This window comes from Lolium rigidum, chromosome 5, assembly GCF_022539505.1.
Source record: "Lolium rigidum isolate FL_2022 chromosome 5, APGP_CSIRO_Lrig_0.1, whole genome shotgun sequence".
In the NCBI taxonomy this organism is placed as follows: domain Eukaryota; kingdom Viridiplantae; phylum Streptophyta; class Magnoliopsida; order Poales; family Poaceae; genus Lolium; species Lolium rigidum.
The window spans coordinates 101,425,959-101,497,844 of record NC_061512.1 but is presented as its reverse complement, the minus strand read 5'-3'; the positions used below and the strand labels follow the sequence as shown (position 1 = coordinate 101,497,844).

Below are 71,886 nucleotides of genomic sequence, written 5' to 3'. Positions count from 1 at the left end.
ACAAGGGGAGACAAAGAATACTTGAAAGCCTTAACAGCGGAGTTGTCAATTCAGCTGCACTGGAAACAGACTTGCACGCAAGAGTTTATCGAGTAGTAACGGTTTTATAGCAAGTAGCAGTAGTGAAATAACAGCAGCAGAGTAACAAAGACAGCAGTAGTGATTATAGTAAACAACAGGATTAAAATACTGTAGGCACAGGGATGGATGACGGGCGTTGCATGGATGAGATAAACTCATGTAACAATCAAAGCAGGGCATTTGCAGATATTAATAAAACGGTATCCAAGTACTAATCAATTAATAGGCATGTGCTCCATATTTAGTCGTACGTGCTCGCAATGAGAAACTTGCACAACATCTTTTGTCCTACCAGCCGGTGGCAGCCGGGCCTCTAGGGAATCTATCGGAAATTAAGGTACTCCTTTTAATAGAGCACCGGAGCAAAGCATTAACACTCCGTGAACACATGTGATCCTCATATCATCGCCTTCCCCTTCGGTTGTCCCAATTTCTGTCACTTTGGGGCCTCGGGTTCCGGAAAACAATACGTGTATACAACTTGCAGGTAAGATCATAAAACAATGAATATCATCATGAATTGATAACATGTTCAGATCTGAGATCATGTCACTCGGGCCCTAGTGACAAGCATTAAGCATAACAAGTTGCAACAATATCATAAAAGTACCAATTACGGACACTAGGCACTATGCCCTAACAATCTTATGCTATTACATGACCAATCTCATCCAATCCCTACCATCCCCTTCAGCCTACAGCGGGGGAATTACTCACACATGGATGGGGGAAACATGGCTGGTCGATGGAGAGCCGTCGGTGGTGATGATGGCGATGATCTCCTCCAATTCCCCGTCCCGGTGGAGTGCCAGAACAGAGTTTCTGGTCCCGAGACGGAGTTTCGCGACGGTGGCGGCGTACTGGATGGTCTCTGGCGACTTCGACTTCTCCTCTTGCGTTTTTAGATCGAAACCCTTAAGTAGTCCAGAGGGGGGCGTCAGAGGCTGGCCGAGATGGCCACACAGTAGGGCGGCGCGCCCCCCCTACAGGCCGCGCCGGCCTAGTGTCTGGGGGCCTGGGCCTCCCCCAGGCCTACCCTTCTGGCTCCGTGATTCTTCTGGAAAAATAAGCCCTTCGACATAAATTCCGAGGATTTTCCTGAAAGTTGAATTTCTGCACAAAAACGAGACACCAGAGCAATTCTGCTGAAAACAGCGTTAGTCCGTATTAGTTGTATCCAAAATACACAAATTAGAGGCAAAACAATAGCAAAAGTGTTCGGGAAAGTAGATATGTTTTGGACGTATCAACTCCCCCCAAGCTTAGCTTATTGCTTGTCCTCAAGCAATTCAGTTAACAACTGAGTGCGATAAAAGAACTTTCACGAACACATTTGTTCATATGATGTAGATATTCTCATGATATGGCAAGTACTTAAGGAATTCATAATAAGATACATGCAAATAAAATCATCTAACAGCTATGTCAATCATGGAAAAGGTACCAACAAATTAACAATAAGCATTATGAATCATGTCTATCAGCAGGATTGCAATGTTCATAAAAGGATATGATAAAGTGGTATCTCGCTTGCCCGTATTTGTACAGCAAAACATAAATGCTCGGGCACCTTTGAAGTTCATGGGAAGGTTGGAAGTAGAGATTATCAAAGATAAAAGCATCAAAGTTATACCACAGTTAATCACATTTTGGGACAAGCATATTATACTAAGAATGACATTTGTGCTCTCAAGAAGGTGCTCGAAGAAAGGATGGAGACTCAATGTAAAAGTAAAAGATTGACCCTTCGCAGAGGGAAGCAGGGATTAACATGTGCTAGAGCTTTTCATTTGTAAAACAGGAGTAAAATTATTTTGAGAGGTGTTTGTTGTTGTCAACGAATGATAGTGGGTACTCTAACTACCTCGTCAACCGGACTTTCAAGAGCGGCTCCCATGAAGGACGTTATCTCTACCAAGCAAGGTAAATCATCACTCTTCTCTTTTGTTTACACACGTACTTTAGTTTTATTATGGATGACACTCCCCCAACCTTTGCTTACACAAGCCATGGCTAACCGAATCCTCGGGTGCCTTCCAACAATCTCATACCATGGAGGAGTGTCTATTTGCAATTTAAGTTGCTTACTGATAAATCAGGGCAAAACATGTGAAGAGAATTATTAATGAAAGTTGATTAATTGGGGCTGGGAACCCCGTTGCCAGCTCTTTTTGCAAAATTATTGGATAAGAGGATGTGCCACTAGTCCATTATGAAAGTCTGTCAGGAGTAAATGACAAGATCGAAAGATAAACACCACATATTTCCTCATGAGCTATAAAACATCGACACAAATTGACAAGCATTTTGAAGGTTTTAAAGGTAGCACATGAGAATTTACTTGGAATGGTTTGAAATGCCATGCATAGGTATTTATGGTGGACACTCTGGAATAACTCGGTTTTCAGGGGTTTGGAAGCACGAGCAGCGTTCCCGCTCAGTACAAGTGAAGGCTAGCAATAGACTGGGAAGCGACAATCAAGAGAGCAAGAATCGTCATAATCATGCTTGCGACAAAATAAATTAACGGAGGCATAAAAGTGATACAAGAACTCTGAGGTAAAGTAGATCATCGAGGCTTAATTGACTTTTGTTCAGTCATATGCATGCGTGAGCATGTGCCAAGTTGATTCAAGTGAATTATTCAGAGGAGGATACCACAATGTCATACCTATCTATGAATAAAGCAATACAAGCAAATATTTATGATATGCTACTCATATTAATAAATTGGAGCTAAACATGAGAGATCATGAACTACTAAACTTTCTTAAATGACATATACCTCACATGAACCAACTAAGCATGCTCACATGGATGAGTATATGTACAAAAATGAAAACAAATAGAGTTCATACCAGCCTCTCACCACAGTCGAATTGTCGTAGATCGTCATTATTGCCTTTCACTTGTGTAGCTTGAATAATATGGAATGAAAACCAAGCTCCCGCCACCGAAGACCACTGAACTCCATAATGAACTTTACAAAACCAAAGAAGAACAGCAAATATTTTTGGTGTTTTCGAATTGGAAACAAGAACAAAAGGAAACAAGCAAACAAAGCAAAATCTTTTTGGATTTTCTTATAGCAAACAAACGATAGCAAATAAAGCAAAATAAAAGCAAGAAACCAAAATAAACAAATGGTAAAGAGAAACAACAGAATATTTTTGGTCTTTTTGTGTTTTAGGAAAGAAACAAAGTAAAAACAAAAGAATGAAAACTAAAAGAGTCACATAAACACAAAGCAGCAGAAATTCGTCAAACTTGACAGCAATACAGTAATCGATTTTTAAAAAATTCTTCCGCTGCTCAGCTCGAAAAGTGTTCAACTAATGAAAGTTAGATAACAACCTGGGGAACATGCACAAAAATTGGCTTCGCAAAATAACGTTCTGGCTGTTTTCAATCAGCACTTCCCCAAATATCATCTCCCTCTTATTAGAAAACCACTTCAAGAAGCTAAACAAGTATGTACAAGTATCCAGCAACCATAATATGCAAAGAATGAGTGATGCCGGTATACCTCCCCCAAGCTTAGGCTTTTGGCCTAAGTGGAGATCAATCCCATGGTGCCCATGAAGTAGCACCTCCGTAGTACGACGAAGATGGATCCTGCTCCGGGTATGTACCGGAAGAAGCACCAGGATACGTGACGGTGTAGTCGTAGGAGGGCTCGGCGTCCTCGGAGTCATGCTGCTTGGTGGAAGCCCTGTATCTTCGGTTGCTCATCCACCTCCTCCTTAGAGCGCGACCATGGTTTCCTGTCAACACTGAACAAATCTGGCTGCGGCAACAAGATTTCCCTCTCATCCCCGTCAGCAAACAACATTCTATAGACCATATTATCTAAACTAGAGTCAGATGTAACAAATTGATGACTCTTCATAGCAGCAATATCAAGCCTTATAGGAGTCAATTTCACATCAGTAGGGTCAAGAGGAAGATCTAGATATGCTAAAATGCGCGATGCAATAATTCCTCCAAAAATAGGCCCCTTGTTAGACAAGCGGCGAGCAACAAGAGCACGAAGATGATAAGGTGTCTCTCCAGTGAGTGCAGCAATTAAGAAAGCAAGATGATAACTAAAAATATTACTAGTGTTCTCCCTACCAAGAATGCTAGTAGCAAGGTAATAAGCAAAATACTTAATGGCGGGGAGTTGAATGTTTCTTATCTTGCCACGCTGAATGGTGCGGCAATCATCATTGGTGATTTCTCGATAGAGCTCCAGCAAAGCCTTGGGGTTGTCCTCGATCTTCTTTGCTGTACCTACAGGGGCAATATCCAATGCAGTACAAAAATCCTCCAACTTCATAGTAATAGGATTACCATAGATCCTGAATGCAACTGTCGGGTGATAGTGCTTGTTGTTGAACTTAAAGCTCTCCACAAAGATTTTAGTGAGCATGTGGTATTGCTCCCTCTCATCTCCCATGTAGGTGGTTAAGCCCGCCTTACCGACGAGGGTCAAGAAATCATCCAACAACCCTGCATTACTCAAAAAGTTATAACATGGGAAAGATGAAGCGTTAGGGACTCCATTGTCCTCTTCGGGTTCGAAGCTCGGTGCGATGACGTCCTCATTATAGGATCGCCTAAATCGGGTGGCGGTCCTAGAAGGCCTCCCCGTGCTTGTCGTCTCTCTTTCAAACACTTCTCCAAAGTTACAATTATCCATCTTCCTTTTCTGAAATTTTTCAACAAACAATATAAAATTTGATTTGGTGACATATAATTGAGGGAAACTACTATAGGAACTTGCTAGAGTACTAAACATGCATCAAAACTAGTTTCTACAACTTAGAACAAGCATGCAAGCTCACTAAACATGTCACCTATAGCAGCAAAATATTCAAGATATACTCAACCAAACAAAATTCTACTTGGATAATCGGAGGAGTCACATACCGGAGAGCAAATGTGCCAAATTTCAGACACAAATCTGGGCTGAGCAAAGAGATCGAGAAATCTTGAGCTCTTGAGCAGAAACGCGAGTGAGAGAAAGCTGGTGCGAGTTTTTTCGGGAGAGAGAATGGGATGGGAGAAAGAGATGAAGATGTGGGGCAAGGAGGGGCCCACACAACAGGGTGGCGCGCCCCCCTTGCTGGCCGCGCCGGCCTGTGGGGTGCCACCCTGGGGTGCCCCACTGGTCATCCCCAGGTGCTCCCAGGTGCTTCTTCGAAAAATAATACCAACGGTATAATTTTGTGAATTTTTGAAAACTTTGAAAAATGCACATTTCTGGGTGTCAACATTATTATTACTCGGCGAGAAAAGATTTTTGAAATCTCTAATTAACTAAAGAACTTTGCAAAACAAAAGTGCTACAGCAAGTAAAACAAGTGGAGGAAGAAAGAGATGTTGTTTAGTTCCTCTACGCATATAAAATGAATTTGTTAACAAGGTTGATCAAGTATTGCCACCAAATAAATTTTACATAGCATAAGAAGAAATAAACCTCAAATCAATCATGTTACCTTGAATTGTATTGATATGGATCCAATCATAATATTTTGATATCCTTGCTTAGGCTCATATATAGGACAATCAGTAGTTCCCACTTTGATAGTTCTCACATTAGAAATTGTATTAACTCCACATGCTTTCTCAATCCTCTTGGGAAAATAAATGGTATGCTCCTTGTCATCGACATTGAAAGTGACTTTTCCTTTATTGCAATCAATAACAGCCCTTGCGGTGTTAAGAAAAGGTCTCCCAAGAATAATAGACATATTATCATCTTCAGGCATTTCCAACACAACAAAATCAGTTAATATTAAGCAATTATTAGTAACTTGAACAGGAACATCCTCACATATACCAACAGGAATAGTAGTAGATTTATCAGCCATTTGCAAAGATATATCAGTCGGTATCAACTTATCTAAATAAAGTCTCTTATAAAGAGAGAAAGGCATAACACTAACACCTTCTCCCAAATCACATAGAGCAGTTCTAACATAATTATTCTTAATAGAACAAGGAATACTCAGTATACCTGGGTCGCCAAGCTTCTTTGGAACTTTGTCATTGAAAGAGTAACTAGCAAGCATAGTAGAAATCTCCTCATTAGGAATTTTCCTTTTGTTAGAGACAATATCTTTCATATACTTTGAATCGAATGAACCCCGGTGATCACATGGGTACGTGAGCACGGGCTTTCAACCCGACACGTGTCTAACCGCCGTTTGTTTCTGCTGTTAGCTTATGATGAGGTGGGAACGACCAGCCGAAAAGCGCTAGTACAAGCCAACTTTTTTTTCAGATCTAGCAGTACAAGCCCACTTGCCTCCAGTATGATAATAAGGTGAAACAGTATCGCGCGTGGCTCCAACGACCAGTTCTTTATCCTTTGTGTCTTATCTCTCATGGACGTCTCTATCCTCTCATTCTCTCTCTCTCAAATTGTCACGGGAAAGACGACCAGAGCGATGAGAGGCGTCTGTCGCGGGCGGATTCCACCAGGCCACCGCCGCAGAGGAGCACGAGGGAGTTTTCTCCACTTGCACGGGAAGGCCACCGGCGACGAGAAATTAAGAGGAGGCCACCGTTGAGCGCGCATCAGCCGAGCCGCCACCGTCAAGCGCGTCTTGGCGGAGCCTGCTGCTGAGCGCACATCGGTGGAGCCGTCGCCGTCGAGCGCGTCTCGGTGGAGGCCTCCGCCTATGAGGACGGCGCATCCGCCCCTAGCGCCGGAAGGCCACCGGTGACGAGGACACACCGAGGGGGCCGCCGCTAAGCGCGCAATTGTGGAGCCGCTGTCGTCGAGCGGACATCGGCGGAAGCCGTAGCCGAGCATATGGAGGTGTGAGCGCGAGGAGGCCGCTGCGGACAAGCGCAGGGAGGCCACCGCCTCCGAGAAGATGGAGGCGTGAGCCTGATGACGTCCGGCTTCCAGCCCCATGTTTACTTGAGTTTTTTCCTCTCCCCCCTACATTGATCTGGCGACTTCTATTTGTTGATTTTGATGGAGATACTCGTTGTATTTTGCAGATATGCACATGGAATTTGTTAATCAGACTGCTGGCATTTGACAATGTCGACTAGTAGTTATTAAATAATGTGGTAGTTACAATGGTGGCGTGTTACTGCCGCACGGATTGGAACAAAGAAATCGCTTGACATGCGCTCTGCGGCGGCCTCACCGCCGTGCTCGCTTCCGGTCTCCTGCTCGCTGCTGTGTGCTCGTCGGTTGCCTGGTTTGCGCCCTTCGACGGCGGCCTGGCGGAGCACTACCCGCGTCGCGCTCGCTGCGCCTCCTCGCGCTTGCCGGCGGCGGCGAAGCCTTCACCGCGACACGACGCCTCCTCACGCTCGTCGGCGGCGGCCTGGTGGAGTCCGCAGCGCGACACGCCTCGTCCTTGAGCTCATCGGCAGCGGCAAAAGGAGGGCACTGTGACGCGCCTCCTCCCTGCCCGGCGCGGCGCTCCGGCGCGGCGCTCTGGCGCCTCTCCGGTTCTCTTCGGCGCGGGGCTCCTTCCGGGTGTGGCTGAGAGATAATTGTGTGCCTCAGAGAAACCAACAAGGAGATAAGCCGTACGGAGGTACTGCTTGCGCGGCGCGTACGCGTATATTTCCCCTTTTTTTTTGCCTTTCGCTGGCCGACAGCAGCTGGCTTCGGGTCCACAATAGTTGAACATACGCAAAAAGCAGATTTCACGCCGTGTCCTCTCCGTGATCATACCCGCCCGCAGAAGGAATCTAAAAGCAAATCAAACGGCAGGGAGCGCGTGCGTAGCTACCCACTACTTTGAATAAGGAGGCAATTTAATAGCATCAGTCAAAGCTATTTGCAGGAATAAATGTTTCATCCAATCACAGAATTTGTTATAGTGTTCTTCTTCCTTTGATTTTAGTTTCTTAGCAGGAAAAGGCATTTGCTTTTGAACCCAAGGTTCTCTTTCATTACCATGTTTCTTAGCAATAAAATCTTCTTTAGTATACTTTTTATTTTTAGCATGCTTTTCGGGTTCTTCTTCAACTTCTTCTTTATCAGAAGCATCATTCTTATCATTATCTTTATCATGTTCATTACCACTTTCAGTTTCAGCATCAGAAATAGAAATACTATTAGGATCATCAACAGGCTCAGAGGATTCTACAACAGTTTTATGTTTCTTTTTCTTTTTCTTAGATGGAGCACTAGTTTCAGTTCGTTGAGAATCTTGTTCAACTCTTTTGGGATGCCCTTCAGGATATAGAGGATCCTGGGTAGAAACACCGCCTCTAGTTGTTACTTCATAAGCGTGTTTTTCTTTAGAATTTTCTTTTAACAAGTCATTTTGCACTTTAGTGAGTTGATCAATTTGAGTTTGAATCATATGAAAATGTTTAACAAGCATCTTAACATCATTGGAGGTTCTCTCCACAATACCATGCAATTCACTAATAGCTCGAGAATTTTCCATTAAATGATTCTCTACTCTCATATTGAAATTATTTTGCTTAACAATATAATTATCAAACTCATCTAAGCATTGAGCAGGAGGTTTTGAATATGGAATATCTTCCCTAGTAAAGTGTTCAAGAGAGTGTACCTCAATCATGGATGAAGGGGGAGTGACTTACATAAATCTTCTATGGGAGGTAAATTCTTCACATCTTCGGATTTAATACCCTTCTCTTTAAGAGATTTCTTGGCTTCCCTCATATCTTCATCATTTAATTTAATCATACCCTCTTCTTCAATATTGGTGTCGGGGTTGGTTCAGGTGTAGACCAATCATCATGATTCCGGCCTATTCTAGCCAATAATTCTTCAGACGTCTATCCGGAGTTCTTTTCCGAAAACACAACCAAGCACAACTATCCAGGTATGCCCTAGACTCAATGGTTAGTCCACTATAAAATATATCAAGTAAATCATGCTTTTCCAAATCATGTTCAGTGCCGAGCTCTAATAAGAGAGCAAAATCTCGCCCAAGCCTCAGGCAATTTCTCTCCATCTTCCTGATCAAAATTATAAATTTTCTGCAAAGCAATATGTTGAGCACTAGCAGGAAAGTATTTCCGAAAGAAAACATCAAGCAATTCTTTTGGACTATTAATAGAATCAGGTGGCAAACTATTATACCAAGTTTTAGCATCATCCTTTAATGAGAAAGGGAAAACTTTAGCAACGAAATAAGTACGCTTCTTAACATCATCAGAAAACAAGCTACTCGCAGTAGACAGACTCAATCATGTGTTCTACAAAGACTTTCTTTTTCAGATACCACAAAAAGGTGTTTTCTCAACAATAGATATATGAGATAAATCAAGAGAAAAATCATAATCCTTATCCTTAATGTTTATAGGAGATGTGGCAAATTTAGGATCGTGAGACGAGCTTTATATCTAACAGTATGTTGTGCAAGCAACTTTTTAATTTTTCTTGCATCAGTAGTAGCATTGCATTTATCAAGTAAAATCATCATCAAGTTCTACATAATCTTCATCAAGATCATCACTAGAGTATTCAACGTACTCAGTGAATTAATAGGTGTAGCAAGCATTTTCATTAGGAGTTTCAAGTACTTTCAATTTGTCTAGACCTAGCAATTGTAGCATCTAGAAAAGATCCCAATGAACCATCATTATCAAGCACAACGTGAAGCATCATCAAAATTATGAGAGGAATTTTCAGATCTAGCAGAAGTACAAGCATGTGAAGCTTGTGGTGGTGAAACAAGTTTATCTATCACAGATGGTGAATCAAGAGCAGCAGAGGTACTCAGAGTTGTACCTTTTCTTGTAGTGGATGGTAATATGGCGACTTTAGTATCGTGAGGTTTACCCATAATGGAGAATTTGCAGCGAACAATATCAATCCAAGTGAACTTGCAAATAAAGCTATGCTCCCCGGCAACGGCACCAGAAAATAGTCTTGATGACCCACAAGTATAGGGGATCGCAACAGTCATCGAGGGAAGTAAAACCGAATTTATTGATTCGACACAAGGGGAGACAAAGAATACTTGAAAGCCTTAACAGCGGAGTTGTCAATTCAGCTGCACCTGGAAACAGACTTGCTCGCAAGAGTTTATCGAGTAGTAACAGCTTTATAGCGAAGAGCGTAGTGAAATAATAGCAGACAGAATAACAAAGACAGCGAAGTAGTGATTATAGTAAACAAGCAGGATTAAAATATCGTAGGCACATGGATGGATGACGGGCGTTGCATGGATGAGAGAAACTCATGTAACAATCAAAGCAGTGCATTTGCAGATAATAATAAAACGGTATCCAAGTACTAATCAATCAATAGGCATGTGTTCCATATTTAGTCGTACGTGCTCGCAATGAGAAACTTGCACAACATCTTTTGTCCTACCAGCCGGTGGCAGCCGGGCCTCTAGGGAATCTACTCGGAAATTAAGGTACTCCTTTTAATAGAGCACCGGAGCAAAGCATTAACACTCCGTGAACACATGTGATCCTCATATCATCGCCTTCCCCTTCGGTTGTCCCAACTTCTGTCACTTTGGGGCCTCGGGTTCCGACAACAATACGTGTATACAACTTGCGAGTAAGATCATAAAACAATGAATATCATCATGAATTGATAACATGTTCAGATCTGAGATCATGGCACTCGGGCCCTAGTGACAAGCATTAAGCATAACAAGTTGCAACAATATCATAAAAGTACCAATTACGGACACTAGGCACTATGCCCTAACAATCTTATGCTATTACATGACCAATCTCATCCAATCCCTACACTCCCCTTCAGCCTACAGCGGGGGAATTACTCACACATGGATGGGGGAAACATGGCTGGTCGATGGAGAGGCGTCGGTGGTGATGATGGCGATGATCTCCTCCAATTCCCCGTCCCGGTGGAGACGGAGTTTCGCGACGGTGGTGGCGTACTGGATGGTTTCTGGCGACTCCGACTTCTCCTCTTGCGTTTTTAGATCGAAACCCTTAAGTAGTCCAGAGGGGGGCGTCAGAGGCTGGCCGAGGCGGCCACACAGTAGGGCGGCGCGCCCCCCCTACAGGCCACGCCGGCCTAGTGTCTGGGGGCCTGGGCCTCCCCAGTGCCTGCCCTTCCGGCTCCGTGATTCTTCCGGAAAAATAAGCCCTTCGACATAAATTCCGAGGATTTTCCCGAAAGTTGAATTTCTGCACAAAAACGAGACACCGTGAGCAATCTCACTGAAAACAGCGTTAGTCCGTGTTAGTTGTATCCAAAATACACAAATTAGAGGCAAAACAATAGCAAAAGTGTTCGGGAAAGTAGATACGTTTTGGACGTATCACCCCAAAGCTTTGACGGAACTCTATCAAGAAGTTACCAACGATGATAGCCGCACCATTCAACGCGGCAAGATAAGGAACATTCAGCTCCCTGCCATTAGATATTTCACTTACTATCTTGCTACTAGCATTCTTGGTAGGGAGAACACTAGCAACATTTCTAGTTATTATCTTGCTTTTCTGGTTGCTGCACTTACTGGAAGTACACCTTATCATCTTGGTGCTCTTATTGCTCGTCGCTTAGATAGTAAAGGACCTATTTATGGAGGAATTATTGCCTCACGTATTGTCGCATATCTAGGTTTTTCTATTGATCCTAGTGATGAGAAATTAACTCCTATTAAGCATATATTGCTGCTATGAAGAGTCACCAATTTGTCACAACTGACTCTAATTTAGAAAATATTGTCTATAGAATGTTGTTTATTGACGGGATGAGAGGGAAATCCCTTTGTCGCAGGCCGATTTGTTCAGTGTTCGCAGGAGACCGTGGTCGCGCTCCAAGGAGGAGGTGGATGAGGAACTGAGGATACGTGGTTTCCACCAGCAGCACGACTCCGAGGACGCCGAGCCCTCCGACAGGTACACTGTCACGTATGTCGGCATCACTCATTCATTGCATATTACAATTTCCGGATATTTGTACATACTTGTTTTGCTTCTTATGGTTGCCTCTAATATGAGGAAGATGATATTTGGGGAAGTGCTGTCTAAAAACAGATTCTGGACTGATACTACAAAAATTCCTAAAAATAGCCATAATGTTATTTTGAGAAGCCAATTGTTTTGCATGTTCCCCAGGTTATTATCTAACTTTCATTAGTTTAGCACTTTTCGAGTTGAACAGCGGAAGATTTTCGTAAAAAATGATTACTGTACTGCTGTCAAGTTTGACGGATTTCTGCCACTTTGTGTTTATGTGACTCTTTTAGTTTTCATTCTCTTGTTTTTGCTTTGTTTCTTTCCTAAAACACAAAAAGACCAAAAATATTTCTGTTGTTTCTCTTCACCATTTCTTTATTTTGGTTTCTTGTTCCTATTTTGCTTTATTTACTATCTTTAGTTTGCTATGAGAAAATCCAAAAAGATTTTGCTTTGTTTGCCTCTTTCCTTTTGTTCTTGTTTCCAATTCGAAAACACCAAAAATATTTGTTGTTCTTCTTTGGTTTTGTAAAGTTCACTATGGAGTTCAGCGGTCTTCGGTGGTTGGAGCTTGGTTTTCATTTCATATTATTCAAGCTACACAAGTGAAAGGCAATAATGACGATCTACGACAATTCGACTGTGGTGAGAGGCTGGTATGAACTCTATTTGTTTTCATTTTTGTACATATACTCATCCATGTGAGCATGCTTAGTTGGTTCATGTGAGGTATATGTCATTTAATGAAAGTCTAGTAAATATGAGTAGCATGTCATAAATATTTGCTTGCATTGTTTTATTCATAGATAGGTATGACATTGTGGTGTCCTCCTCTGAATAATTCATTTGAATCGACTTGGCACATGTTCACGCATGCATATGACTGAAACAAAAGTCAATTAAGCCTCTGTGATTTACTTTGCTTCAGAGTTCTTGTATCACTTTTGTGCCTCCGTTAATTTTATTTTGTCGCAAGCATGATTATGACAGTTATTGCTCTCTTGATTGTCGCTTCCCAGTCTATTGATAGCCTTCACTTGTACTGAGCAGGAATGCTGCTCGTGCTTCCAAACCCCTGAAAACCAAGTTATTCCAAAGTGTCCACCATAAATACCTATGCATGGCATTTCAAACCATTCCAAGTAAATTCTCATGTGCTACCTTTAAACCTTCAAAGTACTTCTCAATTTGTGTCGATGTTCTATAGCTCATGAGGAAGTATGTGGTGTTTTATCTTTCAACCTTGTCATTTACTCCTGACAGACTTTCACCAATGGACTAGTGGCACATCCGCTTATCCAATAATTTTGCAAAAAGAGGTGTCAACGGGGTGCCCAGCCCCAATTAATCAACTTTCATCGATAATTCTCTTCACATGTTTTGCCCCGATTTATCAGTAAGCAACTTAATTTGCAAATAGACACTCCTCCATGGTATGTGAATGTTGGAAGGCACCCGAGAATTCGGTTAGCCATGGCTTGTGTAAGCAAAGGTTGGGGAGTGTCATCCATAATGAAACTAAAATACATGTGTAAACAAAAGAGAAGAGGGATGATTTACCTTGCTGGTAGAGATAACGTCCTTCATGGGAGCCGCTCTTGAAAGTCTGGTTGACGAGGTAGTTAGAGTGCCCACTACCATTCGTTGACAACAACAAACACCTCTCAAAACAATTTTACTCCTGTTTTAAAAATGAAAAGCTCTAGCACATGTTAATCCCTGCTTCCCTCTGCGAAGGGTCAATCTTTTACTTTTATGTTGAGTCACCATCCTTTCTTTGAGCACCTTCTTGAGAGCATAATTGTCATTCTTAGTATAATATGCTTGTCCCAGAATATGGTTAACCATGGTATAACTTTGATGCTTTTATCTTTGATAATCTTTACTTCTAGTCTTTCTATGAAATTCAGAGGTGCCTGGGCATTTATGTTTTGTTGTACAAATACGGGCAAGCGAGATACCACTTTATCATATCTTTTTATGAACATTGCAATCCTGCTGATAGACATGATTCATGATGCTTATTATTAGTTTGTTGGTATCTTTTTCATGATTGACATAACTATTAGATGACTTTATTTGCATGTATCTTATTATGAATTGCCTAAGTACTCGTCCATATCATGAGAATATTTACATCATATGAGCAAATGTGTTCGTGAAAGTTCTTTTATCGCACTCAGTTGTTAACTGAATTGCTTGAGGACAAGCAATAAGCTAAGCTTGGGGGAGTTGATACGTCCAAAACGTATCTACTTTCCCGAACACTTTTGCTATTGTTTTGCCTCTAATTTGTGTACTTTGGATACAACTAACACGGATTAACGCTGTTTTCAGCAGAATTGCCCTGGTGTCTTATTTTTGTGCAGAAACTCAACTTTCAGGAAAATCCCCGGAAATAATTGCAATGGGCCTATTTTCACAGAAGACCTACGGAGCCAGAAGACGAGACGGGGGGGGCACGAGGCGCCCACACCACCAGGCGGCGCAGTGGGCCCCTAGGCCACGCCGCCCTATGGTGGCGTCGCCTCGGCCAGCCCCGGCTCCCCTCTGGACTACTTAAAGCCTTTGAGCTAAAAACGCACGGGGGTTCGACGAAATTGCCAGAAGACATCCAGAACTCCGCCGCCATCGTGAAACTCCGTCTCGGGATTAGAAACTCCGTTCTGGCACCCTGCCGGGACGGGGAATTGGAGGAGATCATCGCCATCATCACCACCGACGCCTCTCCATCAACCATCCATGTTTCACCCATCCATGTGTGAGTAAATCCCCGCTGTAGGCTGTAGGGGATGGTAGGGATTGGATGAGATTGTTCATGTAATAGCATAAGATTGTTAGTGCATGGTGCCTAGTATCCGTTGTTGCTACTTTTATGATATTGTTGTAACTTGTTATGCTTAATGCTTGTCACTAGGGCCCGAGTGCCATGATTTCAGATCTGAACATGTTATTGATTCATGATGATATTCATTGTTTTATGATCTTACCTGCAAGTTGTATACACATATTGCTGTCCGGAACCCGAGGCCCCAAAGTGACAGAAATTGGGACAACCAGAGGGGAAGGCTGTGATATGAGGATCACATGTGTTCACGGAGTGTTAATGCTTTGCTCTGGTACTCTATTAAAAGGAATACCTTAATTACCAGTAGATTCCCTAGAGGCCCGGCTGCCACCGGCTGGTAGGACAATAGATGTTGTGCAAGTTTCTCATTGCGAGCACGTACGACTATATACGGAACACATGCCTATGGTTGTTTAGTACTTGGATACTGTTTTATTACTATTTGCAAATGCCCTGCCTTGATTGTTACATGAGTTCTCTTATCCATGCAGCGCCCGTTCATCCATCCCTGTGCCTACAGTATTTTAATCCTGTTGTTTACTATAATCACTACTACTGTCTTTATTACACTACTGCTTATATTTCGTTACTTCTACTTCTATAAAAATGTTGCTACTGATAAACTCTTGCGAGCAAGTCTGTTTCCAGGTGCAGCTGAATTGACAACTCCGCTGTTAAGGCTTACAAATATTCTTTGGCTCCCCTTGTGTCGAATCAATAAATTGGGTTTTACTTCCCTCGAAGACTGTTGCGATCCCCTATACTTGTGGGTCATCACGATCCTTTTCAGGGTTTCGCACCAAAACCACACGCTGCAGCTACGGACCTCATGACGATACCCTTGGCATGGCCTTTTGCGCAGTGGGGACTCGACCAAGTTGGGCCAATGCCGAAGTCATCGCCAGGCGGCCATACTTATCTATTGGTAGCAATCGACAAGTTCACCAAGTGGATAGAGGATATACCAGTCACCAATCAAACAGCCACCACGGCTGTCAAGTTCTTCGATGGAATCACCTATCGTTTCTGTGTACCTAATAGCATCACCACAGATAATGGTACCAACTTTGTATCCAAAGATTTCCACAAATTCAGTGAAAAGCTTGGCATCAAACTCAGTTTTGCTTCGGTTTCACATCCTCAAACCAATGGGCTAGTAGAAAGGATTAACGGTCTAATCTGCAATGGCATAAAAAAGCGTCTCACAAAAGCAGCTGGTGCCTGGGTTGAAGAATTACCATCAGTCCTTTGGAGTTTGCGGACTACACCGAACAGATCAATGCAGTATACTCCCTTCTTCCTGGTACATGGAGCCAAAGTTGTTCTGCCTGCCGAAGTTCGCTTTGAAGCACCGCGAGTCGTCACGTACAATGAGAAAATCTCTGTTCAAGCATTGCAGGATGTTGTGGACCTAGTTGACGAAGCTCGAGATATTGCTTTGGCTAGAACAATGATGTATTAGCAGGCGATACGAAACTATCATAGTCGAAGAGTGCGCACTTGAAGTTTTAACGTAGGTGCTTGAAACAAAAAAAGACATCTGAAGCTTGAATCTCTCTGGGAAGGACCCTACATCGTTACTGAAGTCATCCTAGGTGGAGCCTATCGCATCAAGAATACTACAATAGGATAGGTGGAAGGCAACCCATGGAACGTTGCACAATTGCGACGATTCTATATTTAGGCCTCGTATTTTTATTGCCTTTTATTTTATTCAATAAGGCTTATTAGCCATCTTCGAGACAATGTATACCCCAGTTGCATATTATCAATAAAACTTCTAGTTCGGTTTATACAATTGTTATTTCACCCGAACAAATATTCGGGAGCTCTTCAAAGTTGTCGACTACTATTACTCCCATCGGGAGCACTGGTTTATAAAAATATCACGTCAGATATAATAAAGCTTACCCGGTAATACTCGGGGGCTACAAGGTTTTTTACGGTTTTCGTCAAGAGCCTCAGGGAACATGCGAGTGCTACAATTGATGAAAATCTTTATACAAGAAAAAAATAAGAATACTTCCACAAAGCTTCAGGGAACATGCGAGCGATACAATTGGTGGAAACTATATAAATAAGAAAGGCTCACGCTGGTGCACTGCGTTACGTAGCCAATTAGGCACATGGTTCCCTCGATTACTTGGGGGTTGTTGCCAACGCAAAAATACACACGGCCAAGCAAGTGTATTTGCGATTACTAAAGGTTCCTCGAACGAGCAAACTGGCATGATCCCTCAGTTTCCTTCGACAGATAAAATTTCTTCTAGGCTTACGGTCCCTTCAAAAACAAACGAAATTATCGGCTCCACACGATGTTACAAAAGAGTATCGTCGGCATGGGGTGTTAAAAAAGAACATCGCCATTGCGATACAAGGTTCTCTTCAAAATAGAAGAGTAACTCAATTTAGTTACGCTAATTACAAAGCGCACTATGTGCGGGACTATTCAAATATTTCTATCAAGACGAGGTTCCTTGATCAGTCTGATTCCTCAAATCTCTCTCAGTACCTGCTTTCATCCTAGAGATAACAATGTAAGCAGGATGCCTAGCAACGGGGTAGTACTTCTTGAGTTATACATTGGCCTTGGAAATAGACTCTAAGTCCAGGGTTGGATGACAAGCGAGCACGGCAGAAAATGCGAGTTCAGCTCCAGCGAGAAGCTCCTTGCGTACCAAAGACTGAATTCTGGCAGGATTCTTGAACCGAGTCATTAAAGCCGACAGAGTTTCGAGAGCCGGATCAAATGGGAACATGGTCCTCCACACCATGGTCAGATGAGCATGGTATTTGTCGAAGTAATAATGCACCTTCTCTACCCGATATTCGAACTTCGCCACAATTACGGCTTTCGATCTATTCGACCATAATGAGCACTTCGGGTGCGATAAATCGGTCATTGCTTCAATTTTATCATGGACTCGCTTATTTTCCTCTGGTTCGTTGAAAGCAACAACTGTCGAAGACGAAGGAAAATTAAGTCATAAGAAGGTTTAAATACTAAAGGAGTATAAGAAACAAGGAAACGTTGATTGCTTACAACTTAAGCTCTCAGTGGCTGTGCGCAGACGATCTAGAACATGTTGTTCGACTTTTGTGGCGAGCTCGCTTTTCTTCTTCACCACTGTTGCCATAGCATGAAGTATAACCATGTCCTTCTCCAACTGGGATATTCGATTGCGCAGTCGATGCACAAGTTCAGACTCGGTACCAGTCATAGAATTCAAAGAACTTTCGACACGAGAAATAGTCGAAGTCATTTGCAGCAAGTTATTTGATATACGTTCTCAGGAAATCAACAGGAGGATTATCAAATTCAAGGAAACACCCATCGGGAGACATCAAATGCATTTCATTTAGAAGAGTAATGATAGAAGTTAGACACCGGCAACAAAGCCAGCATGATTCGTTACAAAAAGCGGATGAAATAAGTATGTTCAGGTTACAACTAAAGAAGTCATAGAATCAGAGCGTCCGAGTTTGCGCAGAAGAGCCCAAGGCAGCTTCGGATGCAGTTTTCTTCTTGTCATCGTCGACTAATTTGAGGAGCTGGCTTGCGCATACGCGCACCGAATCATTGAAGAGGCCAAGATCAACAAGTGAGTCATCCTCATTCTCCGGTAACGCTTTAGTCAAGCGCTCCAAATCAGACTCGAAGACATACCCCATCAAAAGTTGAATAGAAAGAACCGCTCCATAAAGACGAGAGCGACGCTTCAATACCTCGATGGGGTTGCCAGAGTCGACGAAGAAAGTGTTCACAAGCTCCCCAAGAGTTTTGTTTTGGTCCAGCTTAGGGAACATCAGCAAGAATAACTTCGACAAGGCCCCCTTTGTCTTCTTCAAGAGCTCCTGAATCTTCTCGCTGGAGTCTACGGCAAAAGAGAGGGCGTCCGACATGGAATCCACTCTAAGCCTATTGGTACAGTCGGCAGGCATGTCGGAAGTACCTAAAAGTATTGCGGAAAACAATTCATTACAAAGATGAAATATCACAAGGAAAGGAAAGATAAAATGGGCGAAGGAATTTACCTAGCAAGCTCTCGATGGATTTGCGGAGAACACACTCCTTCTTGTATGCTTGTTATTGGGTTTTGAGCTTCGATTGCTCTTCCTCCTTCATTTTCTTCTTCAGTAGCTTCAGCTCCTCCTTCAAGCTTGTGTTTTCCTTTTGAGCTTCAGCTGCCAGCTTATTTGCTTTCTCCAGCTGTTCAGTCGAAGACTTGGTAGCCTCGCGGAGTCGAGCGTTCTCAACCTCCATGCAAATGAACTGATCAGCGAAATCCACCACATAATCGGTTGCGGCGTGAATTGGTTGCAACAAAAGAAGCGAAAAAGTTTGTCAAAATATATCGCATGACTATCATAGCCAATACTCTGCTTCAACCAGCTGACTATCGGCTCAGGGGCTATCGGGTGCGGATTATTAGAAAGAAAAAACACTTACATGATCATTCGAAGATGGGACGGGAGCACTTGCTGAAGGAGCAACGGAAGAAGATTTGACCTTCGCCACTACTTTCCTTGGAGGAAGAGGAACAATTGGTTCACCTTCAGAAGATATGGGCATTGATTCTTTTGTTGATTCCGGCTTATCACATCTAGTCTTTGCCTTCTTCAGAGGGGGAAGATCTGCATCTCCACCAGAACTGTTCGAAGAACATGGATCATGATAAGATGAAGACTACCAAGAAATTCTAAGGAAGGAATGTAAGGAAAAGGAACTTATGAATTCGACATCAAGTCATCTTCATCGGCGAAGAAGGCCGGTGATCTCTTTGGATGACGTGGGCATTACCCTTCGGGTAACCAATGTTGCCCTACCCTATATTTCCTAGTTGGGTGGCCATGAAGACAGTCGGTGGCAAGGTGGGTCGCTAGGATGATGCAACGGAAGATACCTTGCAGTACAAGATACGGAAGGAGCCAAACAAGGAAAGTCTAGAGATAGATCTACTGTAAACCTAGTCGTACTCGACTAGGCCTCTTGAGACCTGGCCTCCTATATAAAGGCCAGGAGAGGGGCTGTCGAGACACATAACCAATCTTAGCGATCTTAGCCAGCAGAAGCTTAAAGCTAGGTTACCCTAGCACTTAGCCAAACTCGACGAGATCTCAGCCGAACTATTTGGCACCCCATTGTAACCCATTATCATTATAATCAAGAACAGACAGGCAGGACGTAAGGGTTTTACCTCATCGAGGGCCCCGAACCTGGGTAAATCGCTCTCCCCGCTTGTCTGCGTCCCGATGTCTCGTGTCAGCTTGCAGGATTCCACCAACCCTAAGCCCCTATCGGAGGGCATTGCCGAGGAGCACCCTCGACAATTGGCGCCGTTCGTGGAAGCCCGTCGGCGCAAGATCGGTCATCGGCAGATCCAATCATGACACCGGCGACTTCACCGGCCACTTCATCAGACAACTTCATCGACACCGTCATCGCCGAACTCCGGGAAGCCCGATTCGGTTCGGCTCCTATGAGTTCACCCCACACAGCGATTCTTCCCGCTCGAACTTCTCGGATCTACAAGGAAACATGGAGATGACTTTCGGCAGCGTCCACTACAACGTCAACGCGAAGGAATCCTTCGACCGCTGGAATCGCCCGCTTCCGGCATCGATGAGTCCAAGCGCGTCATCATCACTCGACCTTTCGGCTGGCACCGACAGGCTCGACGAGCTTACCCGCACCCTCGACTCCCCGTTCCGTGTCTTCCATGTCGGTAGGATCTGACGATCCCACATCTTCGGAGTTAACTTCGTACTATTGCTTGAACTGCGACACCAGGCACGGGCTGGGATCGAGCGACATGCCGTTCATCTGCAATGCCCAGTATTCATCGGGAGAGGACAGTATCGACAGCATCGTCCAAGGAACTACCCGAAGAACGGCGCACCATCAGGTCTGTGTCGCCAATAACACAGGAAACACAAGGCACAGAGGAAACGGAGACCACACTCCTCGTTCTAGTAGGCGGGCGAGCTTCGACAACAGCACCAGCAACCACGACAGCGATTACACCATCGCAGACGAGGAGTGGGCAGCCGCCGGGGCAGCAGTACTCAACAACACACCGCTCCCCGCAGAACCTCGCCGGAACCCTCAATGCTTATCGCTCTATACTAGAGAAAAATCGAGAGCACCTGTCAAAGGAACAAGCCTCTCTCGAGAGACGCCTATCTGCGGCAGATCGATCCAGTGAGCGGCGAAGAGGCTCGCAGGCGAGCGCCTCTCGAAATACTCAAGTGGCAGGCAAGCACAGGTTGAGGCTGTCCAGGCTCTCGGAAGATGATGCCAGAGAAATCACGTCAAACCTGACCAAGTCCTTTATGACTACGGACACCGCAGGCATGCCACGACCGAAAACCGTTGCAGGAGCAACTGCCAACCTTGCTGCATACCTCATCAACCAACGTCCCGAAGGGTCCATGGCCCAAGCTCATCGAGGCGCCCTGGAAAGTCTCGCGATACTGGGAAATAATCTAGTTCCACAAAACGAGAAGATCACGCTGCAGGGCAGCGGCTCGAAGTATCATGCGAGAGACGCTCGGGATGAAATCATCCAGAGCAGGATCGACAAAGCGAGGCGACGACGCGCCGCTAGGAACAAGAACGACAGCGATTCTTCGGATGAGGATCAGGAGTACGACGGCGAGCTCAGGGAGCCGACTGTTTAAGTCACAGAATCCGCGAGGCAATGCCGCCCAGGAAGTTCAAGCCTACGCCTACCAACGCTGCCAAATACGATGGGCAGCAAGAGCCAAGATCTTGGATAGACGATTACCTGCAAACTGTAATACTACATAAGGGGAACCAAATAGCGGCAATGCAGTGCTTACAGCTCTATCTCAAAGATTCAGCACGAGCCTGGCTAAGGGGGCTGCCGAAGGGTTCCATCAAATCATGGGACGATCTAGTAGACGCCTTCGTTGCCAATTTCCAAGCAACATACAAGAGACCCGTCGGGATTGAAGAGCTACGGAACTGCCAGCAGAAGCAGAAGGAGTCGATGCGCTCGTACATCGGGAGATTCACCGAACTCCTAAACGCTGCTGAAGATGTGTCTGTCGACAGAGCAATTGACGCTTTCAGCGACGGCGTCCGACGTGAGAGTTACATAGAAGAACTCGGGCGTAAAAAGCCTAAAACCATAACCAAGTTAATGGAAATTGCCAACAGCTGGGCTGATGGCGAGGACAACGTGCGAAGGCCACGACAGCGCAGTGACGACAAAGACGATGACCAGCCGAAGCACGACTCGAGTGGCCGAAGGGATCGCCACAAGAGAAGGAAGAACCGCAACTATGATGACAACAACCTGGTAGCCGCAGGGTACTCTGATCGGCAGGATGATCGGTATGACGACAGACGAGACGATCGACAGGACGGTAATCGGAACAACTCCGGGAACCGTGGCAATTATAAACCTCGGCAGCAGAGGGCCCCTGAACTGCCTTACGCTGAGCAGATCAACGCTCCCTATTACCTGCACTCGTATACCGATTCTAAAGACGGAAAAATGAAGTCGAGTCACCTACTCAGGGACTGTCGGCAGTTCATTGACATGCATAAACTCATCCAGCAGGGAGGTCAGCAACCGCTACCACCACCACCACCTCCACCTCCACCGCAGCACCAAGTCCAGCAGGCTCAACCTCATCAACCCAACGAGGCGTTTCCACCACCACGGGGGCAGATAAGCATGATCCATAGGACAAGTGTCTCAAGAAGAGAGATGAAGAAGCTCACCCGAGAGATTAACCTGGCAGAAAGCATCATGGCAAACATCCCCGAGTATGTCGAATGGTCCTCTCAGAACATTACGTTCAGTCGAGCAGATCACCCGATGGCCATACCAAAACCGGGACACGCTGCCTTAGTAGTCGAGGCACAAATCGGGGGGTTCAAGATGAGCAAAGTTTTCATGGATGGTGGAAGCGGATTAAACCTGATATTCGTCGACACAATCAAAAGTATGGGGATCACCATGAAGATGCTAGAAGAAACAGATACCTGCTTCCATGGGATTCTCCCAACTGCACCGGGCTACTCTCTCGGCAAAGTTTACCTGAACGTCGTCTTTGGTAAAACCGACAATTTCAGGAAAGAGAAGATCGAGTTCGAGGTAGTGAACTGGGAGTCACAGTATCACGCCATACTCGGGAGACCAGCTTATGCCAAGTTCATGGCTGTGCCGCACTATGCATACCTCAAGCTGAAAATGCCTGGGAACAACGGGACGAACATCACAGTCTATGGAAGTTTCTCACGCTCGGACAATTGTGATCGCGACTTTCAAAGGATTGCTGCAAAGTTTGGGCCACAACGAGAAATTGTCAACCCTCTGCCCAAGCTATCGATACGAGAAATCAAGGAGGAAAAACATTATAGGGAAACTAAGAAGAAGCCAGCCAACCTTGCCCCTGAAGCTTCGGCAGCAGAAGCTTCGGCAGCAGAAGCTTCGGCAGCAAAAGTTTCGGCAGCCGATGGCACAGAAGGCACAGGAGACAGCAAGACGCTGGCAACCACTGCCCAGACCCCTGGTGAAGTCAACAACGCCGCGGCAACCACTAACGTGGTGAAAAAGGCAGAAGATGAGAAGAACCCCTTCCTTGCTTAAGCAATTTATTAGCGTTTAATTTTTTCCCTTATATCAACAGGGCCTTCCTTTTCGCCCTCTAGTCTCGTGCTTACTTTATTAATGAGAACTTAAGTTTCGATCCTTTATAAGCATTGCAGTATTTCAAAAAAATCTAAGCCGCATTACTATGCAAACATAGTACAAGGCAGAAGATCGTGCTCCAAAAGAAAAGCCTCTACGAGTGCTAAAAGATACAAAACAAACAAAGGTGTTAACCTTTCCCTTTGATATAGATGCCTCTACGAGTGCCGAAAATAGCAAGAATTTTGGAAATACACACAACCCACGTTCGATATTCTACTTATGGTAATATCAAAGAACAACGGGCTCATCGGCAGAATCATTGCACCCGAAAAATTCGGGAATGACTGTCGCAACATACATCGGTTGAAAGCAAAGTTGCACATACAACGGGTTTAGCAAGACCTGCAACATGAGCTGATCACTCAAACATTTGCTGACCAACGAATACGAAAAATTCTTAAGCGGACAATTAAGATTTGCTCCCTCAAAAATCGCCAACGGCACCACTACGGTAAAAGTACATATACATGTATCTACCGAGTAAAAAATTTCGGCTCAACAATCCTAATACTTGGATAAAGCAGTCAAACTAACCTATTTACAAAAACAACCCTAATCCATGAAATCACCCTTGTGGAGCTTCTCTTTCTTCAGGTACCCTCGAATGCCCTTCAAGCTTGTCGATGATTATATTGGCAGGAAGCAATACCTTCGGATACAAAGTATCGAAATCACCAACAGCGTTGGCAATAGCAAGAAGATCCGCCGAGGGGTACCGTGCAAGCACAAGGGCAAGCGTCAACCTGGCCCCTACGAAAACCTGAGCTCGTACCAAGTCTTGAATCTTCTTGGTGTTCCCGAACTCAGACATCAGAGACAGCAGCGTAGGGGGAACTGCGTTTAAAGGGAACATCGTCTTCCAAACCACCCTCAGAGCTTTGTAGCACTTGTCAAAGAAGTGGTGGACTTGCTGAACCCGATCCTGAAATTTTGCGACAGCCGAAGCCTTCGAGTGTTCCCGCCAGAAAATCTCTTCGGATGAGGATAGCTGGGTTAAAGCATGCACTCGCTCGTGTATCCACTTGTTTTCTTCCGCACGGTTCAAAGCTATGACTGGCAAAGGAAACAATAAAGAATCAGACAAGGCGTTGTTGACAAAAGGGCAAAGGAATCAGGAAGCTTACAATTCAAACTCTCGGTAGCTTTATGTAGCTCAGTGAGAGCGTACTGCTCCACTTTGGCTGCAATCTCGCTCTTCTTATTGATAATAGCAGCTAAAGCATAAGTGCTGCGCAGGTCCTTTTCCATCTGAGTGATCCGATCCTTCATACGCTGGATCCGATCACCCTCAGGAAGAACACCCGAAGAGTCTTCGACAAATGAGGGCACTCGGGAAAACTCGCAGGAAACAACGTTAAAAAGGATGACGGATATGGCCAAGATGAGCATCCGAAGTAACTCCCATCGGGAGAAATGCAAGTAGAAATATCATAACAAAGGTGTGCTAGCAACATTGCTAGCAAGGAGTTTATTACAAGCATAAGTTTTGCAGCAGAACAATGTTTCGTATCAGCTCAAGCATAAGTTTGTTACAAAAATCAAGGGGCTTGGGTCTGAGTCGATAAACTGGGTCCAGCTCGACGACTTCCTTGACGAAACTAGCTCAAGGAGCTGGCGAGCACAAGTAAGGGCAGACGATTTAAAGGTGCTTAAGTCAACAAACTGCCCGTCTTGCTCTTTCGGCAGCTCCTTAGTCATTTCTTCGATGTCACCCTTAAAGCGGTAACCCATCATAAGTTGGAAGGCAAGGAGGGCACCAAAGGTGCGCGAAGTACGCTTGAATACCTCGATAACCTCCTTGGTGTCAACCGCGAAGGCATCGATCAGCTGCCCCAGGGTTTTGTCCTCCTTGATCTTGCGGAAAATCATCAGGTGCATCCGCGCCAGGGCACCTTTTCCTTTTTCAAGAAGCTCCCGTGTAAGCTGGTGGGAGGCGAAAGCCATCGACACACCATTTGCCGGAGAATTGTTTGGAACTTTGTCCAAGGCGGCAGCAGGAATGTTGGCGGCCTCTGCAAGAAAGTGAATTGGAAAAGATCATTGATAAAGGAACAAATCCATAAGAATAATAATCGACAGAGATGTATGAAAAAGCTTACCAAGTAGAGCCAAAGAAGATTGGCGAAGGAGTTCATCCCTTTCGGCTGCTTGAGCTTTGGCAGCCAACCTTGACGCTTTCTCCTCCTTCAGCTTTTCCTTCAGCTTACCCAGCTCCTCCTTCAGGGAATCAATTTCTTGGTGGGCCTTGGCAGCTATCTTGACTGTGCCTTCCAGCTTCGAGGAAGAGGATTCAACTTCCCTCTGCAGTCGAACCTTGTCTGCCTCCAGAGAAGTGAACTGGGAAGCGAAGGCCTCCAAAGAGGAAATAACACCTCGGAGATCCTTAAGAGAAAAAGGATGTTTTGCGAAGAATCGTCAGAAAAGGCACATTTCAGGAAATCCACTATGTATTTAAAAAAAGGACTTACAGAAGGAGGAGTCGTGGTGGCGGCAGGAGCATCTTTTCCCTTGGAAAGGGAAGAAGCAGTCGACGCCTGAGCAGTGGGAGCCTCCTTAGGAGCTGAAGCTTCGGAAGCAGCAGCGGCCGGCGGGATAGCATCAGATCTGGCCTTCTTAGGCGGAGGCTCAGCGAAATCTTCGTCACTATAAAAAGGAAATGGTCGACAGAAGTTACGAAAGGAATGCGAAGAATAAAGGGACAAGCTAAGGCATCAGAGAAAAAAGCATTTACATGTCGAAGACATCGTCTTCATCGGCAAAGCCGCCGGTTGATCTCTTCGCGGGCGAAGCCCTGGTCGCCTCCACAGCTACATTAACAAAGGCATCACGATCAGCGTCATCGTTGCGCACTGATCCCTATGTATCGCAAGCATCGTCGAGTCGAAGGAGGAAGGACGGTGTGAACAGTTTCGAGTCTATCGGATCGTCACGCTCACTCTCCGGGCTTGCGTGCTCGACAGCGGGAAAATCAACAGGAACTGAGGAGCCTCTTCCCTCAGAAATATCATTTTGCGAATCATGTAAGTTTCCAGAGGCTATAGGGGCCTGTCGAAAAGAAGAACAAGTAAGAATAAAAAGCAATCATACTAGCTAAGTGAAAATAGTATGGTAAGGACGTCAAGAGGAGGTTACCTCTGGTGGCGGATGATCAGCATCAAGAGGAGTATAAGAAGATATTAGCGGGATCGAGTCTTCCTGGCTAAAGGAAGTAAGGCGACGGACTTCATCAAGCAACTCTTTTTCCGACAGATCGGCAGCGTTGATCCTGGTTTCATCCTTTGGACCTGAGTACGACCACATCGGGTGAACTCTGGCCATGACTGGTTGGACTCGACGTTTCAAGAACACCGCTGCCACCTCTGTGCCAACCATAGTTTGGCCATCGGCCTCTTTGATTCGAAGAAATTTGGCAAATAATTCCTCGGCTGCTACTTTTTCGTCGGGTGAGAGAATGTTCTTCCAAGAATTCTTGGGCTTGGCTTCGGAGACATCGGCAAAGCAAGGAAGTTGAGATTCGGATGACAGGGAATCCTTAACGTAAAACCATTTCAGCCTCCACCCTTGCACAGATTCTCGCATTGGGAAATTGAAGTAACTAACCTCTGAACGGGATACAAACCCTACTCCCCCGGTGACAAAAAATCCGTTACTACTGCTGTATCTCTTCACATAGAAGATCTTTTTCCACAGTCCGAAGTGAGGTTTGACACCCAGAAACTCCTCGCAAAGGGTGATGAACACAGCAACGTGGAGGATTGAGTTGGGAGTGAGTTTCCATAATTGGATTTCGTAAGTTCGCAAAAGATGGAGGAGGAATTCATGAGCGGGAAGCGAAAGACCTCGATACAGGAACGATAAGAACATCACGGTAAAGCCAGCAGGGGATTAGGCCGAGAAATCGCACCTGGAAAGATCACATTCCCCTCGTCAGAGGAGATTAATCCGAGGCTTCGGGATCTCTTTTCGTCACGCTTGGTGACGGTCGACGCTACCCAATCTCCTGGCTTGGCCACCTAGCTTGCCGGCGCTGGCGGCGCCGGAGTTGGGAGAGGAGCGCTCGGGGCACTTCCCTTCGGAAGAGTCGAGGAGGATTTGGCGGCGGCGCCTCCGCTAGTAGAACTGGTGGCGGCAGTAACGCCCTTCTTCTTCACCATTGTGAGATCCGGGGAAAATCGGAAAAATAGTGGTGGCGGCGCAGCAGCAGCGAAGGGAGGAAGAAGGAGGAGAACGAAGAGATGCTACGGAAAATGCGGAAGAGGATTAGGGATTTTTTCGCCCTTTGGAGATCTTAAGGGGACTTGAGAATTGAGTGGGGCACGTGTCGTTGCCTCCGATCCGTTCAGAAATTTTTTCTGTTGAAGGTTGCATAAATCGAGGAGACACCTTGGTGACTGTGCGTAAAGGGCCAGACAAAAAAAAGAATAGGCCCAGCCGGTTACGTCCGGTCCGTCAGAATCAAGGTGTCAGTAGAGCGTCATCAATGACGTCATGAAAAAAGCTAGAAGCATTCGAAGGAAAAATAAAAAGTTATCGGATGAAAGATTTGAGTCTACGCACAGACTGTGAAGCATCCGCACTTAGACTCGGGGGCTACTCCCATCGGGAGCACTAACGCGCACCCGATAAAATGAAGACTTGAAGAAAGGGACAATTGTTCGACTCGAGTCTGCGCTCAGTTACAAGCACCCGTGCCCAGACTCGGGAGCTACTCCCATCGGGAGCGCTGACGCGCACCCGACGTAACTTTTTGCACTCCAGGATCATGCCCGGGGACTTGATTCTGTGTAGAGTAACGTTGTTTTGCCATCGGTAGTTAACCAACAAAAGTTGGGCACGTTACTTATCATCCCTTGCATGAGGAAAATATATCGGATGACCTACAGACAAACTTCGACAGAGGAAAATGTTCGAGTGGTACAACTTGAGTCTACGCACGGATTCCAAGCATCCGTACCTAGACTCGGGGGCTACTCCCATCGGGAGCGCTGACGCGCACCCGACAGAAGAAGATGATGCAGATTCAAGAACAATCAAGGAGAAGAACCTTGGCAGGAGGCATGCTTTAGTCTCTACCCGAACTACCTTCGGCTAGACACTCGGGGACTACTGACGTGGGCATTACCCTTCGGGTAACCAATGTTGCCCTACCCTATATTTCCTAGTTGGGGGCCCATGAAGACAGTCGGTGGCAAGGTGGGCCGCTAGGATGATGCAACGGAAGATACCTTGGAGTACAAGATACGGAAGGAGCCGAACAAGGAAAGTCTAGAGATAGATCTACTCAGAACCTAGTCGTACTCGACTAGGCCTCTTGAGACCTGGCCTCCTATATAAAGGCCAGGAGAGGGGCTGTCGAGACACATAACCAATCTTAGCGATCTTAGCCAGCAGAAGCTTAAAGCTAGGTTACCCTAGCGCTTAGCCAAACTCGACGAGATCTCAGCCGAACTATTTGGCACCCCATTGTAACCCATTATCATCATAATCAAGAACAGACAGGCAGGACGTAAGGCTTTTACCTCATCGAGGGCCCCGAACCTGGGTAAATCGCTCTCCCCGCTTGTCTGCGAACCGATGTCTCGTGTCAGCTTGCAGGATTCCACCAACCCTAAGCCCCTATCGGAGGGCATTGCCGAGGAGCACCCTCGACATTGGAGCTGGGGCTGCCGAGGCTTCACGAGTAGGGGCGTCAGGAGGAATTTCATCAGCATCATCGTCATCGCGCCCGCTAGGTCTTGACTCCGCTGTTTCAATCGGATCATCGTCGATTCTCCTGCGACGCCTGGCAGTAAGAAGCGTGTCGTCTTCATGTTGTTCTTCACCCGAAGCGTCGCTATCTTCGATAACATCGGGGTTTTGTTCAGTTTTTTCAGAAATATCATCATCTTCGGGAGCTGCTCCACTCTCTGGTGCTGGAGGATAGCACGTTGTGACAGTAGAAGGTTGTCAAGACAAAGAAAAAGTGTTAGTATCGACTACAAAGTATGCAATCGAGCATAAGATAATTAAGTGGCAAGAATTACCACGGCGGGGAGATGGCAAACATCAGAAGGGGGCTGAGCTGATCTCGGGGCTATAGAATCTTCTTGGCTGAAGCGTGTCAAGTGCCTTCCTTCATCCCGAAGCTTAGCCTCTGTGGGATCAGCTGAGTTGATTCGTGCCTTGTCATTGGGGCCAGTGTACAGCCATAGCTGACGACTTCTCGACATCACTGGTTGCACCCGATGCTTCAGAATCAGGGCAGCAACCTCAGTTCCGCACATAGTTCGACCCCCTGCACCCTTCAGATCTAAGAACTTTTCGTACAGCTTGTTGGCCACCTCGCTCTCTTTGGCAGTCAAAGCATTTTGCCAAGATTTCTTCGGCACTGCCTCGAGAACGTCTTCAAATGGTGGCAAGTTGTAACGATGACCTATCGCTGGGCGGTCCCTAAGATAGAATCATTTTTGTTGCCAGCCCTGGACAGATTCTCGCATCGGGAAGTTGAAGTACTTGACTTCCTTCCTGACGATGAAACCAACTCCACTGACACCGTGAGGACCTTTCGCCTCCGCTGTGGCGCTTGACAAAGAAAAAAAATCGCCAAACACCCCAGTGGGGGTCAATACCGAGATAAGCCTTGCAGACGGTGATAAAGATGGATAGATGGAGAATTGAGTTTGGGGTCAGTTACCAAAGTTGAATCCCATAAGAAAAGAGAAGACAGTGGAGGAACTCGTGGGCTAGGAGAGACAGCCCACGGTGCAGAAAAGCCAAAAACATAATGGTAAAACCATTGGGAGGCTTTGGGCAAGATACATGACCTGGGTGAATGAAGTCTGACTCATCGAAAGAAATGAGCCCCAGCGTCCTCAGCTTCTTATCATCGTGCTTTGAGATGGAGGAGGACGTCCAATCAAGATTCTTGGTGGTGGCGCATGCCTTGCATGATGCGGAGGGCGCCTTGGATCCGGCGATGCTGGCGGTGGCGCCGGAGCTAACAGTCATCCTCTTCTTTCCCATGACAGCGAGGGAGCTCTTGGATGCAGAAGCGATGGCAAGATGAAGGCAAGGAGGAAGATGAGTAGTGCGGAAATGGCAAAAAGTTAAAACTAAGCCCCCCCCCCCCCCTTTTATAACGAAAAATTGCTGCGGATCGTGGCCGTTGAATCCGCATCAAGGAGAAGTCGACGAGAATCTGGCTACACACGTGTCAAGAAAGGAGAGAAACCGGCGGCCCATTACCTCCACTACGCACGAGAATCGAGGAAACCTCTCGGTCAACGCGCAAGGATCAGTCATTTCCTAACTGGCCGCGCAGATATAGGGTGGACCCGTTAGGTCATGTTGTGTCAACCAAGCCGCCGCAGAGTCCACGTCATTGATGATGTCATCAAAAGTTCTTGGCTCCTCATTAATGAAGCATCCGAAGGAATCTACTGCATTTGACTACTTGACTTGAGTCTACGCACGGTTGCAAACATCCGTCCATAGACTTGGGGGCTACTCCCATCGGGAGCGCTAGACGCGCACCCGATAAAAACTTCTGAAGCCGAAGAAGAACGGACCTGAAGGTTCCAGAAAATCCAGGATCGAGCCCGGGGACTTGATCCTGAGTATAGTAACGTTGTTTTGTCATCGGCAGTTAACTAGCATCGATTTATCGAATAAGGCTAGGCTCATTACTTTTATCCCTTATGTACTATCATACTGTAAGGCTTCACCCGAAGCTTTTGAAGACCCAATATATTAAAATATATCGGATGATGAAGGAAAATCAGAAAGCATCGACATCAGAATCTTCGAGTAGTACAACTTGAGTATACGCACGGTTGCAAGCATCCGTCCCTATAGTTGGGGGCTACTCCCATCGGGAGCGCTGGACGCGCACCCGATAACAAGCATTTTCGATTTCAAGGTGATGAGAAGGATCAATCCTTTTCGATAGTTAAGGATATTCGGATGAGGGAAATTATAGTCCCTGCCCGAAGCTTCACTTAGGCCAGTCACTCGGGGCTACTGATGTGGACATTACCCTTCGGGTATCCGACATTGGTCTACCTCCTCCGGCCCAACTAGGGGCCCATGAAGATTTCCCAACAACCAAGGTGGTCATATACGTCGGTTCCATCAAAGGAGACCTACCAGAAGACGAATTCTTGATGAACAAGGCAAGAAGACATCGTTAAAGGAAAGACTAGAATAGATCTCATTGTAACCTAGTCGAGTTCGGACAGGACTCTCGAGACCTGGCCTGCTATATAAAGGCCAGGAGAGGGCCTGCCAAACGACACAACATCATACGTAGAACCACCGCAAGTTAGAGCCAAAAACATAGAATCATTGCCTCTCGGTGAGTCGACCATAGCAGCCTATTGGCTACCCCATTGTAACTCGATATATATTCGATAATCAAGATCATACAAGCAGGAAGTAAGGGTTTTACCTCATCAAGGGCCCGAACCTAGGTAAATATCTCTCCCCGATTATATATTAAGCTTGTGTTGTAACCATTATGCCTCTGGTCCATATCATGTTTGACACTTGTGAGTAGTTCTCCATGTTCCTGAGGGCATAGGATGATCTGCCTATGATTCTATATGAGCTGCAATGAGTATTTGGTCAAGTTTTTATCTTTTATGTTATTCTATGATGGTTTTATGCGAACGTTGACTGCATATTACTTCACCTATATGGGCTCATAGGGCTACACTTTAATGTAATGAATGAGTGTTCGAAGGGACGGACTGACAGAAACTATTTTCCAATACTTTGAGTTGCATTAGAGGTGTTTATGTCCAGGAACCAATGATCTTATTGCTATGGTGGGACGTTTATTTCTTAATGATTCATATACTTGCACATGAAAATGGCTCTAGGACCCATCATAAGGGGTGTATTTTCTCATATCTATGGATGCACCTAATTTAGGCTCCACCCCCTAATAGAATGAAACTTGACAAAATATTGACCATGTTGTGTAGAAGTCTAATGCTAGTAAATTCATGCCGCCCTCGGGAACACTTGTCTCATACAAGCACACGCATTGTTGCTGCATAGAGGATTAGACTTTCTCTCATTGAGAGCATTTACATATTGCTATTTACTTTATGCATTTTATTTTATTGCAAACTATGCACAAAAACACCAAAAACTACTGCTTCTTTATTGTTGTTTGCTTGTCAATTTTGCTAACCAATATCTTCAGCTACTCCTGGGTTCGACAACCTTTCTTATTGAAAAGTACTACAATTGATCTCCTGCTTTTGGGAGACATCACCACCGTGCGACGTGCGAGAAGGTGGTGGCGGTCGCAGGTGGACCGTGAGAACCGGGAGCAGGAGGAGGCCGCCTCAGCCATGGCCACCGTGGAGGCTATGGTGCTGAGGGACATAGCCCGCTACCATGTTGATAGGGATGTGGCCAGAGCGGCGGAGGCCAGCGGCAACCAGAGCCCGCTGGACAATGCTCTTGCCGAGGGGCAGGCACACCACGTTAGGAGGACGCGTCCGCCGCCATTCGCCGCCTGCATGGACGACCGCCATTGGAGGAGCACCCACGGAGCCAGACCGTCAGAGTAGACCGGCAACCAGATGGCTACTCGGCTGCGAGTAACCCCGGCCATAGTAAGCCGCGCGACGACGAGTAGCTATGGTCATCGTAGTTTATGTTAACTTCGCTAACCCTTTGTAAATATGGTACTTTTGGCCAACCAATATTAACGAAAAAACTCTTTGTTTAACTGAGTCACTTCCCAGCGAGTCCGGATACCATCCAGCGGACACGCGAGCTGACCACACCGTGTCTGCGCAGACGCATTCACAACGCAAATTTGGGCCGCGTTTGCGTCCCTGCGGACAGCCCGATCAGTTTGTGTCGAATCTCTAGGTTGGGGCGTACCTATCTTTTGACCGTGCGGTCAAAAACGGTCGCTTTGCGTCCGTTTGTATCGGACCGCCGGAGATACCCTAAAAATAACTACAATATGGAGCCGTCCGCTGCCACTGACCACTGACTAGTTGACCCAAGCATCAGATTGTGTACGGTATCCCGACACTAATGGCAGTTGACTCACGACATGCTTGCTCCTAGCTAGCTATAGCTAGTGCGTTGACGAGAAGAGGAGGAGGACAAAAGAGAATGCCAGTGCGTTAACTCCTCATGGCCTAGAGATCTTGAGGGCATGTGCACGCAGCGCGCGCCCGCTCGTTCGAGCTAACTAACTTAGTTCAGTGCGGAAAGTGTGACCCGAAGGCTCAAAAGGCATGACAAGCAACTGTCCGTAATGCGCCGGCACATGAAAATCACTAATCATTTAAAGGCAATCCTATATACATGCAATTATAAGCGCACTTTTGTTGTGAGCGAATGTAGACATGCTAACGAGAATGACCCTTGGCCCTAGGCTCTGGGGAAGTGGCAAAGGAGATCGAGATCGATGTGATGATCGTGTGTTGTTGCCATCACCGGAATCCGCTGGATCTTCCTCTTCCTACCATGGCCTGGTCCTCCCTCATCTCTTGTCCTACTAGATAGTAGGCATAGCCAGGTCTTTTTTCTTTAGCCAACTTTAGATGCAGACGTTTATACCGCACCCCTATAAACATACTCATGTATACCTTTATCTCTATGAATATTTTTGCGATACGGAGTCTAAGAAGCTGATCTGACGGGTCTTGAAATGAAAGGAAGTTACCATATACGTGCTATCGATAAAAACACCTCCCACTAGAAGAATATTTTAAATTTTTTATGAGATAGCAAAACGTTAAACCTAAGATTGATATCCAACCACAGATTAATAGATTAGGCACGCACCAGCCAGGTCTAGCTAAGATCAGCAAGTCACGCCTACACAGTACTATTCCCAGGTTATTTGTTGGAGCAAGAAATTAAGGAGAATTAGGAGACATGCAGATTGCAAAGTTCTTTAATCATTTAACCCACTCACCCATGCATGCGCTAGAAACTACTCCAACTGTGTAGCACAATTTGGCATACACCAAACAGCTATGGAGATCTCCAACACTCTAAGCTACCTAACAGAAAATTGAAAAATGATCACCTCCAATACGGTCAGCACTGATCACAAGTTCACAACAAAATATCTAAGAGGCAAATAGAAGGATTCCAAGCTTAGCTTAGCCATTCTTTTCTTTCTTTTTCTTTTTTCGTGAGGGAGCTGTTCTTTCCTTTTCCACACCTGCAAAGAAACTAAGGAAAACAACACAAATGGTCCAGGCGAACAACAGTACCTGCGTTGCCGTCCTACATGTCTGTCCACCCGTTTTTTCTTCGGATAAGGAAAAAAGAGCCAGCTTATCATCACCGATCTACCTAAGATTCTCCACTTTCAAATCTCCAGATATTCTCTGGGAATAGTGTGCCCATAACTATTTGTTCCGAAAACCTTGGCCATTTCCTTTTTTCAGTCAAGACACAATTGAAAGTGAAATAGGATGGCTATTTTTGCAAACCTAAAACATACACTTTACACCTTTGAAATGCAAGTAGGTTTCAACATTTTTGGCTGAAAATTACGGTAAATTCAAAAAAATTGTTTAAATGTCATGCTCTTTACGCACATGATTTTGAAGTGTTTTAAAAGTTAACAAGTGTATGTTTGCCATGATCTCCTTCCATTCCAATGAGTAAGGCTTACATTTTTAAAACAAAAACCAAGTTAAGTAAATTTTAACCAAACTTTTTATAAAATATTACTCCCTCCGATTCATATTATTTGACACTAATATGAATGTACCTAGACATATTTTAGTTGTAGATACATTCATCTTAGCATCAACTAATATGGATAGAAGGGAGTAACAAATATAATATTATATAGGCATCATATTGATTTTATATTATACATATTAATGATTTATTCTAAAATTTTCGTCAAACTTTACATAGATTGGCATTTTTTAAGTCTTAATCATTTGAACGAGGGTATTATATATATAGGTGTAGGTTAAATGGCATGGCAACTGAGGCGAGGGGATAATCTTTGGTTTTTTCTCTTCAAACATGGAATATATACTTAGTTGGTTGTTTTCTCCCGTACAACAGGTTGTACAACGAAAATTACAGTGACATAACCCCTTCACAAAAAAATACTAAGGCACCCTACACCCTTAGGGCTTGTTTGGTACTAGAGTTTTAGTGGGGATTAACGGGGATAATCCGCTCCAAATTTCAAATCCCCACTTATCCCCAATACATGTTTGGTGCTAGAGTATGAGCGAGTTTAATCCCCACTTATCCCCACTTTTCCCCAAATTTTAGTGTAATTTTTTCAATCCCCAATACTCTACCCCTACCTAGTGGATTGGGGTTGGGGTTTTGTGGGGATTGGGTGACAAAAGTGATTCACCCAATACTCTAGAGTATTATCCCCACTAATCCCCACTAAAACACTAGTACCAAACAAGACCTTAGGCGTCATTACAGAGTGCGCCTCCTGCTGTTCTGTGTGCAGTGTACACTCCTCAGCTTCCGAGGAATGCAAGCCTAATTGGATAGCTGTAATTAATTGCGTTGAGCAAGGGCCTTAGTGAAAACTTCTCAGGGCGAATGACTTCTTTCGACCTTGTAGTGATGTATATGTGACGACTATGTCTATAGCAACTGATACACGTGCGACAAATCAGCCGCTAAAGGGCTTGTACACCTTGAGAGCCTCGATGACGTTGGCAATGGAGCCAGCGGCGGCGGCGATGGAGACGATGAGGCAGCCGGCGCTGAGCATCTTGAGGCAGAGCCACTGCGTGCTCCCGCGTGGCACGGCGCGCTGCCTGATGTACATCTCGACGGGGAAGTATACGGTGAGCGGCCAGAAGGAGACGGCACCGAGGAGGCCCACGACGTTGCCGAAGAAGGGGAGGAGCATGGCGAAGACGGTGGTGAAGCAGACGAAGACGGAGCGCCAGGTGAGCCGGAAGGCGCTGAGCGCGAAGGGCCCGACGCGGAACTCGCGGCCGATGAATACGCTGTCGGGCCAGCGGGACTTTGCCCAGCGCTCGACGAAGGCGAAGATGGGCTGGCAGAAGACCTGGTATGCGCCGACGAGGTGCACGACGATGGCGACGTTGGCGATGTCCAGCAGCCAGAAGGGCTCGTAGAAGCCGAACCCCGTGAGGAGGTTGTCGGGCGCCTCGTCGCCGAACGCCGCGTACCCCATGCACCCGCACAGCATGTAGAAGATGGTCGTCGTCGAGACGCTGAGCCGCGTCGCGTTCTTCATCACCTTCGCCTCCGACGGCGGCGGCGCCCTGATCGTGTCCTGAGAAACAGCATGTATGTTGTTGTCAGCGATTGTAAAAAAAAGCAGAGCAAAACCCCAATTGTGCAGAGCACTAGTCAGTGGTTGGGCTTAATTACCTGGATCTCGATGAGGATGTTGGAGAAGGAGTAGGCGAAGGCGATGTCGCCAAAGGCCTGCAGGCTGCGCCACACTTTCTGCATCGAGGTGATGCCGACGCCAACGCTGATGCCGGTGAGGCTGCCCTTGATCGCACCGTTGGCTGCAATTACATTTCCATGGATGGGAGGAAGCTGGTCAGGTAAGCATCTACTGCCAGCGAGAAATAATTAAGCTAGACAAAGAAAATGAGCTCCGTTTGTTCCGGGGACATACATATGGTCTGGGAGATGCCGAGGGAGAGCCCAATGCCGGAGTAGGTGAAGGACATGACAGCAGCGACGATGGAGAGCCACCATATCTGATCAAAGTCTGGGATCTGGGAGAAGACGATCTGCACGAGGCCGAAGAGGATCATGTAGGGGTTGCTGGAGCTCTTGCACGGGTCGGCGTGCCCGTTGTCGTGGAAGCAGTCTGCCCGCCTGATGGCCCGCATGCTGATGGACGACGCGATGGTGTAGCCTATGGCGACGCCGACGAGGTTGGCGTACTGGATGACCCCGCAGAAGACGACCCTGCCCCCGCCGAGGTTGGAGCGCACGGCGTCCATGTAGGTGTAATTCCGCTTCCCCGTGGCCGGGTCCCCCGTGCGGTAGCACTCGGCGAGCAGCGTGGAGGTGTAGTAGATGACGGCGGCGAAGAGGAGCATGACGGCCGGGCCGGCCACCCAGCCGAGCTGCGCGATGGCCCAGGCCAGGGACAGCACGCCGGAGCCGATGACGGCGGTGATGATGTGCGCGCTGGCCGTCCAGAACGTGCCGGAGCGGCGCGGGCGCCCGTCGTCGTCCAGCCACTCCGCGTCCCGGCCGTTCCCGGCCTCCACCGACACCTCCATCGGCGCCACCACTTTCTTCCCGCCGCCGTTGCCCACCGCCATCTCTTAAATTCCTAGCGGATAATTCTCGTGCAGAGAGAACCGGTCGAGTTAGGTGCGAGTGGCAGGATGAGGCTCAGCTCAAGCTCAATCTCAAACTCGGCTAAGAGTGGAGTGTTGTTGGCGAGCAGGCGTGTGTCTGTGTGGGGGAAATGGGATGGGAGAGACGAGGTGTATATATAGAGGGAGTGGCAGAGGCGTCACAGCCTCGTGCCGTGAATTGCGTGTGAACGATGAAGAGGGTGGGCTGGTCAACGCAACGGAGGTCTCTCTCTTCTGCCTGCAAAACTCGAACTTGCACTGCTAATGCTTTTTCTGCATTGTTTTGAGCCTACTTGTTAGGCGACTGACTGTTGTTGGATTTGAATTTTGTTGATCGTGGCATCAGAAATAACGGCAAAAGATAAACATGCTTGCCAAACAGTGACTGTGTACTTTAGATACTGGCATGGAAGCCGACTTGGATTGATCCCCTTTGTATAATTAATACTCTACATGACACTTAAGACCTTGAATGACCTTAGGCTAATTATTTCCATTGAACTGGTAATTTGGTTTTGCAGTAATTTGGAAGCGCACCCCTCTCGCGTCGCAGAGCAGACCGAGGGAGGACCCTAGATCGAGCCACCACCATCGCCCCCTCCCCCTTGTCGCCTCTAGACATTGCGACGCGATGCACGGATGCTGGTGAAACCGGGCCAACTCCGGTCATGCCGGATGATGGCGACGTCTTGTGCGCCATTTCCTTGTCGAAGGAATCGTCAATGCAATGCTCGCCTCTTCGCTCAGGTAGTTCTTAGGGAAAACCCTAAGTCTAAGTCTCCATGATCAGATGATGGCGACGCACGACATGGGTCTCCCTCCCGAGGCATTATTTTGGAGCACTGTTGGCCCAAGGGGGCAAAAGGTGGAGCGACGTGGCATCTAACGGGTAGACGATGGCGAGTTTCGGTAGCAGTGCGTCTTGACGATGAACGCGCAGGGAGGTGGCATTGCCTGGTGTCATGGCGACGTCGATGGCAAACCTAAAAAGTTCAATGCCTTGATCTCTGCCTCGAAGATGGGTCAGCCGAAGACTTTGGCGGCGACTTCTGAAGCGTGTGCAACGGTGCACGCTAAAGGTCCGATGGACCGGTTTGTGCTCTCGGCTCGCCATTGGATGGGTTGACGAGACCTCTGGTCGTAAGACGGTGTACGTAGGGGTGAGGTCGGAGGCTCGGAGCGCTGCCCCAACATGGCCACCCAGTTACCCTCTTTCATCAAACTTGTATGTGTTGCAACGATTGCCGCTAGTCAATGAGATGGCTTCGAATTGGCCGTTGTATTGTTGTATAATGCTTTCTTGAATAATTTTAAATAAACAAGGATGGATGGATAGTTTCTCCATTTGGAAGGGGGGAAAACTAGCGCAATATGCACATCGAATCACGAGTCACGAGCTTACAACTGACGCCTGATCTGTACAGTGGTACTGTTCCTACTTCAGTACTCTGATAAGCTCGTGTTGTTCCAGCCCAATAATGATATACTCTTCATTATTGCTCAATCAAAAAAAACTCGCAAATGATCGGAGCAGGGGAATCTCGTGGGCAGAAGATTCGATCAAATCGCGCACATTTGGCTTAGCCACAGGCTCACAGCGCACGCGGATTCTCCACGGCTGGATGGACGTGGACGTGGAAGATGACGTGGTGGGGCCTGGCTGACAGGCATGACGCGGCCCTCTCCTGCTCCGGGTCTGAGGTCAAATGTGTCTACGGCGGTCAGCGGTGGCCCCTCGTCCGGACGCGTCGTCGGCGGCGAGTGCAGCGCCCTGCATCCGCGAGTGCCCCGGCCGGCGACGTCAGCGGTGTCACGTCTCGCCGAGCTGCTTGCCTCAGTCCTCTTGTCTTCATTTCATCCGCGTGACATGATAAGTGTTCGCGTGCGTGGGGCTGCAGAGACTGCTAAGTGCTAACTCATGGCATCTCCAGCGCGAAGGGATCCAAAACGACGATCTAAGAGCATCTCAGCCAGTGTCGTCAAGCCGTCACCCAGTCACGCGGATTGAGCGTTTGGGACGTGTTTTGTTCATGTCGGCGTTTGGGAGCGTCTCACCGTCGCGTCCCTAAGCGCCGCCCCCAAACATTTAAAATAATTTTTTTAACACATAAACCATTTATATGAAATGTAGCATATGAAAAAAAATGTTTTCGAGGATTGTTTTCAAATTAAATTACAACAAACAATAAAACAAGTAATCAAATATAATAAAAAGGGCTAGATGATACATCAAGGTGCCACGGTATTTCCTTTGATCCTCCACAAATGCTCAACGAGATCGGCTGAAGTTGCTCATGCACATTGTCGTCACGGATCTCTGCGTGCATGACCACAAAATCGACAAAATCTGCGGGCACCTCATGATCAACCTCCGCGAGAGGTCCTTGACACTCATAGGGACCAACATGTGACCTAACATGATTCTTGCGGTCATCCTCGATGATCATGTTGTGCATGATCACACAAGCTCGCATCACCTCCCACATTTGGTCGTGAGACCGGCTTAGAGCAGAGTGCCGGACAATGGCAAATTGTGCTTGAAGCACACCAAATGCCCGCTCGACATCCTTCCCGCAAGCCTCCTGTCGTGTAGCAAAGTGAGAATTCTTCGGACTCGATGGATTCGAGATTGTTTTGACAAAAGTGGCCCATTTTGGATATATACCATCGGCTAGATAATAGCCTTTGGTATATTGGTGGCCATTGATCTCATAGTTGCATGGTGGAGCATGCCCTTCCACTAGTCTGCCGAACACCGGAGACCGCTGCAACACGTTGATGTCATTGTGTGATCCCGCCATGCCAAAGAAAGAATGCCAAATCCACGAGTCATAATCCGCCACGACTTCAAGCACCACACTCGCAATATCCATGACGCCCTTTGTATATACCTTGCCAAGCAAACGGGCAGTTCTTCCATGCCCGGTGCATGCAATCGATGCTTCCAAGCATTCCAGGAAATCCTCCGGCAGCATTTTGTGCCATGATCCTTGCGATCTCTTCCTCGGTTGGCCCTCTCAAGTAGTATTTGCCAAACTTTCCCACCACGACTCGGCAAAACTTGTACATGCACTCAATGGCGTAGACTCACTCATGCGAAGGTAGTCGTCCCGTGTATCGGCAGGTGCTCCGTATGCAAGCATCCTCATGGCGGCGGTGCACTTCGAATGGATGAGAACCCGAGAACGCCTACGGCGTCGAGCTTGAGCTTGAAGTAGGGGTCGAACTCTCGAACGCCGTGGAGGATATTCATGAACAGTGCCCTTGCTCATCCCGTACCGGCGCCGAAAATTGTCGGCATGTGTTGCCCCGTCGGCGAAGTAGTCGTTGTGCGGCATGGCATGCCCCTCCATCCTCTCGCCGGGGCTTCGACTTCCTTCTTCCCGGCCTTGATCCTCCGCGGCGCGGCCTCTTCCTCTTCTCCGCCTCGGCGTCAAGCATGTCCTGGAGGGACGCGATGATCGGCAAATGCTCCCGCAGGTCGTCGTCGAACGCTTGCTCGTCCTCCAGCCAGCGAGGGCAACCATCTCATCGTCGCTGTCCATGGCTAAAGCAAAATCAATGGTTAAAATTGCGCCGAGGCAGACGACGCAACAAACGAGCGACCAATCGCGCCTACCTGGCAAGTCGTCGAGCACCTTCCGTGCGCGGAGGTGGGGCGGATTTGACGGCGCGTTCGGGAGGCGCGCGGCGACGCGGCGGCGGCGGCACGACCGGCGGGAGCCCCAGCCGCGACAACGGTGCCGACTCGCGGCCACGGATCGGACGCCCAAACGGCCGGGAAATCCAGGCGACGGCGGTGGGGTGGGAGGCGCGGGAAGGAAGGAGCGACGAGAAAAGAGGCGCGAACCAACGGTTTATGCAAATAGTCGCCGACATGTGGGAGCCCGCCTCGCTTTCGTTGTGTCCGGCGTCCCCGGTGCGTCCCCGTGGGACGGGGACGGGCGCGGGGCGCCGGACACCGTATCGGGGCGCGCCGGACAAAAATGGGCTTTGGGGGACGCGGCTGGAACGCTTTTTTTGTCCGGCGCGGCCCAAATCGCTTTGGGGGACGGTTTGGGGGACGCGACTGGAGATGCTCTAAATAATTTGATTTTATACGTTTGGGTTGTATCTACCGCGGTGCGGCCTGCTAGGTCAGTACGTCCAGCGGCGCGACGACTCATTGTGTTTCATTGAACTTTATTTTTTTGAGGTGATTGTGTTTCATTGATGGTTGGAAGAAAAGTTTTGGGACCCTGCAATGAGGGTCCTTAGCCCATGCAGAGAACATGAGAGGACACACGCGTTGTCTGGCCCAACGCATCCATTACCAAAATTTGGTGAACGGATAAATCGGTCCACGCGAGTCGGTCCGTTTGGGTCACGCCGATGGAGCGTGCACTGCATGTATGCATGTCTGCGCGAAGTACATCGGACAACGCAAGACATGATGGGTCACCCCGCTGGAGATGCACTTAAGTCGGCCATCCAAAACAATGGTCTAATTGTCTGCTCCGGCCTATGAAACTTATTTCCCGTTTGTCAGAATTCGAATGTACCCAAATACTAGACAATGTTTACATTCAAATTTTAATAAATCTAACATAACTTTCATGAGATAGAGGGAGTATAACACATCTCCTCTCACTACAATAGTTTGAGAGTCTCTCACCCTCCGACCCCTCTCCTCTTGCAATAGTAGTTTGAGAGTCACCGTCGGAAAGTCGGGCTCCTCCCGAGCCCCTCTTCCCGGAATAGCTAGTCGGAGGTGGCAAAGGAGTGAAGAGTACTTCTAGGTAGTAGGAGTAGTGGTAGGGCTAGGGTTTGACGTCATGCCGGGAGGACAACCGCAGATCACGCTGGCTAGATCTGTAGTTGGCTTCTCCTTCAAGCTCTCGTCGCGGAGTTCCCTCGGTCGGAACCGAAGGTGAAGGTGGGCGAGATGGAGTTCAATTCCGTTAACGAAGTCGTGGTGTTGGTCCCTATTGTGTGCTTCTGCATCGGCGACGATGGTGCAACTCTTCTCTTTCTGACCGGGCGTGGTGGCAGGAGGAAGGAGAAGATAGGGTTGGTAGTTTGTGGGAGATGGAGGAGGTGTTGGGACCTAGGAGACAGTGGGTTATACAACCCCTGCAGCAGCTTCCAAGCGATGGTGCAGGAACCCGCCGCTATCTTTGGCCATGGGGATGGCCCCGCTGCCCTTGAGCTTGTCTGCTTGAGGTAGTTCGTCCTCCTCCGGAGCATCTTTCCTGGCTACAATCTATTTGTGCAAGTCTGAGCTTCCCTAAGTGGTGTTATCTTCGGTGGAAGTAAGGATGGCCGTGTTTGAAGACCTATCTTTAACGGCGGCAGCCATGTACTCGATCGCACTTCTGCGATGCCTTTCAGGTTGCTTCTTGCAAAACAAATTGGACCTTGTTGTAATTTTCTATTTCTTAGAGGTGCTTCTGAAAAAATTCCCGCCTCTTTAATGCAGATTGCAGGTCCTTCAGGGCCCTTCCGTTAAAAACCACATATATGACGCCTTCCAAATTGTAATGTTTTGTGCTCTCCTTGTTGCAACCGTTCTACTAATTATCCGTCCACCACAAAATAAATTAAAGTTCAGAGAAGGCTTCAGCTATTGGATTGATTGGTGCAAGCGAGATTTCTCTAGTTGCACAATTGTTGTTTCGAGGTTTGATTTAAATTGAGAAAATAAATGTCCTAATTGCTGGATATGCATTATGATTCGTGTTGCCACGAGAGTTGCACATGGCTTTCACCTAAGATGCAACAGAGACCTAGATAACATCATTCGATAATCCCCTAAAAACATCATTCGATAATATTCTAGATGTGTCCTATTAGAATTGCAATGTTTTTCATACCGTGCCCACCATATATATTTTGCGCGCGCATGCAAGCACCATACCAAACGGCTACAACTCACACCACCGTCAAGCCACACACACACCATGCCAAACGGCTTACAACTCACTCCCAACGACCAGATGACAAAGGCATTCTTTGTCCACCCCCGAGCTGCAACGACAAGGAGGCGAGACATGGAGCTTCAGAGCTGCGTCACGGCCAACACCGAAACCCTTGTTACCATAATCCAACTCCACGATGTCACATATCAACATACCGCCCATCCATATGCGCCTAGAAGAAGTCACTCGATAGGTTTACGTATGTCATTCTACACCAATACAATGCTTCACGATACTGGTTTTTGTGGAATGATAATATCTCTTAGTTGATGGAAACGCTTGAATATCTGCTCTATAAATGTGCATAATTCAATGTCTAAAACCATGTACAAAATTATGTCTAATCTGGCAACTGCACTACTCTAATTTGGCAACTAGTACTGCGGATTTTTTTTTCTCGTCAAAACATAGCGGATTTTTTTTTCCGTCAAAACATAGCAACAGAATGTTGAAGCCTCGCAAGATAAACTCAATAATGTAAAGGGATCGCTAATCAGACCAAAAGGCTTAGAATATATATATCACTCTGGATTTTCACGCTTAGAAACTAGTAGAGTGATATCATCATGAGGTGGTATATTCTTGCATGTATATATGTGCTATCTCCATATAGAAAAGCACAAAAAAATAGAGAAGACTAATTTGCATACTCGTCCTAGTTTGATTCTCAACAACTTATATATATATCTAGTGTTCCTAAGGGGTAGAGACATTTTCAATCTAAGTTTTTCCATGCGGTATTCGTATCTGACCCTTCCCTCTAAAGCACTTCTAAAGCCATATCGCCGACTTCTTCATCTTCTGTGTACATGGGTTCTCAGCCTTCTCCTCTTGAAGAAACTCACCAACTAATAAATTTCTCATGTGGATAAGGCAGTTTATGCATGTTCTTCGAGTGCGGTAGACGGGGTACGTAGCACCAAGGAAGCGCGACCAAAAACTCATGAAGTCGAGAAGGATGGTAAAGCTTAGCAGGTGTAAAATCCTGACTATGATATCTAGCTTGCCCAAGGTCAGCACATAGCAATTTGATGTCATTATTGCTTAAAAGAATAGTAGTACTTCTTTCGACCCATAATAAGTACCGTTATTTTAGTTCAAGTTTAAACTAAAACCACGACACTTATTATGGATCGGATGGTGTACAAAATATTACAGATTAGTTACTAATAATTTAAGCTAGCTAGGCACGTGCGTGTGACTTAATTGGTTAATAGCATTTTGAGCGGGGACAAGCATGTGCTTTGTGAAATCCATTAAATGTTCTTCCAAAAAGCGCCAGAGCACTCGAATAAAAGCACATCTCGGATAGGTGCTCAATCTCTTGATACTCAAACCAGTGCTATTCTTTGCATGTCAAGTTATTCCCACTTGCGTTGGATAGGAAGGTAAAAGCAAAGTCTTAAAATAATGATGTTTTACTTTAACAGTATGCTCTGAGAACATACACCCCAGCATCATATAATATAATATTACTTTCTGCATGTTAAATATGTGTACTGCCATTGTGCATTTCAGCATTTGTGCTAGTAAAGTTGAAGTCTTCACCCACGCGGCCTCAATTCTAGACTTCTGGCAGGCATGCTAATTTGGATTGCGAATCAAAATCGTTTAAAGTGGAGGGTTGTACCAGTGATGTGGAAAGGCCGGGCCTTTGCCCTTTATATACAAGACAGCCATAAATATCTCTGGGCTACGCCACGTCTTAAAAGACCGAAAAATATCACCGATTGTGCCTTTTCAGTCGAGATACAATTGTAGGCGGAGTGGCCGATTGGAGGGCGTTGTTAAACTATGTTTGGAAATCTTTTGATTTTTCTACTTACCATCCAGATTAATTTTGATTCCTACCCTAGCTAGTAGGAGTACACAACAACATGAAACCATAGCCTCTATTATGGCACCCACTGGTTTGACTTTAGGACGTACTTAGGTACCCGTCTTCTCCTTGTGAATGTCATTCTCCGTGTAGTGAATGTCATTGTTCTCAACTAACTTTGTGTGCGCTACATTAAGCAAATAAATCGTTTCAACCCGGGTACACACAACTAAGGCTACAGTGCGAAGTCAACCTAGCTGGCGGGTCTAAGAGCATCTCCAGTCGTGTCCCCCAAACCGTTCCTCAAACGGCGCCGGATCGTTTGGGGGATGTGTTTTGTTTGTGCCGCGTTTGGGGGACGTCGCTTCCCAGTCGCGTCCCCCAAATAAAATTTCAGAAATTTTAAATTTGTGCGAGATTTGATTAACTTCATCCAAACTAGGCATATATTACATAGATTCGACTAAATTTAAACTAAACCTAATCTAGAAGAACTTGCGGCGGCCGGAGGCGTTCTAGTACTGGTGGAAGTTGTACATGTCATCGGTGACGACCTCCTGCTTGATGCGCTTGTCGGGCTCGTCGACGGACTCGTCCTTCACCAGGCCGCTCGGTCCTGCCTCGCCGTCGTCGGTGAGGTCCACGAGCGGCTTGCCGGAGTCGCGGATGGACATGGCGATCACCGTCTCGACATCGCCCCTCTAGGCATCCTTGTCGTTGAGCGATCCCAAGTACGCCGCTCGCAGCCCTGGGCAGTCCTCGGGGTCGTCGCTGCTGGCGATGAGGCACTGCTGCCGCTCGTACTCCGCCGGCTCCTCCTTCACCTCCCACTTCGGGATGAGGAGGGCGCCGCCGCGCCTCTCTTGATGCCGTTGCGCTGCCGCCGCGCCTAAGATAGACGGGCGTCGCTGGCTCCTCCTTCACCACGCGATTGGGGACGGTGTAGGGCGCCGAGCGGTAGGATGAGGACGGCGTCGATCAGGCCGGTCCTGAGGAAGAAGAGTTCGAGGAAGACGAGTACATCCTCCTCGGCTGCCATTGCGCTGCGGGAGACGGTGGCGGTGAGAACAGCGCCTCCAACCTTGGAGCGTCGTTGCGGATGCCGTGGATGACGCTCTCGAGGGTGCGCCCCGGAACGCCCGCAACAGGGCGCGCCCTTCCTTGTTCCAGCTGTTCGGCCCGCCGATGAGGCCGGTGGTGTTGCGCATCTCCATGTCGTACTTGGCCTTGAAGTACGTGCTCCACCAATCGTCGTTGTTCTTGGCCGCCCAGGTCGGATCGGCCAGGTCATTGGCGTCGAGTTCAGCCCGCCGGGCCCTGATGGCGTCCTTCCAGCGCTCCGTCCCTGGTGTCGGCGACGGCGGCACGCCAATGCCGTTCACGGCCATCTTTCAGTTGCCGCTGCTTGGCAGGCGCATGTCCGGCGGGACGGGATATCCCGCGTGGTACAGCGCCCACGCATCCTTCACGGTGAGGCTGCCGCGCCGAAGCCGTTCGCCGCGGCGATCTTGCGGGAGGACGACGACAACATTGCTTGAAAGGGCGAGGAGAAGATCTGGGGGCGGCGAGGAGATTTGGGAGCGGCGAGAGATTGGGACGAACCGCATCGGCCTCTTAATGTACAACGGCGGCAGTGGGTGGTTGCACGCAATAACGCCGGTGCGAACGGTCACGCGGCCATGCACGACAAGATGCGTCCCTGGGTCGCCTGGGAAAACAGGGACGCCATTAACATCGCTTAACCAAAAGTAGGCGACGGGGTTTTAGGCTTCCAAGCCACTAACGCGTCGCATCGCTTTTCATTGTGTCCGGCGTGCCCAGAGCGTTCCTTGTGGGGCAGGGATGGGCTCGGGCGCCGGACATCGTATCAGACCGCCAGACAAAAAGAGGGTTTGAGGGACACGGCGGGAACATTTTTTTGTCCGGCGCGGGCGCCACAAATCGCTTTGGGAGAGAAATGCTCTTAATGTCAACCCAATGGGTCAGGCCATTGTGACTCCTGTGCCCTCTACAAGAGCATCTTAATTTAATTGGCTCTACACCAGACATTCATACAGCTTTGCCTGTTACGCTAGAATAAAGAAGCTAAAGATAAGTTTCTTCCCAGCTCGTCAGTGTTACTGCTAAAAGAGCTAATCATCTGCTCCTGGACCAAATCCCTCCAACTTGGAGCATGAATTACTACAACTCTATATACTAACATATGCAGACAGCTGGACACAAAAACAAACACGATTCACTTGTGCACTGAGACAAGTTTTAATATGGCCAAACCGGATGCAAAATCTTGACTAGCGGACCTACAATTTTTTCATTTCACAGTTTCAGTAAAGGCAACAGGAGCTTAAACAGCCAGAGAAACAGATGTGCCAAATACTTTAGGCAGGCCTAAATTCTCAAATAAACTAGATAGACAGAAGTAGCAAGGTTTATGTTTAACTATCCCTTTTTTTTTTCTTTTGCATCTGCATGTGCTTAACGGTTGGCCTTCGCGACACGCTCAATCTCATCTTTCTTCTTGATTGCATAGCTGCACAAAACAAGACGAGTAGAGCATTATTTTGAGTTCACAAATTAAGTAGATGTATAATGATTATATCATTTTTCAAGACAATCGAGAAGCCTCTATAATCTAAGTTTCAAATATTAACAAATGTAAAAAATGGCATAGTCCAACTTCCAATGATAAACAAGACAACTAACCTAATAACTCACATGTAGGAAAACTAAGATTAGAAAGTACAACCTAGCAAAACATAGTGGAACATACAATGTAAGAGCCTTGAAAGAATGTTATTTTCAGTTCAGCCACGATGAAGCTGGTGAGTAGAGAACCAGTGGGTTGCTCAACTCTAGCATACCATACAGCAGTCGTAAAGATTCCCTATACAAAGCATAGTAGGAGAAGTGTACCAATATTAAACCAGATGTGGCAACTCATCCACTGAGTTGACAAAAGACACAATGTTTTAGCTCAGGCAAGTCAAATTGTATGTACCACAGTTTCTTTTACACCATACTCGATGACAGACAACATACAGCTTTTGACAGTTGTTATAATTGTGTGTGGACGCATGATAATCTAGAGCTTGCAAACAAGATATTTCAGGTAACTCAGAATTATGTGTACCACATTTTCAGTTACACCTTACGTGCTGTATAACCCTAACAGACTGACATACAGCTTTCGACAATTGTTATAATTGTGTGCGGACGCATGATACTCATAGCACACGCACATTCACACAGTAATGTAGGAAAATAATTTGGCCACATTGATTATAATTTGTCTCCCAGGAAAGAAAGATCACCAACAAGCATAAGCAGCATAATACCTGTTGGAAGAACCTTTAGCTGCGTTAATAAGCTCATCTGCAAGGCATTCTGCAATGGTCTTGATATTTCTGAAAGCACTCTCCCTAGCACCAGTGGTAAGAAGGTAGATTGCTTGGTTCACACGCCTCAGGGGAGAAATATCAACAGCCTGCCTTCTGACAGCTCCCGCAGATCCAATGCGGGTTGCATCTTCTCTTGGTCCACTGAATGCAAATTTGAGTACAGTTAAGAGAAGCAATTCAAGCAATAATCCAGGAAACAGTTCCCAAGATGTAGGAGTATGAATCGAAAATCATTTGTTACATTCATCATGGAGTTAACAAGACCCACATACTTCTTCTCTGCTGTTACCGAAGTTTATTGAAGGATAATATACTGGTCTCACATATCGGTCATAGAAATACTGAAAAAGTATTCAGTATGTAAATATAGTATCACTATATTCCTAAAACTACCTAAAGTATTGCTTCAACATTAGATTTCCACAAGTGTCATTTGTTATTCAAGACCAGTGAGATCCATTCAGTAGAACTTCATAAGTTTCAACAAGCTAATGATGAGAGATAATTTACATATAGGAGTTGATATTAACCAAATAAAAGAACGCACAGTTTATGCAATGGAGAAGAATAAATGCTCCCTAAAACATATGACGTGATAATTCCCGAGAGCATGAAAACACGTAAGCAATGTCCACAGAGTTCATTGCAATCACGTTTGTTCTCTATAATCAGAAATAGATGGTACAGTAAAGAAGATCAGCAGTTCAGGGCCTACCTGTTTATGATGGCATCAATGATAATTTGGATAGGGTTAGCATCAGTCAAGAGATGAATAATCTCCATAGTGTGCTGCACGATGCGAACTGCCATGAGCTTCTTGCCATTGTTGCGTCCATGCATCATCAGAGAGTTGGTCAGCCTCTCAACAATTGGGCACTGCGCCTTGCGGAACCTCTTGGCCGAATACCTTCCAGCAGTGTGGGGGAGGTATGTGGCATTCTTTGTAGGATTGACAGCAACGTAATCATTCAGAGAGATGTCAGTGACCTGCATAAAGGAATTTTACAATCCATGAGACGGTGTCAATGATAATGTACCAACGGAATATTTACCGAGTATATAAACTGAAATATTCTTGACTAATACCAATCAAAATAAATACAACAACAAGATTTAAACAACTAAGCTCCTTCAAATATACACGCTGAAAAGCAACTGTTCGAGCAATGCCTTCAGTTTAGTACTCCCTTCGTCCATAAAAGGTGCCTTAGATTTGTCTAAATTTGGATGTATCTATACACCAAATAGTGCCTGCATACATCCAAGTTTTGACAAATCTAAGACAACCTTTTGTGGACAGAGGTAGTATTTCAAGTACAGTTTCAGAAACCATAATTGGTTCACACACTGATCAGTGATTAAGATCTCGCTAACTGGAGGATCCGCATATGTTCCACAAACCGAAAGCATAAGTCATCGTATCACCTAAACTCCAGATCTAGCGAATCAACTCGCCGCTTGGCAGACATTAGGACTCGCTACAAGCACCGGTTCAATAAACAGGAAAATACATCGACAAAGATGGGGATTGGATTGGAGGAGAGACCTGGACGCCATCGAAGGACCATCGGTTGAAGAGCTTCACATCCTGCGTCGGCATCTCGACAACCGCCATCTCCACCGAAGAAGGGGAGCTCGAGGAAGGGACGGGGGTCGCGACTCGCGAGAAGAGATGAACAGCCGGTAGATGGGGGAGGCGCGAGTGACGGCGGCGGGAGAGAGAAACCCTAATGACAGCGAGGGGGTTTTGTAATCAGGGCTTTGAGATGAAAGTTTCGAAGGAATTTTGCACGGAGGTACATACATTTTACAGATAATGATAATATATATTAAAAAAAGGCGCACCTAAATCTCAGTTGGCTATCGTCAACTCGTCATCCTAGTATTTGTGACACTGAATATTCTTTTTCTTTATATAAAAAGTACTGGTTGAACAATTTATTACAACATGAACAAATATTTTTGTACATATTTTACGTCATGAACAATTAAATGTTTTACTCCATGAACAATTATTTTGTATTAAGTGAATAATTTTCTGAGTTGCAATCCATTTGCAATCGCCACGAATCAAGGCCAATCCAATAGCTAAGGAGTCAACTAATAATATTTATTAAATATCAAAATTCTTAGAATTAGCAATTCCGATACAAAATTACTCCACTAACTCGTGGGTTGAAAATAAAAAGCGATGATTCAACCTGCTCAAATATAAAAGGACAGATGAAACCTTTTTTTATTTCAAAGAAAAATAGTGATGCCATACGACTCATAAAATGGTGTTCTAGAGGTGATTTTGATTTAAGAAAAAATATGTGTTTAGTGTTGGACTCTGGTTGTCCGCTCTCACAAGATGGTCACGTCTACCAAATGAATTACTATTACAGTTTAGAACGGGGCATATTTTGATTGCATTACACTTTGTCAACCTCACAATTTACAACTGATCAACTTTATAATATAATCCAACTCTGGTGTTTTAGTTGGAAACATAAGGTTTTCCTATTAGGGTGTGTTTGGTAGCTCGGATCTACTGAGAATCTCTCTCTCTCCCCTCATACATGTTGACTCTAGGTAAGTTGAACTGAGATTTTGGTATGTGTTTGGTAGTCTGATTTTGTCTCTACATGCTGAGTTTTTTTTTTTTAGAGCAACCACATATTTCATTAATCGAACACCAAATTACATGAAGCAACACACGTGAAAACTAAAAAACAAATCGGGATAAAATGATTATTCTGAATTTGCAGATAAAATCATAAAAGATCGAGAAATATAAAACGATTCCTAGGGTTTCCTAGAACCACCGTAGCCAGCGGCCGTCGTCCAATTCCAACGCCTCCAAGACGAACACAAGAAGAGACGCCGAGCCTCCACCGTTGCAAGATCCAAAAAAAACACCATTGCCAACGAGGCTTTGTGAGTCCATGAACAGGCCTGCTGCAAGCAGCGAGGCACATGTTGTTGTGGCACGTCGACCGGGGGACGTCCCCGTGCTGTCTTGGACCAAAATACGCCGCCTCCCATCGACGAAGTCGGAGAAGAACGGCATAACCACCACCTCCGGACCAACATCTTCGCTCCAGAAGAACCACCTCGCCCCGGCCCCCAGCACCGTCGTGGACAACGACAAACGCCAGTGACACGTCGAGAAACAGATCTCGCTAGATCTGAAGAACGGCGAGAAGACCAAGCTCCCGACCTAAAAGATCGACAAGCACACTTTGCCAACAACTCCGAGACGCCGTCGTGAAGGTCGCTGCCGGCGTGGGAGTGGAGTTGTGGCAGATTTATTTGCCGGGTGCCGCTCCGACCACCCCAACGACGCACCATAGGAGACAAAAACTAACTTAACTAGTAGGATAGAACAGAGGAACGAGGTTCCCCCTCCCTCTTTAGAGATATATGATGCCTAGCAGGCAATGTTGATCCAATCTCTTCTTTTTAGTTGCATGCCTGCAGTTCTTCCTGGTTTACATTTCATCACTTCGTATATTGTTTTTCGAATTTTACGCTCAACATTGGATATTTTAACTATCTAGTATTGTTGTGTACCAGATGTCTATGAGATTGTTACATAAAACAAATATTGAAGAGGTTGACAAACCCACCAGGTCCTTTTTCTGGGCTGGGGGTGCTGACAAAAAGAAAAATCATTTTGTTAAGTGAAAATGGATCTGTAAACCCAAGAAAAAAGGGGGTTTGAGTTTGAAAAATATATACAAGTTTAATATTAGTCTGATGTGCAAGTGGTGGTGGAAACTTGAGAATGGTTCTGACCCATGGCAAAATCTGATGAGATAGAAATACTTGAGGGATGAGGTGTCTTTTATACAAAGAGCAGACCTGGTGACTCTCCGCTCTAGAAAGATATGTTACATGTTAAACACATATATCTGGATGGGAGAAGGATGCAGATAGGTGACGGCAGATCCACCAGTTTCTAGGGGATGCTTGGTGTGATCAGTGTCCTTTGAAAGACAGGTTGCTGACATTTATGAGATTTGTATAAAACAATCTGTTACAGTGGCAGAGGCAGCAGCTTTGAACTGGAGGTTCTCTTTCAGGAGATGGATGACACCTGATGTTGCTATGCAGATCCATGGATTGACTCAAGTTGTCTCTCAAACTAATCTCAGTGAAGAACATGACAAACCCTTCTGTAAATGGGCAAAGGGATGCAAATTTACTGTCAATGTCAACTCTGTCTACAAGCACCTATGTGGATGTGGCTTGGATAAAACTTTCAAACACCTATGGAAAAGCAAGATACCTCTAAAAATTAAAATCTGATTATGGCTTATTTGGCATGATGCTATTGTGACAAAATATAACCTGCTGAACCGCAATTGGCTTGGGAACTCTGCTTGTCAATTTTGTAATGGGATGAATCCATCTCTTATCTCTTCTTTAACTGTCTAGCTGCTAAATTTGTTTGGAGTGATGTTGGTCAGGTGATTGGAGCTCCAACGAGACCTGGTTCTTTCACCCAGTTTTTCTGGTGGTTCCCTGAATTCATCCTTGCTAGCAGAAACACCCTGGTATAGCTGTTGTTTGCTGGGCTATCTGGAAACTCAGGAACAAAGCATGCTTTGAACATGGTAAAAAAAACCTTTTGAACTAATAAGCTATTCCAATATGTAATGAAACACTGAGCAGGTCTACACAATGAGAAAGACGCGGAGGACATTCGTGTTGGCGCTAATGGGCTACTGAGGCTTGCTGGTACAACTGACAACACTGGTGGAAGTCGATCGGCTACTGATCATCACTGGCCTTTTCGCTTGATGGATCCAGGGAGAATCGACGAAGAAGCTGGAGATATGGAAACGGATGATCGTGATGCTGCAAATGCTTTATTTCTTTGGGTTGACTGTGGGCTGTTGCATCGTTTTGCTGTGTAGTTTCATGGAAGGTTCTGTAATAAGTTACTTCGTGGTAGCAAGTTTGTAAGAACTCCTAGTTCCCCCCTTCTCGAACGCTGGCAGTAGGCGGCACTCTTCTCTCCCTGCTGCTTTTTCTTTTGGCCCAGGCCTTGATACTATGTTTTTCATTATCTCTTTGGTAATGAAAATCGATCCATGAGGATCTCTTGGAAAAAATGGATATTTCAATTTACAGGAGAGGTTATGCCTTTTATTGTAGAATGGATAACATAGCAGTTGAACTTGAAGCATTGGAGCGTGTACTGCCACTGAGTGGTGCAAGAGTAGAGCCAATCAAGCTATCGTATGGAACTTTGAGATCCATCAAAAAAAGTTTTCCAAGAAACTTTACCCACACAATCCCATGGTCACAAAACTTAAAATGAAAAAAGAAGTTTCAGATTTGCCAAAAGAATAATGCAATAAGATCTAATAGCAAATAATTCTAATAACATATAAGGGTTTCACTGTAACGACTTGCGGAGTGGGTCCCTTTCCTTTGTGCTATTAGTATTTTCCACAAAACATCGACTGAGGTCACGAGTTTAAGGGAAATGGACAACCCTAACACCACTTAATTTCATCCACTGGATGGTTCTAAGGGCGTAGAAAGTAGCCATATCTGGTGTAAGTTTGGAGTGGGAAACAGTGTGATGAAACATTTACAAGTCCGTGAGCAGATTTCAAGTTAACATGATCGAAAAGATGAACACATTACGGCCTTTATTTGCTTGAACAGCATACCCAGGTTGGTGTAGTCATGAGCATTCGTAGTGACTGCTTCAATAGCACTGCCCGTCATCAGAATGACTCTGACACCCCAATTTCGATGACTCTATGAATTTCGATGACTGCTTGATAGCAAGAAAATGGTCAGCGCCTCTCCACGCAACGGATCAGCTACATTTAGCACATGTCCAGCTCCTGCTTCCACCACAGAACGTTGATTCGTTTTTATGCTCCGTCCCTGTCAATTTTCAGAACATCACTTGAAGTCCAAACCATGTTCCTTACTCGAGTAATTCTGTTTTTCGTCAGATAGTACTTCATGTATTCAGTAGAGTGTGTAACCAGGATTGAATATGCAATCTGATCGGTTGTTCTGGTTTTTTTCTCCGGATCTTTGATCTGCTAAGTTGGCTACGCCCCTGACAGGTATGCTATCGCTCGTGATACACAATTCAATCCAAACATCAACAAAGAGGTGAGATGGTTCTTACACAACAGCTTGTGGTGCATCAATCTTCTCTCTCGACCACCCGTGGTATTAAAGCTATCCCACAAATTACAGCTAACTAACAAGTTAATTCCTTTGCAAAACTGAAGACAAATGGAAATACTACAGTATTGCACGAAGCACATAACCACATGTTTATGTTGTGAGCACCATTTACAGGTGATAACAATGCCTGCATGAAGGGCAGGCACATCAAATAACCAGCTTCAAATCATCAGCTAGAATAAATCCCCAAATTCATACAAACACTAAATTTCACAACAATTTTCGCTTTACTGCTTACAGAATGTTCAGAATGGTCCGGCATTTCTGCAACAAACTAGTGAACAGTTCTCCCAAGGCTTCCAAAGATATAAGAAACGTATTGTCAAAAAATAGGCTAATAAGCTCGGCCAAAGCATACGACAGGCTATTGCAAAAAGTTCACCATCCGTTTGGTGATTTGCGGCGACCTACCTTTCTATAGCTTAAAATGAAGATACAGACATGGCTTTATCTCCTCCAGTTCCCCCTCTAGGGCACTGTGTGCAGAATGAGCACAGAATTCCTACAATTACAACTCCAATTATAACTTTGTCACTGCAATTTGCATCAAAATTGCCTATCGCACAAGCACGAAACCAGCCAAGCCTGACGCAATCATCATCTCCTGCTGTTTGCCGGTTCAGCCTTGTTAAGGTTTGCAAGCTCTTCAATCAGCTTCCTCTCGTCGCTGCTTAGACGCTTTGGAATCTCAACCTGGACACGTACTAGCTGGTCTCCGCGAGCATTGGACTTCCCAAGAAGTGGGACACCTTTCTTGGACATTACCAGAGTTGTGCCCGGCTGAGTCCCGGAAGGGATCTTCAGGTCAACTACCCCATCAACAGTGGGGACCTTGACGGTTGTCCCAAGAATTGCATCAATGTAAGAAACCTTGCATGTGTAGAGAATGTTTGTCCCATCTCGCTTGAGAACAGAATCAGAGAGAACATCAATAAAAACGTAAAGGTCTCCAGGCGGGCCTCCTCTCCGGCCAGCGTTCCCCTCTGAACGGACCCTCAACCTGCTTCCAGAATCGACTCCAGCAGGGACCTTCAGACTGATCCTCTTTGTCTTGCGCACTCGGCCATCACCCCCACAGGTTTTGCATGGGGTGGCGAACTCACCAGTGCCACCACAAGTATTGCAGGTGGACACCTGCTGGAATATTCCAAGAGGTGTTCTTGTGGAGGAGACTACCTGGCCCTGACCACCACAAGTTTTACACGTGGTAGGTTTTGTGCCAGGCTTGGCGCCACTTCCATCACATGTATTACAGCCTTCCAGTCTGGTTATCTCAATTTCTTTCTCCACGCCAAACACCGCTTCCTTGAAATTAAGTACCAGATTGTAGCTCTCATCATCACCTTGCATTGGTCTGTTACGAGCAGCACGGCCGCCGCCCATTCCACCCATTCCACCAAACCCTTCGAATAATGACTCAAAGAGATCAAATGGGTTTGAGTAATCCTGCAGGGCGAAAATGTTTATATGATTGTTAGACCAAAACTACACACACACACAAAAGTTGATCAAACTTATGAATTGGACAACTTACTCCTGTTCCCATGCCAGAACCCTTCAGACCAGCTTCTCCATATTTGTCATAGATTGCTCGCTTCTCATCATCAGACAAAACCTATAACAGCAACCATCTTCATGTTAGCTGGAAGAAATGTGCACTTCCTACAACAGAAGACATAGATAGATGGAACTTTAGGGTTTTCTGCATGACCAGTTGGACTAACCTCATAAGCATTGCTGATATCCTTGAACTTTTGTTCAGCACCAGGATCTCTAAAATAAAAACATAAACATAAGAACTAACTATTGTGTTCTTTGATCAGCTAGATGGGAAAATGCTAACACACAAACAGGTAAGAATCAAGAGATATCTACAAAGATTAGAAGAGCACAAGGTCAAGCAGTGAAAGCCACAAGAAAAGAAATTGATTGAAAAAGATCTATAAGGAGCTGAAAAGGAACAAGGTAATGATTAGCCCACTTACTTGTTCACATCAGGGTGAAAGCTCCTAGCAAGTTTCCGATAGGCTGGAACAGGGAATGTTATTAGAACTAACATACATATGTGTTTCCAATACTGACTGACAACCTAAGACATCCCATAAAAATAAATAATAGAAGACAAAGAACATTAGGAAGAGCGTGGACTCACAACTCCAAATGAAGTAAAGGTGTTGTTAGTATAGTCTTTAAATTTACAGGAAACAGAAACCATTTGGCTTCCTAAAGCTTAAAATAAGATGCATTCTACTTTTGAGTCTAAATGTAAAAAATTGGCCCTAGAGGTCACCTTGGAATGCTTTACGCCAACGACAATGTTTCGCTTACATGCTAAGGACCTGTTCGGTTGGAGTGGGGTTGAGGTGGATCGGGAGGTATTGAACGGTAATTAAATGTGATTCCCAGCCATTCCATGCAAATCCCCTGCGGGTAGGGTGTAACCGAACGAGGCCTAATGGTGCAGGCTATTTGTCTACCAGTGGTAACGGATCATAATGCCGCACTGATTTATGTTACACATAGACTATATTGAGACTAAACCAGTATTGAAATTGGAGGTTGGAAATTGACTATGAATAAAAGTTTGAATGTTTGACCATCACAAAGAATTTTATAATGGACTACATGATAATTGATAACTACAGGAGGGTTTTAACTGGACAGAACCAAAAAACTTAATAACAAACTAGTACATAGTAAGTGAAACTAAATAGCATCAAGTCAATACATTAGAAGACACTCACCGCTCTTGATTTCGGATTTGCTAGAATTTCTTGACACGCCAAGTACAGAATAGAAATCCTGCCAATCAAAAATGTAACGTCACTGAGGACATCAAGTATTTGTAAGCAACAACATCAGCAACATAGGTCGGAAAAAAGAAGAACTCACCGCTTCAGCCCGAACGACAAATCGTGAACCCCTCCGATGGCGAAACCTTGGTGATGGCGCATGGTTTAAGCTAGCACTGGGTGACACTAGGTGTTTACCTCTGCCTCTGGTACTGCGCCAACACAGGGATAGTAAGATTAATCTAGTACTTTTGTGAGCGAATAATGTGCATAACAATATCGTACATGTCGTTTAAATGTTAACTAGGACAACTTCTACTGTTCATGTCGCAATTGCAACGACCTAGGCAACTGCTAGTTTTTTGATAAATGGGTTAAAAGTCAATGTCTCCTGCCTACCACAGACTCCACAATGAAATTTCTGTAGAGTGATAGAAGATATTGAATGATAATCGTACCCATTCTTGGATGCCAGGAACCCCGGATCCATGGATACGGGACTAACGCGGGCCACCGTGGAGCCCCGACCCCCATAGATCGATCTGGATCGAGGTTCGAATTCGCTCCCATGATTCGGCACAGGCAGCGAACCGGCGAAGCCGGAGCAGCATACGACGGGCGTCGTCGGCGTGGTCCTCGCCACTCGGCGGAGACGGAGGGAGGGGGCGGGGGAGACGTGCGGGTGGGCGGCCGGACGGGAGGGGGCGGCAGGGAGGCGGTGCAGTGGGTGGAGCATGGGGGCGGCGGGTCCGGAGGAGGCGGCGACGCCGGCGAGGTAGGGCAGGGTAGGGGAGGCGAGCTTGAGCTTGGTGGGCAGCGAGCGAGGGAGAGGTTGTAGCTGGGTGGGCTGGCCCAAACCTTATCTCTCTCTCTCTTGCTTTTTTTGTTGGACACGCGCTTTGCCGTCCATCAACCTTCCATCCGACGGTTCTGCTTTGCCTAGTATTTACATCGTGGTGCCACCCGTGGCTCTTCTGTCCTGCTCTCTGTCTCTCGATCTCTCCCGCACTCTCTCCTTCTCTCGTGAGGTTATACACACGTGGAATAAATATTTTGATCATATGTCTAGATACTTTTGTTATAGAAAATACATTTTAAAATGTTAAAAAATTCTAAAAAAAATATCGTTGTATATTTGGATATTCTACATTTGACACAGAAAAGTATTACGGAAAAAACATTTCATGTTGCGTGTGTAAAAAACACAAAACAATGTTACATGCATAGCTATTTTGAGCATCGAAAATTATCTTTTTTTGCACATGACACGGAAAAGGAAATGTATTTTTTCGTGAAATTTGTGTGGTAACATAAAATGTCTGGATGTCTGGAATTACAACCCAGATATTTCTAATATTTTTAGATATTTTGAAATATTATGTCTTGGATGGCACCTATGAGCCAAAATATATTCTAAAGAAAGGTAACTAATGTTTAATTTTTTTATTTAGTCTCTTCTGAGTAAGTTACACCAATGATATGTGAATTTGGCATTGGGGGGCACTACTACAACCTCTTTGATAATATGTGCGCTTATCACACAAACTTAGCTTACGGTCCAAACTAGACCAGGTCAGGGCATGATGAGGCTCGGGTTTAGGTGGAGTTGTAAGTAAAGAGGAAGGGCAAATCACAAGTGGACCGCATATACTATCCAAATTAGGCCATGATTTATTGTCTTATAACTTTATTTCCCAAACCAGAGAATGTTTGGTGAAATCCCTAGGTGGTGCTTATGCCTCTTTTCCTAATCATAACTATACATTTCTAATAGTAATAGTCCTCCCCATTCTCCCTATAACCACATTCTCTCGCCGACATGGTATATTTTGGAACATGTATACTTCCACAAGGCAAATTCAAGCAACAAAAAATACCACATTTTTCAGTTGCAGTAATAAAAGTACTCCCACAAAACAAGCTCATATGCCACAGGTAAGGCAATCATGTTGTGGTCTACCTAAGGGTGCAAGTGGAAATGGCATGGTCAGCCTACATGTTTGAATTGTTGCCCACCGCTGCCCACATAACCTATGTTATGACTCTGGCACTGATGAGGACATCCCTGCCGAACTACTACCTCCGTTATTGCAAGATAAAGACAATATTGCTGCGAAACTCAAGTCCAGTGAAGTTAGGATTGGACCCATTACAAGGGCTCGTGCGAAGCTACTTAAGCAACAGGTGAATTTGCTTCTAAACGATACTTTGATTGATGAGAACTTTATACTACCTAAGTCATTTCACTTATGTATGATCAGGTATGAGGAGGGAGCAAGCATCGCACGAGGAGGAGAGAAGCAGCTGGACATGGTGTTGGACGTGAAGACATTCCACGGGTGCGCGAGGGAGGAGAGGGAGGCATGCGCAAGACAAGAGGAAGTCAAAAACAGTTCTGACTCGGTTTGGACAGACATAAGTGCTGATTTTGAAACGGACGCCATTTCTTCATACGAACTCCGAATCGAGCAAATGAGGACTCGTTGGAAAGATAATTTCAAGGGCTTTCCAATGAATATGCCACCGGCACTGTCGGCCCTGCAAGGGCAGCACTGCCGGCCAGAGCACCCCGGCACTACCGGCCACCCCGACACTGCCGGCCTGCACACCCCGGCACAGCCGGCCTTGTCCGTTTTCGACCCAGTTTTGGCCGAACCTATTTTAGGTCGGTTTGTATCAAACTATTTTGACCCCTGGTCGTCCTGGACGCCTATATAAGCCCCAGGGACGCCCCCAAATTAGGTTGAGACCACGTTTAAGATGAACTCTAGTTCATAGTTGATTGCTTTGCAACTCTATTGAATCATACTCTCAAATTTGCATCGATCTGGAGTTTTACTCGCACCAATTCGTTCGATCTGGTGTTTGTGCTACTGAAAGTTTGTGTGATCTGTTGTTCCATTGGGGATTAGAAGATTTCAATTTACCGCTTCGTGGTCGGCGGCTACGTGCGCAAGTGTGTGGAGTTGCGAATATCTTGCAGGGTTGAGAGTTGTTGCATTGGCGACAGGGACGGATCGAGAGACTCGTCAGCGTCATACAAGTTATCATCCACTTCATCATCGTGTATCTCCGTTGTGTTCATCGTGTGTTCATCACCACCCCCGTCGCTTACTGAGAAGATCGGGCAACCCCATCTCATCTTGGTATCAGATTTCAGCGTTTTCTCGGTAAGCCATCCACAATCCACCCCATAGTTGAGTTGTGAGTGTTTCCTATCCAGAAAAAGTCATAAAAGTTAGGGTTAGGGTTTGCCATAGCCTTAGATTGCACTAATTTCGAGTTTTAGTTGCTTTTCGTAGTTGTTTTTGCGTATCTTTTTCTTCCATCTAGCATTGTTAGGGTTTGTGTTTCCGCTATCATCTAGTTTCAGTTTTGATTCTGAGTCGACACAGCGTACAGTGTGCTTGTTCCCAACCATAGATACAGCTTTTTGATATAAGTGCTAGGAACTTCCCCAGAAGAGACTAGTTTTACCGCTCGACAGGCTGCTCTTTAGGGTTTTGGTGCTTTGCATTATATGTTGGCCGTGTTACAAGGAGTTGTGTCATAAAATAAAATAAAAGGAAATATAAAAGAAGCAAAAAGAGCTACAAGTGTTGTGTGTGATAAAAAGAAAATTCAAAAAGAAAAGTGAAGTTCTAGTAGAACCAAGTGAAGGCCTAAGTTTTCTTTACTGCACCTGTAGTTGAGCAATCTTGTGTCTGTCCCGTTGAGCTTTGCTAGCGTCTCTTGAGTGCATTGCAACCTATTCATCCATATAGTTGCATTGCCACATTTATCGCCTTGTGTGAGTATCATTGGTTGTCTACGGTCCGCGGTAGAGCTTGTTATTGGTGCAAATAGGTAGCCTACCTATAGCCCCACATATATCCTGCTTTGTCGTGTGATTGTTCTTATACCCTTGATATTCGCTTCGCTACATCCGTGCACTAGTCCGTCAATCCAAGTTGGTAAGCAATACTAATTCACTTTGGAGCGGTAAGATTTACCTTTCTTATCAGTTTTGAGTGAGTTGTGAGAGTACCGCCAAAGATTTTTGTTTAGTGCACTAACCTACTAATCATGTCTCTTGAGGATGTTGATGTGATGCAGAAAAAGGATCCAGCCTCACCGGTTACTTGGAGGGAATATGAGGCACTTCGTGATCATCTACAACGTGAAATCCGTGGTGCTACTGAAGCATTAGACACGGATATTCAGAGTATCAAATTGAAGGTCGATGAAGCTACTACGGCTATTAACACCGTTCAAACATCGATGACGACTCTTCAAGCATCTATACAAAATTTGACTCAAGCCGTCGGTGAGATACGTACAATGGTACAACCACCACAACCGCCACTTGATGAAGAAGGCAGCGTACAAGGTGACAATGCGGATGCTGCTGCTGCTCAAGGACGTGGTATTGGTCGTGGTTTGGGACGTGGTGTTGGTGAACCTCTCCATGGTCGTGGTTTCGTCGAACTTGGAGCCCGTCGTGTTCCTCCACAGCCGCAAGATGATGGTTTGGGTAAGCCCAAGTTCTCAATTCTCAGATTTGAAGGAGGTACTGATGTGGAAGAACTCACATGGGAGCTGAAAATTGAGAGGTTATGGCGTTTACATGACTATACTGAAGATAGGAAGATCAAGCTTGCTTCCTCTGAATTTGATGGGTATGCATTGCGTTGGTGAGATGAACTTGTCCGTGCTCGAGAAGATGATGGTGAGCTGCCTATTATCACATGGCATGCTATGAAGGCGGCAATGAGAGCTCGTTTTGTTCCTACCAATACTTGCGTTCTGTCTATGACAAGTTGACCCAATTGAAGCAAGGTGTAATTACGGTTGATGCTTACTACATGGAGATGGAGATGCTTTTGCAGCGTGCGTGTGTTCGTGAGTCCCTTGAGATGACAATGCAGCATTTTCTTCATGGTTTAAAGTATAACATCAAAGGCATTGTTCGTCATCACAATTACACTACAATGAATGAGCTACTACATCATGCAAGAGAAGCTGAGTCACAGTTGGCTGAAGAAGCGCAATTGAGGGGTCGTGCTAGGGAGCTGGGCGCTACACGCCTAGGACTCCACCCTCCACGGCGCCATCCTCGCGCCCTGCGGATGTTCTACTTCATCTAGCAAGCCGGTCTCCAATGTGTCCAACACAAAGAAGCCCATTCCTACAGCAAGTGGAACTAGTTCTAACATGTCAAAGGCGCACAACCGCGATATGGCTTGTCATACATGTGGTGGCAAGGGTCACTTCAAGAGAGATTGTCCTAACCGCAAAGTTATGTTTGTTAATGAGTACAATGAATATGAAACTGGAGATGATGCTGATCCGGATGCTCCGGAAGATGATGATTATGATAGTGATGGTTTAGATGCTTATCCTTCTGAAGCTCAAACTATTGTTGTGTCACAACGTGTTCTCAATGTGCAGTCAAGTGCATCTACTCAGCGCTGCAATTTGTTCCAGAATAAGGCACTTGTGGGTCCCAATAAAGCTTGCAAAGTCATTATTGATGGCGGGAGTTGTCGCAATTTAGCAAGCAAAGAGTTATGTGCCAAGCTGGAACTGAAGTATCTACCGCACCCGCATCCATATTATATTCAGTGGTTGAGCAATAATGGTGAGATGAAGGTGAGCCACATGGTGCGTGTTGATTTTGAGATTGGACCGTATAAGGATTCCATTGATTTTGATGTGGTTCCTATGACGGTGTGTCACCTGCTGTTGGGTCGGCCATGGCTCTATGACCGTTCTGTGCAACACAATGGTCGTGCCAATACATATCACTTGGAGTTCAAGGGCAAGAAAATCAACTTACAACCTATGTCACCACATCAAATTATCAATGAATCTCGTCAGAAAGTTAAAGTAAACTTGGAGGATGCACCTATAGATAGGCGAGAGAATTGTAATGCCGTGAGTGATATAACGAAAAGTGAGAGAGTGAATTCCTTAGTGCTTTTAGCCACCAAAGAAGATATGAGAGAATTTAGTGAGGATCCTACAGCCATGCCTCTTGTGCTCATGTACAGGGGTACGGTTTTGGTTTCTAACGACATGATCCCTATTCCTCTTGGTGTTTCTAATGTGTTGCAGCAATTCAGCGATGTGTTTCCGGAGGAGGTGCCCGCAGGATTGCCACCATTGCGTGGTATTGAGCATCAAATAGACTTGATCCCCGGCGCCTCGCTTCCCAATAGGGCGCCATATGGGACGAATCCCGAAGAGACGAAAGAGATACAGAAGCAAGTACAAGTGCTACTCGATAAAGCTTATATCCACATAAGCCTTAGTCTGTGTGATGTTCCTGTTATTTTAGTTCCTAAGAAAGATGGTACTTGGCGCATGCGTGTAGATTGTAGAGCGATAAACAACATTATTATTCGATATCGTCATCCTATTCCCAGTTTAGAGGATATGCTAGATGAATTGAGTGGTTCTGCTGTTTTCTCTAAAATTGATTTGCGTAGTGGTTATCATCAAATTAGGATGAAAGAGGGGGGTCAGTGGAAAACAACATTTAAAACAAAATTTGGTTTATATGAGTGGTTAGTAATGCCTTTTGGTTTGACTAATGCACCTAGCACTTTCATGAGACCGATGAACCATGTTTTGCATGATTTTATCGGCAAGTTTATGGTTGTGTACTTTGATGACATATTAATCTACGGCCGCAATGAACCTGATCATACTATACATATTCGACATGTTTTGCAAGTGTTGCGTGATAGTAAACTCTCTATGGTAATCTTGAGAAGTGCATATTTTGCAAAGATAAGGTCATATTTATGGGTTATGTTGTCTCTAAGCATGGAGTAGAAGTAGATGTGTCTAAAATTAAAGCAATTCAAAATTGGCCTACTCCCATGAATGTGAGTCAAGTAAGAAGTTTCCATGGTCTAGCTGGGTTCTATAGAAGATTTGTGCCCAATTTTAGTACTATTGCTGCACCTTTGAATGAATTGACTAAAAAGGGTGTTTTCTTTGAGTGGGGCGCAGCCCAAGATCATGCTTTTGATGAACTGAAACGATTGTTAACTTCTGCACCGTTGCTTGCACTTCCTGATTTCAATAAGCAATTTGAGATTGAAGGTGATGCTAGTGGTATTGGAATTGGTGGTGTGTTGATGCAAGAGGGTCGCCCAATTGCATATTTTTGTGAGAAACTTTTTGGTGCTAAGTTGAACTATCATATCTATGATAAAGAATTGTATGCTTTAATTAGAGTTGTTGAGGTTTGGCAACATTATTTGTGGCCAAAAGAATTTATCATACATTCTGATCATGAAGCTTTGAAATATCTGAAAGCTCAATCTACCTTGCATAGGCATCTTGCTAAGTGGGTTGAGTTCATTGAGTCTTTTCCATACATTATTAAGCATAAGAATGGAAAAGATAACATTGTTGCTGATGCTCTATCTAGGAAAAATATGCTATTAACTCAACTGGATGTTAAAATTCATGGATTAGAAGTGCTATGTGATTTGTATGCCACTAATCATGATTTTGCTGAACCATATCGCTTGTGTGCTATTAGTAAAGCATGGAAGAAATATCACATACATGATGGGTTCTTGTTTGGAGCTAACAAACTATGTGTTCCAGAATCGTCTGTGCGTTTGCTCTTATTGCAGGAATCACATGCTGGAGATTTGATGGGTCACTTTGGGCATGAGAAGACGCTACTCATGCTCGCTGATCACATTTATTGGCCAAAGATGAGGCGGGATGTAGACAGGTATGTGAAGAGGTGCATTACTTGCAACAAGTCCAATTCCAAGCCGAAGCCTCATGGTTTGTATACTCCTTTACCGGCACCTACTACACCATGGGAAGATATTAGTATGGACTTTGTGTTGGGTTTGCCGCGTACTAAAAGAGGCCATGATTCTATATTTGTGGTAGTGGATAGATTTTCTAAGATGTCACGCTATATTACCTGCCACAAGAGCGACGATGTGTCGTATATTGCTAACCTGTTTTTCGGGGAGATTGTACGTCTACATGGAGTCCCGAAGACTAATGTTTCTGATCGTGATGTGAAATTTATGATCTACTTCTGGAAGACACTTTGGGGAAAGCTGAGGACAAAGCTACTTTTCAGCACTACTTGTCATCCCCAAACTGATGGTCAAACTGAGGTGGTGAATAGAACCTTGTCACAACTGTTGAGATCCATGATCAAGAAGAACTTGAAGGAGTGGGAAGATTGTTTGCCGCATGTGGAGTTTGCTTACAACAAGGCGGTACATTCTACCACAGAGCTCTGTTCGTTTGAGGTGGTGTATGGTTTCAAACCTATTACTCCACTTGACTTGTTGCCTCTATCCATACATGAGTGAGTCAATATGGAGGCATCAAAGAGGGCAGATTTTGTACGAAAGATACATGTGAAGACTAAAGAGTTGATCGAGAAGAAAGGCAAGAACAATGCTGCAAGGGTGAACAAGAAGCGCAAGGAGATGTTGTTCGAGCCTGGTGATATGGTCTGGGTTCATTTTCGCAAGGATATGTTCCCGAAGCTACGGAAGTCCAAGTTGGTTCCTCGTGGTGCTGGTCCTTACAAAGTGCTTGCCAAAATCAATGATAATGCATACTCTATAGATCTTCCAACTTATGACTTTGGTGTCAGTAATTCTTTTAATGTTGCTGATTTGACACCGTATGGCGGAGAAGACCTTGGAGCGTCGAGGTCGACGCCTTTTGAAGGGGAGGGGGAGATGATGAGGACATCCCTACCGAACTACTACCTCCTTCATTGCAAGATGAAGACAATGTTGCTGCGAAACTCAAGTCTGATGAAGTTAGGATTGGACCCATTACAAGGGCTCGTGCGAAGCTACTTAAGCAACGGGTGAATTTTCTCCTAAACGATACTTTGATTGACGAGAACTTTATACTACCTAAGTCATTTCACTTATGTATGATCAGGTATGAGGAGGGAGCAAGCATCACACGAGGAGGAGAGGAGCAGCTAGACATGGTGTTGGACGTGAAGACTTTCCACGGGTGCGCGAGGGAGGAGAGGGAGGCATGCGCAAGACAAGAGGAAGTCAAAAACAGTTCTGATTCGGTTTGGACAGACAGAAGTGCTAATTTTGAAACGAATGCCATTTCTTCATACGAACTCCGAATAGAGCAAATGAGGACTCGTTGGAAAGATAATTTCAAGGGCTTTCCAATGAATATGCCACCAGCACTGCCGGCTGATGACCCACAAGTATAGGGGGTGTATCGTAGTACTTTCGATAAATAAGAGTGTCGAACCCAACGAGGAGCAGAAGGTGTTGACAAGCAGTTTCGATGAAGGATTCACTGTAAATGCTCACTAGACAAGTATTCAGGGGTTTTGATATAGCAAATGAATAAAGTACAAGTAAATAAAGTGCGAGAGAAATAATTGCAGCGAGTGGCCCAATCCTTTTTAGCACAAAGGACAAGCCGGTTTGTTTACTTATAATGACCAAACGTTCTTGAGGACACACGGGAATTTAGTCTAGTGCTTTCGCTTCATATAGCTGATTAATCTTCATTGTTTTGATAAGTGTTGTGTGGGTGAACCTATGCTAATGCACCGCCCTTCCTAGGACTAATACATACTTGTGATTATACCCCTTGCAAGCATCCGCAACTACAAGAAAGTAATTAAGATAAATCTAACCACAGACCTTAAACTACGAGATCCTGCTATCCCTCCCCGCATCGATATACCAACGGGGGTTTACGTTTCTGTCACTCCGGCAACCCCGTGATTAGCAAACGAATACAAGATGTATTCCCCTAGGCCCATAAATGGTGAAGTATCATGTAGTCGACGTTCACATGACACCACTAGAAGAATAACACCACAACTTAAATATCATAACATTGAATATTACCCAACATAATTCACTACTAACATTTAGACTTCACCCATGTCCTCAAGAACTAAACGAACTATCACGAGACATCATATGGAACATGATCAGAGGTGATATGATGATGAATAACAATCTGAACATAAACCTTGGTTCAATGGTTTCACTCAATAGCATCAATAACGAGTAGAAATCAATAACGGGAGAGTTTCCCCTATCAAACAATCAAGATCCAACCCTAATTGTTACAGCGGTGACGAGGTGCGGCGGTGGAGATGGCGGTGATGATGATGAAGATGATGGTGATGATGATGGAGATGATGTCCAGCTCGATGACGGTGACGATGGCGTCGATTCCCCCCCCGGGAGGGAATTTCCCGGCGGATTTCAGCCTGCCGGAGAGCTCTTTCTCTCTCGGTGTTTTCCGCCCCGCGCGAGGCGGCTGTGACTCTTTGCGACTATCCTCTGGAGCTTAGGTTTTCGGGACGAAGAAGTACGCGAAGGAGAGGAGGCCAGAGGGGGCTGTGGGCCCCCTCCCCACAAGGCGGCGCGGCCAGGGCTGGGCCCGCGCCGGCCTATGGGGGGCCCATGGCGGCCCTCCTCGGCTCCTCCTTTTGGCTATCTTCGTCTTCTGGAAAAATAGGATTTTCAGTATAATTCCCGTCAATTACTGATCTTCTGAAATATTGCATTCTGACGGTGCTTTTTCCAGAGAATCCTGACTCCGGTGCGCGATTCACCAATAATCATGAAACATGCAAAATAGATGAAATAACATAAGTATCATCTCTAAATATGAAAAGATATCAATGAATAACGGTAAATTATGATATAAAATAGTGATGCAAAATGGACGTATCAACTCCCCCCAAGCTTAGACTTCGCTTGACCCCAAGCGAAACTGAACTCGGTAAACAAGACCACATGTTTATGGAATGAAGAGTCGATAAATCAAATACGGACAAGAAGCATCATATTAATTCACATAAGACATTCTAGTGAAAAACTTCCCAATATGATTCAACTTGAAAGAAGTAAAAGGAAATCACAAATAAAGGTGCATAGGAAATCATAATTGGTGATGGCAAACTTCGTTCTTGGTCAGAGAACAGTTAACAGATTGTACTTATCTATTGAGCAGCGCTCTTATATTAAAGCTTATAGTAAAACTTGCATACTCAATCATAATAATCTCCTCATAATCATCGATAACCTTCAAAGCTATATTCATTCAGATAAAACTTGTACTAAACAAGGAAGAATAAAAGGCATGATTAAGTAGATCACAATATAGATGGTTGGATCACAACAACTCAATTGCTTGCTTAAGATGGAGGGAAATAGGTTTACCGACTCAACATAAAGTAAAAGATAGGCCCTTCGCAGAGGGAAGCAGTGATTAAATCATGTGCTAGAGCTTTTTAAGTTTTGAAATCATATAGAGAGCATAAAAGTAAGGTTTTGAGAGGTGTTTGTTGTTGTCAACGAATGGTAGTGGGTACTCTAACCCCCTTGCCAAACAGACTTCCAAAGAGCGGCTCCCATGAAGGACGTTATCTCCACCAGCAAGGTAGATCATCCCTCTTCTCTTTTGTTTACACATGTACTTTAGTTTATTTAAGGATGACACTCCTCCCAACCTTTGCTTTCTCAAGCCATGGCTAACCGAATCCTCGGGTGCCTTCCAACATGTCACATACCATGAAGGAGTGTCTATTGCAAAATTAAGTTGCTTACTGATGAATCAGGGCAAAACATGTGAAGAGAATTATTAATGAAAGTTAATTAATTGGGGCTGGGAACCCCGTTGCCAGCTCTTTTTGCAAAATTATAGGATAAGTGGACGAAGCCACTAGTCCATTAGTGAAAGTTGCTCAACAAGATTGAAAGATAAAACACCACATACTTCCTCATGAGCTATAAAACATTGACACAAATAAGGGATGATAACTTTTGAATTGTTTAAAGGTAGCAGATGAAGTATTTACTTGGAATGGCAGGGAAATACCATATAGTAGGTAGTTATGGTGGACACTGATGGCATAGCTTTGGTTTAAAGGTTTGGATGCACGAGAAGCATTCCCTCTCAGTACAGGTCTTTGGCTAGCAAGGTTGATTAGCAAGCATAAGAGTTGAGGGAAACAAACAAATATACATGTGATAGAAACAATCATGCATCTTCCTTGTAAGCACAAACAATTTTAACTTCAGAATACTAAGCTAGGAACTAACAAGAAAGATAATAACATATCTACATGTATTTCCTCTTTTCTACTTAAACTCAAAGTGTTGTTGCTATTGACCAATGCTAAGTTTGCCAAAACCAAATAGATTTACTCAATGCTCCTAAAGTGATACCAATACTAACAACAAGATCAATCATATAATAGGGATTGCAAACTAAAATAAGATGTGCAATATGTAAATGATAAGACTTCTCATTAATATTCCATAACGATAACTCACACCAAGGGATACATAGGTAACCAACTAAAGAGAGATACTTCCATACCGCAACACATCTTATATGATAACTTCCCTACTCATGATATGACACTACTTGATAGTAAAAAAGGTAAAAGATAGTGATGATGTGATACCGCGGCACCCCCCAAGCTTGGAACAAACCAAGGGGGTGCCAATGCCGATGATGAATTACTCCTTCGGCGGTGGTAGTGGTGGCCCGTTCCTGCGATTCTTAAAGATCTCCTTCAACTTCAGCTTCTCAGTTTGGCAGTTCTGCACTAAGACTCGAAGAGATTCATTGTTATCCAAAGATGGCGGTGGTGGCCTTGTGATGGGAATTGAGTGATACTCCAGCATTCTGCGAAGTCGGTTGTTCTCCTCCTGAAGTATCTCCACTTCCCTTCTCAGAGCACGGTATTGATCACAAAACTCATCGGTAACCCGTAGTGCTTCCTCCACAGCAGGGAAAGAGCTGAGGCTAAGAGCAGGCGGTAGAGGTCCCTGCAAGTTATGAGAAAAAGAACGTCCAGTGTTAACCGATCCCACCAAGATTGGCTTACTCCCCACAGTTTGCCGCTTTCTTTTTGTTGATGACATCCCCTTCACTTCCTCCTTGAATTCTTCTTTCAACTCGGGATCTTGAATATCTTGATCCGAAAGCCCCTTTCCCTTGTTGTTGGAGACCATGGTGCTTCTAGATCAAGGACAGATCCTGGCAGAAACAGCTCGAAACAAAACACGTCGAGAAAACGATATACGGACCTCCAGGGGTCCGGGGGATTATATAACAGAAATTTTCACGACAAAAGGAAAGTACCAGGTCGAACCAGAGTCGGAGAGGGGCAACGAGGGCCCTCCTCATAGGGCGGCGCGGCCAGGCTGGGGCCCACACCGGCCTATGGGGGCACGCCCTCGTGCGTCTCCTCCACTCCGTTTCGATCTCGTAATTTTTCATATTTTCCAAAAGTAGCAAAAACATTGTTTGGAAAGTTAAACGCGGACTTTTTCTTACCAGTACTGTTACCTATTCAAAGTCGAACTCTGCGAGATCGTCAATTTGACCTTTGATGAAAGCTTCCGGAGTTACCACTCGAATAACATCAACATCTTCATTATAAAAATCACCGGAGATATAATGCTTGAGTCTTTGTCCATTTACCACTTGTGTGGCATTACCTTGCGAAGAGCTAATTTTAATTGCTCCTGAACGATACACCTCATCAATGACATATGGTCCTTCCCATTTTGAGAGTAATTTCCCCGCAAAAAATCCGAGACGAGACCGATACAATAGGACTTTATCCCCAACATTAAATTCTCTTTTGATAATTCTTCTATCATGCCATTTCTTAACTTTCTCTTTAAAGAGTTTAGCATTTTCATATGCTTCACTTCTCCATTCATCTAGAGAACTCAATTGTAGCAATCTCTTCTTACCGGCAAGTTTAGGGTCTTTATTTAGTTCTCTCACAGCCCAATAAGCTTTGTGCTCTAGTTCTAAAGGTAAATGACAAGCTTTCCCATAAATCAT

At 45.5% G+C, this 71,886-nt stretch overlaps 3 protein-coding genes across 3 annotated transcripts; all 3 read right to left on the bottom strand.

Annotated features, from left to right (window-relative positions):
• Positions 1–36,073: 36,073 nt before the first annotated feature.
• Positions 36,074–37,953, bottom strand: LOC124651876 (amino acid permease 3-like). Its single transcript, XM_047190898.1, has 3 exons — positions 37,160–37,953; positions 36,904–37,046; positions 36,074–36,805 (listed from the first exon to the last, which is right to left on the bottom strand). The coding sequence occupies exons 1-3, from the start codon at positions 37,818–37,820 to the stop codon at positions 36,170–36,172; spliced, it is 1,440 nt and encodes a 479-aa protein (XP_047046854.1). The 5' UTR covers positions 37,821–37,953; the 3' UTR covers positions 36,074–36,169.
• Positions 37,954–47,849: 9,896 nt separating this feature from the next.
• LOC124658280 (40S ribosomal protein S5-like) lies at positions 47,850–50,686 on the bottom strand. Its single transcript, XM_047196655.1, has 4 exons — positions 50,580–50,686; positions 49,749–50,020; positions 48,971–49,174; positions 47,850–48,165 (listed from the first exon to the last, which is right to left on the bottom strand). Exons 1-4 carry the CDS (start codon positions 50,646–50,648, stop codon positions 48,111–48,113), a joined length of 600 nt encoding a protein of 199 aa, XP_047052611.1. The 5' UTR covers positions 50,649–50,686; the 3' UTR covers positions 47,850–48,110.
• A 4,745-nt stretch (positions 50,687–55,431) lies between these two features.
• Positions 55,432–58,768, bottom strand: LOC124658279 (chaperone protein dnaJ A7A, chloroplastic-like). The gene is made up of 7 exons (XM_047196654.1): positions 58,491–58,768; positions 58,133–58,244; positions 57,985–58,042; positions 57,226–57,268; positions 56,965–57,013; positions 56,775–56,855; positions 55,432–56,686 (listed from the first exon to the last, which is right to left on the bottom strand). Exons 1-7 carry the CDS (start codon positions 58,766–58,768, stop codon positions 55,838–55,840), a joined length of 1,470 nt encoding a protein of 489 aa, XP_047052610.1. The 3' UTR covers positions 55,432–55,837.
• Positions 58,769–71,886: the final 13,118 nt, after the last annotated feature.

What these genes read in the sequence shown, in the direction of transcription:
- LOC124651876 (XM_047190898.1), bottom strand. Translation starts at nt 37,820, where the DNA reads ATGGCGGTGGGCAACGGCGGCGGGAAGAAAGTGGTGGCGCCGATGGAG. An exon ending in CGGCATCTCCCAGACCATAT is followed by an intron (nt 37,047 to 37,159) that starts GTATGTCCCCGG and finishes ATGTAATTGCAG; the next exon opens with CCAACGGTGCGATCAAGGGC. An exon ending in ACATCCTCATCGAGATCCAG is followed by an intron (nt 36,806 to 36,903) that starts GTAATTAAGCCC and finishes GCTGTTTCTCAG; the next exon opens with GACACGATCAGGGCGCCGCC.
- LOC124658280 (XM_047196655.1), bottom strand. Translation starts at nt 50,648, where the DNA reads ATGGCGGTTGTCGAGATGCCGACGCAGGATGTGAAGCTCTTCAACCGA. An exon ending in ATTGATGCCATCATAAACAG is followed by an intron (nt 49,175 to 49,748) that starts GTAGGCCCTGAA and finishes ATTTGCATTCAG; the next exon opens with TGGACCAAGAGAAGATGCAA. An exon ending in GCTAAAGGTTCTTCCAACAG is followed by an intron (nt 48,166 to 48,970) that starts GTATTATGCTGC and finishes TGTTTTGTGCAG; the next exon opens with CTATGCAATCAAGAAGAAAG.
- LOC124658279 (XM_047196654.1), bottom strand. Translation starts at nt 58,768, where the DNA reads ATGCTCCACCCACTGCACCGCCTCCCTGCCGCCCCCTCCCGTCCGGCC. An exon ending in TTCCTGGCATCCAAGAATGG is followed by an intron (nt 58,245 to 58,490) that starts GTACGATTATCA and finishes GTGTTGGCGCAG; the next exon opens with TACCAGAGGCAGAGGTAAAC. An exon ending in GTTCTGGCATGGGAACAGGA is followed by an intron (nt 56,687 to 56,774) that starts GTAAGTTGTCCA and finishes TTCGCCCTGCAG; the next exon opens with GATTACTCAAACCCATTTGA.